The sequence below is a fragment of the Mustela lutreola genome, chromosome 7 (assembly GCF_030435805.1).
Source record: "Mustela lutreola isolate mMusLut2 chromosome 7, mMusLut2.pri, whole genome shotgun sequence".
Lineage (NCBI taxonomy): Eukaryota > Metazoa > Chordata > Mammalia > Carnivora > Mustelidae > Mustela > Mustela lutreola.
In genome coordinates this window covers 130,192,478-130,264,566 of record NC_081296.1, presented here as the reverse complement: position 1 = coordinate 130,264,566, position 72,089 = coordinate 130,192,478, and positions in this window count along the sequence as shown.

Sequence of the window (72,089 nt, the reverse complement as noted above, 5' to 3'; positions counted from 1 at the left end):
CAAGACAATACAAAAAGCATTTTAATACAGTCAATATAGAATCTCACAAAATGCCACTAACTACTTCACCGATGCCACTAACTACTCAACAAGTAGGCCATGCTGGGAATTTCTGGGGAATTTTTAAGTATAGAAGTCCTGTCTGCCTATTTAGGATGACACAGGCATTGTCGAGCCCAATTATCCCAGGCGTTCCAACATGTCATTTAATTTTGCATTTTGATAAAAGTATGGTTCTCCTGCCATTGGTGTTTCACTACTGTGTTCAGACTGAGGATGAGGGTTTAAATTCCACTGTCTTCTTTTTTCAAGAGTTGTTTTATTAAAGACTTTTCTTCTATTACCACTCCTAAACACTTGTCTGTAAGTATTTTATCCACCCATTCAGCTATACTCCTCTCTTGCTGGGGTGGGGAAAGAAAAAACCCAAAATATGATATTTAATTAGTTCTGCATTCCTTCCAGTGTTATTCCTAACTTAAAATACCAGAAAAAGTAATTTCTTGTCAGAATGCATTTTTATTGAATTTCCTCCTGTGCTTAACTTCAGTGGCAATGTGTAGGCTCAGAGTCTTGCTTCAATGTCTACTCACTGGCACACATTATTCGTATCGCATTTCAGGAAACCATCAGTGGAGCTCTCTTGCTTCCTTCGATTAGAGAATCAAATCTGTGAGCCAGATCTTAAGTTCTCAGGCTATACAAATAGATGGGTGCATTCCTGGTCAGTGAAATGTACATTTCTTGTATCAGATGCTCTCCTCATTTCATTCTTTCACTTTGGTTTTAAAGAAGTTCAGGAAATTGTGTTTCTAGAGGATAACCTTCATAGGGCTTTGATGATATGTTGCTTTGAAATAAAGACCTTTATAGACTGTTCATAAACATCTGATTCTCCATAATTACTACCAGAGAAGGGAAAACAAGATTCTGTTTATATAGTAGATGAAATAAATATTAAGTGCTTCGAAGGCTGATATCAAATTGTTTACAATTCATCAACCAGAACATTCACATATTATGTCAAGAGATCAATTCTGCTATTAAATAACACATTGAATCATATTTAAATGCATGTTAGAAATCTCTCAAAATAATCTTCTAAAACTAGATTAGGAATAATACCACTAACTAATTGAAACCTAATAGGAGGAGTCTGTTTTCTGAGGCTCACTTATGTCTGAATTGTACTAGTCAGCCCTTTTCTTTTCTTTTTTTTTTTTTTAAATATAGTTAGCAGTGAGTATAAAAAGCACAACATCTACCTCTTGTCAAAGACTATTGTAATTCTTTCTATTATGATTATTTGAGAATAAGAATATACAGTATATTGAAACAGGTGTTTTGATTATCTAACATTATAAATGCTTAATTTAATTAATGGGATATTTCAGTAAACTCCTACTCTTGTGATTCAGGAATCTGAGAATGTCCAAATATACTACAATACAGTGTAAAGCACAATTATGAAAGTAAGTAAAACCAGGAATATATACCTGATTTCATTAAGCAAATATGCCAAGTATATGCTATGACTTATGAACTAAGAGGAATCTGAATGAACCAAAAGCCAGGGTTCTTTCTGACCTCTAGAAATCAAAATAAATAAATACACACACATACACACACACACACACACACACAATCTATCTATCTATCTATCTATAACACATACATACACTATGTATATGCAGAATGCAGTATAATATAATGTATAATATATGTATGCTATACATATGTTATAAAATCACAAAGCAAGATATTATGGATGCCACACTTCAAAGAAGTTAAGAGAGCTAGTATGCAGTCTCTCAAGGAAGTCTTCTCTGACAGTGGCTGTGAAGGACCATAGCATTTGGTCAGGCAGAGAGAAAAAGGAAAACAACCTCCAACTGGAGGAATTTATATGCAAGAGAATGAAGACGGGGCTGAGGCTTGCACTTGGATGTCACAAGACCAGAATAGAGAATTCAGTGGCAAGACCGTGAGTTCTATACTCTCTAGTCAGATTACAAAACTCTAATGTTGCATCACAATCAGATATAAAAATAAGTATAAGATTCCATAAACACTTCTTTACAGTCAGGACTGTTATAGTCTATAATTTGAAAGATCAGAAGACAAAACAATAAAAATACCTTAGCCAGCTATGCCAGCTGCAGTGTCTTGACTTGAAAACTCCAAAATATGTACTAAAATATTTACCTCCCTCCCAAACCCCCTCCCCCCAGCAACCCTCAAAGAAAGGGGGTGGGATTATGGACATTGGGGAGGGTATGTGCTTTGGTGAGTGCTGTGAAGTGTGTAAACCTGGTGATTCACAGACCTGTACCCCTGGGGATAAAAATATATGCTTATAAAAAATAAAAAAATTAAAAAAATATATTTACCTCCCTCTCTACTCCACTGATAAGCCCCCTTTTACTCCCAGTTCATTCCTGGTCTGCCCATCCTAATTATTTAGGAAATTGAATTACTGATGCAGCATTTTATAAAGGAGTTCAATGGCTTCTTTAGGGGCTCAGAATCACTGGTGCCCTAAATTAGTTTGGGAAACTTTAAAAAGGAATGTGAAAGCCCTAAGAGAATCATCTCAGCCTCATACCTCAGCCTCGTCAGGGTTGCTTAGTAGCTTTCAGATTTGGAGCTGAGTCTCCAGGGATTCTGATTCAGTGAATCCAGTATGACGCCTAGGAACCCACTTAAAATCAAAATGAGGGAGAGTTTACCTTTTTAACCACAGCACCCTCTGTTTGATCATTCTTTGTGCTCTAGAGCGGATTTACCAAAATGCAAGTGTGTTTTCATTGCTGAGTTGGAAATGACTTGAGACATCTCCTAGGAATAGGAACATGTTAAAAAGATCCCCCTAATGAGTTGAAGTTCATTGAAAGTGTGGTAGCAATGTCTTGCTTGACCACGCAATGACTGGTACATGAGCAACTAGATATCAAAGCATCAAATGAATGATTGTAATAATGATTCATATTTTGCCACATCAATGTTTTAATGACACTAAAAAATAAGGAAGGTTGCTTGATCTCTCCACACACCAGAACTCTTCTAGATGCAACTGCTAATGGCATCTTTCCAGGATAAGGTTTAATTATTTGATAATCCTATGTTTTGCACTGTCCTACCATGCATAATGAGATTGTTTGTCTGGATTCACTTTTTAAGAAAGGTGGAATAATATTATGAGAAGAAAATCAATATATTGCAGATCTCATAGTATTTGATGAGAACATCATTTCGCAGTGAAGACTTCTGAGTACATTGCATTCACTGAATTTGTCTTTAGTATGGATCCTTTCATTTTAAGAAAAGTTGCTTCTTTTGATTGAAGGCTTACCCATTTTCACTGTATTCATAGCATTTATCTCCGATATGAATCCTCTGATGTTGCAAGGGAGAAATTCTTGGTGAGGGATTCCCCACATTCATTATTTCCATGGAACCTTGCCTACATAGATGCTCTGATGTTTAATTTGACATGAGGTGTGTTTAATGTGCTTTTTCCCCATGTGTCTCACATATGTGGGATTTCTTTCTTGTAGCAACTGTCTGCTTTGTAATAGGAATTGATCTGACTCTAAAATTGATCTCATGTTTCCAAGGATTTCTTTCTTCTGGGGAATTGCAATTTGCTCCAACTCTACAAGCAATGTGTTCATCCCCAGAATTCTTCTAACCTGGAGAGTTTACCAGGTGAATATTTCTCCTAATGCTCACTTCCCAGAAGTGTCTGACTTTGATGATGGTTTTTCTGTTTCAAATATTTTCTCATTATGGAATGGAGTGATTGCATTTAAATTGCAATTGAGAGCTGAAGATGTAGATACCAAATTTAGGTGCCAGCACAAAATACAAATATTCAAAGTGAATGTCATATTGATAGCTTCAAATTTATTAATGCCTCTCAATCATATGTGAAATATGTAAAATATGTCTCAGAAATAATTTTGTGTATTATATTTTCTTGAAGAAAACTGTTTTGGAGTCTCTCTCTCTCCAAAAGAAGGTGAGTATGGAGGTATCGGCTATCTTAACATAAACCAGGTGAGGGAACCTTCAGTATCAGTACTAGGAAATTTAATATATGACTCCTGCACTTGAGGCAATATAGGGTATCTTAATTATTGCATGGGGCTAGATACTCTAACAATGACTTTAACTGCAACTGAAAGTACACTTAAGATTTTACCAGAGAATGAACAGAACAAGTGGGAGCCTTTGGAGTTTTCATCCAAGAAATAGCAAGAATACCCCTACTGAGGTAAAATTCCAAAGAAATAGTAAGGAAAGAAAATTGAATTGTGTATTCATTAGCCTCTTAACATTGTCCATGATCAGCATACATGTTCTATGAATTTTGCATACATCAGTTTTCATCATCTGTAAGAACCCTTTGTTCTGATTTGATGATCAAATTTATTGTCAGGGAAATACACAAAGCATGTGGAGTTGTCTCCCATGGGAGCTTCCTCCGGGGTGAAATCCACAGATTTCAATGGTATTGTTTCAGAACTTGCCAAATTGCTTCTCTTCTGTGCTAGGTCTTAAGGATTTTCTTTTAGAGAAGAAAATCCCAAGACATCCAAGAGGAAAAAAAAAAATCCAAATTGTTTTGCTGCCCTTTTATCTTTGAAAATGCAAGGTAAATGTTATGCTTATGGATTCTAGACTGCCTGAAATGGATGCCTTAATTGCCTCTGTGAAGACTGCACTTTGGGCTGATTCAGTTTTGGGAAGGGTTTGAAGGCAGTGTGCATAATGGGTTCTCATTTCTATCTGCAACCCATCTCCACCAAATCAAGTGGCAACATCCACCCAAATGTTACTTCGTTTTGGACTTGAGAGACAACTTTTTAAAACATGTAACTGAAACATAGGAAATAAGCTATAAAATTTTTTAACCATAAAGAAACTTTCAATAGACACCTTTCCAACCATGTTACTATGGATATACAGATTCTCTTCTCAGGAAAGACCCACAAAACCTTGTAGTGTGTTATTGAATAAGAATGAGAGTTAATCACAGTCTGTTAATTCTTTCTGTTTCCACTGAGCAAAGAAGGGATAAGTACATGTTCTACCAGAGGATTTTCAGATTTAGTGTCCATTTTCCCATTTCTTTCTTTCCCTTCATAGGCAAAGTTGGATTCTCAAAAGGCTCTCCTTCAGAGAATCCTAACTAGAGTTCTGTGCATATATAGATAACATATTGTAACATATTACAAAGAGTTGTTTCACATGATTATAAAGGTTGGCAAGTCTCAACTTGCAGTATGCGATGGTAGCTAAAGACCAAGTTAAGTCAAAGTTTTAATTTTAGTACAAATGCTGGAAGAATGAAGAATTTCTTCTTGCTCTAGAAGTTCTGTCTCTTGATTCATTCAGGACTTCAACTGATTTGACATTGTCCATCCACATTATGAGGGTTATCTATTTTCTCAAAATTTATGGGTTTAAATTTTTATCTCATCCCAAAACACCTCCAAGCCATCACACTTACAGAGATGGAAGATCAACATTAGAAAACACATAAGTCAGCAGAATGCATGGCAAAATTTGAGTAGGAAAACCAAAATTTCATGCACAGGATCTGTGGTTGTTACTAATTTTGTTCGTTTTTTGTTTTGTTTTTTAAGGAGAAATTCTAATTGAATGGTTAATAAATTTCTTTCAGCTCAAAAATTTGAATAATAACAAATTCAGTAACTATAAATAATTTTGCAAATTATCCAAAATGCTTCCTTTCTTTTTTCACCCACATTCTACCTTTTGGATAAAGTAGGTGTTATCCAGAATTCACCTTGACCTTACTGTCTGTCCCGTCTTATAAATGAGGAATTGACTGATAAGATCATAATCAATCAATTTTGCTATTGAGGACTTTTTTTATGTTATCTATGGATTTCAACTATGCATTCTTGAGTTTCTCATTATCATAAATAATCAGTGATTTTTATAATCTACCGGGAGTACAGAAAATGTTGGAATTTCAGAAATTACTTTAAAAACCAGAGAAAAAATTTTATCTAGTGATTCAAGTATGTTAGGTAGTGAATCTGATATTTATAAGGCTGGATGATTGACAAAAAAAGAAAAAGCTCTTGCACTTTCCATTTCCAGCAATATTCATTCATTTTCCGTACAAAATGTTTTTTGAATCATATTAGTATTGCAATAGGATATTAGATGGCCTAAAGGAGACAATTTTGATTTATACCTAAGTACTCACTTTGACTAATGTGTCCTTTTGGAACAGTTGAGTAAATCTTGAAAATAATAGATACTAATGCAGAAGAGCCCATAAACCATTTTTTTTCTTATTTTCTTGGAAGCTTCTCTATACTGAATAAATCTTAAAAGTGATGGAATTTTTAGCCTGTTGTCCCTTAACTGATGGAATTTCCAGGTTGTGTCCATTAACTGTTATTTTATATTTAATTATTATTTTTCAAAGCTCACAACATTCATTTTTATAGGATAGGAATAGTTACTGATTTTGTCAGTATGTCAAGATAAAACAACAATAATACAACCGATCTAGCATTTCCTAATAAATAAAACAACTAAAGCCTAAAACTAAGTTGTAAATGATTCCTCTGAAAATAAATTTTGATTATTTTTCTAGGTTTGTAGGTAATATGCCCCAAATTAGATAACCATTTTGGGGGGGCAAAAACATGATTTATTGATGTCACAAAATATATGAAGTGTTAAATAATTAGAAACTCACATACAAAAAGGAACATTTCAAAGTCTCCTAAAAATTGTTTTCAAATATTAGCAGAAATAAATGGAATGGATAATAAAACAATATAGAAAATTCACAAACCTCACAGTTCATTCTTTATTTTTTATTTTTTAAATTAATAAATCCTAGAGGCACCTGGGTGGCTTAGTTGGTTAAGCATCTGCTTTCAACTCAGGTCATGATCCCAGGGCCCTGGGATGGAACCCCATCAAGCCCTGTTTTGGGTTCCCTGCTCAGTGGGGAGTCTGCTTCACACAACTTCTTCTGCCCTCCCCCGCTCCTTGCACTCTGCTTAGACTCACTTGCTCTCTTTCTCTCTCTCATACTCTCACTCTTGCTCTCTCTCAAATAAATAAAAATAAAATCTTTCAAAGACATGAAAATAAATAAATAAATAAATAAATAAACCCTAGCAGACTGATTAGAGGAAAGAAAGAAAGAAAGAAAGAGAAAGAAAAAAAAAATATCAGGAGTAAAAGAAGAAACATCATTATGGTATCTAATGGCATTAAAAAGAAGAATAAATGAATATTATGTGTCAATTCATTCCAATCAATTCAATAATTCTAGTGAAAAAAAAAAAAAGCATTTTTAAAGCATAGGTTACCAAAACAAACACAAGACAAAATACATAATCTGAATAGCCTCAATATATTTAAAAAAATGATTGATGATCAGTGACCTTCTGATATGAAAACACTCCCGGTTCAGATGGTTTTATTTGTGAATTCTGTCAAACATTTAAGGATAAGATAATGTCTATTAAAAAGTAGAGAAAGAGACCCTTCATGGTTCATTTCTTTAGCTAACATAATCACTACACCAAAACCTGACCGACTTGCAAATACAGATCATAAGCCTGGATACACGACCCTTAAAAAAAAAAAAAAAATTAGACTACAATAAATTTCTGTTCTTTTAAAATAATGTTGAAAAAGTGATCTGTCTACTTTTGATGAAGGTCCATCAAGGTCTTGTTCTGAATCCAAGTAATTGTGAACTTCTATAACTAATTAGCAGCCTTTCAAATCATAATGGATTAGCATGGAATTAATCTGTACTGACTCAATCATTTCTCCTGATGGTGCCTCTTTGAATGTGTTTCTTTTATTTCCTTGCTTACCCAACACTTCACCCTTCTACACTAAAATGGCATGATAAAAATCAGTTAGAACTTCCCAAATTTCAAAATCCAAGGAAGATAAGAAATGCTATTAATTTTAACCAGACACGATTCTGAAACATAATGGGCCTCTTATTTTCCAGTTGAAGTCATAATCATCTTTTTTGTTTTTCTGTCTAAAATTTATGTTGATCTCCATGGATTTAAATCAATGTTCAGGTTGACTAAAAATGAGGGCAATTCATATTTAAATGATCTTTTGTAAGTGATAGTTAGCAAGGAAGCTCACTCTCTAGAGACGTTGGGACTCACATTTCTTCTAGTACAGAACAAAAATAATGAGAATTATATTTCTTAATTTGCTATGTATTATTTCTCTTTGGGTCAAATAAGCAGAAATGTTTGATTAAGAAAGAAATATTTATAGAATTCTTTTCCATTTTGACAAGAATTAACAATTGTTATCTTTGTTGTGGAGTTAGAAATTCTCAGAGGACTTGGACAACACTCTGGCACTGTCTTCACACGGTGTACATATGCATACAGATGAAATGAAATGCAAATACATTCAGGCATCCGGAGGGAGGTCCATCCATGGAAGAGTCCAGAACCACAAATTAAGATGTACTACTCTAGGGCTTTCTTTCCACATTTTAAAACATAATTCATATAGGATTTTAAAAATAAATAAATAGGAAAAACAAAGGCTATGTTTTTAAGAAATACTATGATTCCATGACTTATAGACAACTTCTCAGTCGGATTAGGAAATAATTAGAACAATAAACCTAGAGAAATAACATCTTGACAGTAGATTTAGCCCAAACCAAGTTTGCTGTGTGACCTTGGATGAGGTCTGTTTCTGTATTGTTAGTTCAGAAAATAGCAATGACAGCTCTCACACAAGGGTATTATAAGAAATGAGTGACGAAATTGTCCTGAAATGAAATTCTCACTGTGACTGGCACATTGACTGTTTTCATAAATATTCATCGAACCCACATAATGCAGATTGCAGGCTTGGGTCATAACTGTCAACAATTCTCCAGAAGAACCACCTTTCAGTTCCCTCAAGCAACTTCTCTCAGAGGTGCTGATGCACTGTGTCACTGAAAAAAAAGTTGCAAAAGTGTAAACAAACAAACCAGGGCCCTTGGAAATTTAAGACACCCTGTAGATTTATTTAGTCGATTTCAGACCCTACCCACAACCAAAGCTTAAAATTCTTCAGTCCCATAATGAAAGCATTTGGGATCAGGAATACATGGTCTTAAGTAGATAGCTTCCGTAGACCTGGAATTCAATTAATCAAAAAGAACAATATTCTCTAAGTGTTTTCTCCAAAGTTTGTTACCATTCTAAGCTAGGTCACAGGAATGCAAGATAGAAAGCATACTAGACTATGAAGCTGAATACTTAGTGACATCACGGTCAGAGGCCTAAGACTATCCAAAATCTTTCCTGTCCAGCCAATCATCCCTTCAGGGCTTCTGATGGTTTTGTTTGTTTGTTTGTTTTTTTAAGATTTTATTTATTTATTTAACAGATAGAGATATCACAAGTAGGCAGAGAGGCAGGCAGAGAGAGAGTAGAGGAAGCAGGCTCCCTGCGCGGGGCTCTATCCCAGGACCCTGGGATCATGACCTGAGCCGAGGAAGAGGCTTTAACCCACTGAGCCATCTAGGCACCCCTGGGGCTTCTGATGTTTTAAGGAATGCAAATTAAGAGAATAATGACAAGATGGGAACCTGTGATTTTCATAGTTACTTACTGTAGAGCTCAGATGAAAAGGTTTGTTAACACTAAGACTAAGAATGGCCAGTGGGGTCTCATACTTAGCTCTTACCCCTGGTCCAGCGCTTAGCTTTTCCTTTTGTCGTTATCAACATATAGTGAAGCCTAGACTAAGCGTCACTACCTAAGGTTACCACTTAAATCCCCTCACCTTCATAATCACATGGAAGCAACAGAAAAAAAAAAAAAAAAAAAAAAAAAAAAAAAAAAAAAAAAAGATTCTGAGTCCTATGTCCTGCTGCTGCATGGAACGCAAGAGAAAGTGAGAAAGAGTAGAGACTACTTCCCTGATGATAATCATCCTATTCAAACAGGTCAAGTTCTGGCCAATCACAATATCAAGAATTCCTCTTTTGTTTGTGACCCTGAACATGTGAAGAGGTATTTAGCAGAGGTGGTATAAGTTCCTTTGTGAAGGGAGAAAAGGTTGAAATATCACACCTCCTAACACACATATACTCTACATTCATTCATTCATTTTACAGGTACTTAGGTGGCAGGTCACTGTTTCGAGTCCCAGAGAGGTTTCCATGAACAAGACAAACACACACGATGACATCATCCAAATTACATCTTTGTGGAGATGTGGGGGCAACAGACATATCACATAAAAAGATATTTTAGAGAGTAATGGTTGCTTTAAATAAATAGAAGTGTCTTTTTTTTTTAAAGATTTTATTTATTTATTTGACAGACAGAGATCACAAGTAGGCAGAGAGGCAGGCAGAGAGAGAGGAGGAAGCAGGCTCCCTGCTGAGCAGAGAGCCCGATGTGGGACTCCATCCCAGGACCCTGAGATCATGACCCGAGCCGAAGGCAGCGGCTTAACCCACTGAGCCACCCAGGCGCCCAGAAGCGTCTTTTGACAAAAAGTAAGGGAAGAAGAACACATGACTTAAAGTCAAAAGACCTCAGGTTTTCAAATACCCATCATCCATAGTTCATGGAGGCTCCTTTTGATTCTCATCTGTGAAATGGAAAAATCAAAATCATTCAAAAGCATAAAACCCCTAAGAAACAAATGTAAGTGATAGTTAATACCAGTTCCATTCTTCCTTTTTTTCCAGTCACTGCTCTAAACATGTTACATGTCATACTAATTTTAATTCTTAGAACAATTCTAGGAATTGAATGTCACTGCTATATTTCTTACCAATGATAAAACTGAGGTGAAGAGATGTGAAATAACATGCCCAAGAGCCCACATGGAGAAGGGGAGCTGTCAGAAATGAACCTAGGATTACCTTCTGTGAAAGCTGAGCATATGAGTATACTCCATTTGTTTTCATTTTATTATTTTTTTAATCTATAAACAATATAAGATAATTGTTGAAATTGTTGTGGTTGATTAACTTTTTTGTGGCAGTTATTTTTTTTCTTCCTTCCAGGTAGAAAATATCCAAGTGGGGATCTATGAGGTCTTAGGGTAGAGTTATGATTCATTTTTCCCACCCAAGGACCTTTTATCTAGTAGATTTGACAGTTGGTCCTTAGGTATATGAAAGTATTTATTTTTAAGATTTTATTTATTTATTTGACAGACAGAGGTCACAAGTAGGCAAGAGAGACAGGCAGGGAGAGAGAGGAGGAAGCAGGCTCTCCGCAGAGCAGACAGCCCAATGTGGGGCTCCATCCCAGGACCCTGGGATCATGACCTGAGCCAAAAGCAGAGGCTTTAACTCACTGAGCCACCCAGGCACCCCATGGAAGTATTTTCTTAAGGACATGAATCCTGGTAAGATGGGAGATTGATAAATAAAACTAATACATTTCAAAATTTTGTTGTTGTATGTGTCTTCATCCTTAAATTTCCCCTGGTTAAATTTTGTTTTCAATAATATAGAATTTGAAAAAAGAAGAATAGTATGGAATTTGAAGTTACAACATGCTCTAGAGAAGTGAGACATATACATGGGGGAATATTAGGAAAGAGGAGGGGAAACAAAACAAAAACAAAAACAAGACAAAACAAAACAAACAAAAAACACCATTTAAAATTGGCAGAAGGTTTGCTGAGTTCCCAGGAGTGTAAAGAGGAGTGTGGGAATACACAAGTCTGATAAGGCATTTTCTAACAATCCTGGGCGCCTGGGTGGCTCAGTGGGTTAAGCCGCTGCCTTCGGCTCAGGTCATGATCTCGGGGTCCTGGGATGGAGTCCCGCATCGGGCTCTCTGCTCAGCAGGGAGCCTGCTTCCTCCTCTCTCTCTCTCTCTGCCTGCCTCTCTGCCTACTTGTGATCTCTCTCTGTCAAATAAATAAAAATAAAAAATCTTAAAAAAAAAAAAAAAACAACTAACAATCCTATCATTAGTAGAGAACATTAGGAAATTAAATACATGAAGAGTGAAACAGAACTCTAGAGTTTGGAGGAGACAATGGCATAGAAGTTGCCAGCTTTGTATGATTTTATACACATCGTTTCCTTTAGCCTTCTCAGAAGCACAGCCAAGTTAGGATTCTAATGGGGCACAGTGGATATAGATCAGTGGAAGAAAGGTCAGGGAACACCAAAGCATTATGTTAGAAATAATCTTCAAGGCTATCTAACTCAACCCATACTGACTGCAAAACTGCTAAATAGTAATGGCACGGATGTAGAGGCAAGAATGAGAAAGTGCGATGGGACAGGAATAATGCTAAATTCATGTGGACTAGAGGATTCTGGGTACAAGTCTAACAAAGTAAATTTGAACAGATTGGGAAGGACTTCTGGTTCTCAACAAAGTGGTTTGAACCCTGGTCTCATGATGCAGAGCCATTGCCTTGGCCAAAATGATTATCTTCCCAAGGATGTGAGCTCAACAGGTGAGCACAGTAATCCAGTGTTGTTTTGCCTCACCTTAGATAGTGTCCCAGTGCAAGACCCAGCCAAGTCTGGGGGCTTCACAGTCCTGGTTTTATAGGCAACACCACCATTAAGAGACAAAGCACCACAGAGATCTGAAGCGAACAGATTACACATGCCTTCCACTCAGCTCGACTGTGCGTGATGGCTAATGGGGACAGCGCCACACTACTTGATCTGGGTCTCTGGGGAACAATTTACCAGGTGTGACTTAAATGGAGTCATGGTAAATGAGTCTGTACAGGGCAGGCTCTGAGTGTGTCATGTGGGAATCAGGCTGTTTGTGTCAGAGACAAGATGACAACCTGAGGGCTGGAGCAAGGACTTCCTTTAAAAAGAAGGACATTCAGTCTTTAAAATGGTTCACATTATGTTTAACATTACTTCAGAAGTGAAACCATTCTCTACTTCCAAGAGTGAAGAGGTTTGCATGTTAAATATATGTTTTAATTTCCAACATGCAGTATGAGTCTTATTTAGAAATAGTAGAGAAAACTTATAAAGGCATGGGGGCAAGTAGTGAAGAGGTTAATCTTCAGGACCTGAGCTTACAGGTCATCTTTATATATGGTATAAGGACAAAGTAATGAACTTGCAAAAAATGAATGCCCCAGATTATTTGTACAGGTAAATAAGCTCTGGTTACACCTTAAAAAGCAATTGTGATTAAAAAAAAAAAAATGTCAGGGTTTGGAGTCTGACAGTCTTGAATTCTAATACTAGCTGTTGTGTGCTGACTGTATAGCTTTCAACAAGTCATTTCTCTTTTATAACTCCCAGTGTACTATCAGATAACTATAATACATACCTACAATGCTACTGAGAGGATTAAATAAAAATTAGGTAAAGCAAAAGCCAATGGTACCTAATAGGTATACATCAAATAAGTTATAGCATATCTACTTATCCTGATGAGTTGTCAATGTTTTAATGTCTTTTTAAAATTTCTGTAAATAATAATCTTCTTAGTCTTTAGTCAGATTGCACATGTGAAAACAGAAATTTACTATTCAATTTCTCAACAACTCCTTTAAACTTTTCAACACATCTTTCCCATGTCCTTCTTAACACAGGTAAATGTTCTTAGAAGAGATGGCTCACTTTATTCCACATAAGCTTTTACTCCTAATAGTTTTTGACCACTTCCCAAATTCAAATCTCAGGCAGGCAGGTTGTGAAATCTGTCACCCCATTTACTGCCAGGCTTGACTCACATGATCTGTCCACTAAGTGGATATTACCTTCCTACATCGCAGCTCAACAGGCATCCCTCCTAAAGATGCAGGAACAAAAATGATGATTTTGATGATCTGTTCAGAAAAAGGATGTGATACATAGCCATCAATAGTTCGCAGCAAGTGGCTCACCTCTTCCAGAGTCTCCAAATACTTATGAAAGGCTGTTTTCCAAATACTTACAAAAGGATATTTATAGAAGAAAATGAAATTTAAAGGACAGAGATCAGATATGATGACAGGTATCCACAGAAGTGTCCTCCCCAAGAACCTGGGGGAAATATCAAGAACAGAATCCCAGAAATATTTCACACATTGATAACAGTTATTCCTGGGGAAATGCTCAGCCTCCCATATGCTTTGAGTGGGCAGTTTATAACTGATTTACTCATGTTTTAATTCCAAATTCCTATTCCAAATTTCAGATGCCTGGTTCATTGTAGGGAGAATTGCAGTGAGTCAATAAATACTTAAGTGAATTAATTTATATATGGAGGTTTTTTGTTTTGTTTTGTTTTGTTTGTTTGTTTGTTTTTGTCATTGCTTTGAAACCATGGATCCCCCAGGATTCTTTAGAAGCATGACATGTTGCAAAAAGTTTACTGCATAGTCTGCTTCCTAAGTTTCTGGCAGGAGTACATTACAACTAAGAGATGCTTACAGCCTAACCTCAATCATTTGAGGTTTAGATGCATCAAGAATAGGGCCAAAAGCTCTAATAAACATTCATTATTGTCACTTCAGTGATAGACTGCTAGACTTTACTGATTCTTTTCTTATTATTAACTTATTTTCTTATCTTATTATTCTTACTGGTTCTTATATTTAATCCAGATCTTCGGATTTTTTATATACTTTTTAAAAAATGATTTTATTTATTAGAAACAGAGAGAGCATGAACACACAAGCAGGGGAAGGGGAAGAAGGACAAGCAGACTCTTTGCTGAGCACAGAGCCAGAAAACAAAGGGCTGGATAGCAGGACCCCAAGATCTGACTTGAGTTGAAATCAGACACTTAACCAACTGAATCATCAATCTGGCACCCCCCGATTTTTTTTTTTTCCATTTTAGAAAAACCAACTATATTTCCTCACTTAAAAGTTTTTTTTTTCTTTTTTTATTTTTTATAAACATATATTTTTATCCCCAGGAGTACATTAAAAGTTTTTAATTATAAGATTCACTTCAGCATTGCTTTTAAGTAGCTAGTTCAAGATAAAGTCAATTTCACCCTCACTTGTATAAGGGAAGACCTAAGATCATTCAATTATGTTACTTTTTACATTTTTTTTTAAATTTATTTGACAGAGAGAGAGAGATCACAAGTAGGCAGAGCAGCAAGCATAGAGAGAGAGGGAAGCAGGCTCCCTGCTGAGCAGGGAATCTGATGGGGGGCTCGATCCCAGAACCCTGGGATCATGACCTGAGCCGAATCGAAGGCAGATGCTTAATGACTGAGCCACCCAGGTGCCCCTAATTATGTTACCTTTGAGCATGGCTGTTGCATGAATGGGAGTGAAACTAAATTGAAAGAAAACGGGTTTGGTGTCAGGAATTACAATCCTACCCATAGCCTTGACTAGGCTTTGACTAGGATACCTAACACATTTTGGTTTCTGTTCCCTATATGTATAAAAATATAGGAAAAAAAGTATAAATCCTGGTATTGTCCTAATGATTACATGATACAAAATAAGCAAGTACATAGGAAAAGTCTTGGTACACAGTAGGTGCTCAAATCAACATGTACGCACAGGGAGGTTAGTAGGAGTAGGTCTCAGATTATAATACAGGGCTATTTTGAAGAATGCATTATTTAGGGAATTTTAAAGGATCTTGAAAGATGAGCTAAGACAGAATTCCATGTGCATCATTATCCAAGTCTACATATTGAATATATAGAATATTGATGTCACTTTAAATGGCTGGGCATCTATATAGAAAGGAAATTTAAAATAGGGTAATTACTTTGAGAAGGTAGACTTTGATTTGGTAACTGCAAATTAGTGTGTGTACAGATGTCACAATGTTCTCTTTAGCAAAGGTTCATGCACATGTCCTTGCAGTATTTTGGCTCCATTCAACCACCTCTACATATGAGAGTTCCCCAGAGTAAATACTATCATTCTAGTTTAAGAGGAATTCCTGGTGAAGACAAAAGAACCATACAAATCTTTGCTAAATTCAAGAATTTCAATAAAACTAAAGTTCTCCCCTGCCAATACAGGAATATGTTAAACATTTTATTTATTTATTTATTTTTTCCTGGAGTACCATGAAATGTCAGTAACTCTGAAAATGAAGTGCTGCTTTTCAGGGTCTTGGAAAATGATGGGAGGCTTTCATTATCTGTGAAATCTTATTACTATCAAGCATATAAGAGAAGATAGGGTTGATACCAAGGCGCTCCTGATTGTCTGGTAAAGTTACAACAAGGCATTTTTAGATTCAGGTCATTTCTACCTTACAGCAAAAGGAAGAACAGACGGAAGTGCTAGCTATCCAGTCTCTGTCCCATGTACCATTCCCTTGTGCAGGATGACTGTGATACAAACTGTGGGGTATGTCCTACTGCTGAGGAGGGAAAACTAGACTGCAGTCAAGTGGCTACATGTCCTGCTACTTTATTCTGTGGGACAGAAATCCCGTATTCAGTAGAATCTTGGAGGCAATGAGAAAGTTTTTCAGGGCAGCTTCATGAAGAAAAAGGAGAGCAAGAGATGGCCTTCTAGCAGCTCCTGGAAGGCTTCCTGTGTTCTCCAGTTTTGAAGCGATCACAGGAATGCTTCTAAGACTCAGATAAGCTGCCATGAGAACCCGTGCTTGGATGGTCTATGGGAATAAGTACAAGATCACAGGGGCACAATTATGGGGATATGCTCCTACCATCACATCTGTGTCATTCTTTCATAGCAAGGGTAATGGATTCTTTTGCATTCTCCACCCAAAATATCAAACATAAGTAATATCATGATAAAGTCTAAGAAACAGAATTTTCATGAAAAGTTTCTAATCCATAATTTGACAATCATAGGCTAGGAGTGAAAGTTTAAAATTCCTTAGATAATCGAAAGGAACTTTCTGTAACATATGAAAAATGTATTAAGCTAGCTTTCATTTTGTCCCTGAAAACTCCTACCATTTCCTTATAAAACTGTGCTTCCTTACCCTTATCTTGAAATCTAACTAGAAGAAGCTGAAGGAGAATAAAGCCACCAAACTCTCAAGTAAGGTTTACCTGCAGCATCCAAACATAAGGACACATAGATCATTTAAGCATCATTGGAAGTGAAATAGGGATAAGTTCTAGGATTTATCCATCTGACTAGGAACTACTTTCCATCATTCTGCTCCTCCAGATACCCTTCTGGCAAAGTGGGACAGGAGAAGGTAAAATAGCTCTGATTTACATCTGAATTATGTTCAACATTTATCTACATTGCTTAACCCATGATGAAAAGCAGCCTCATGTGTGGAGGAATCTTCTGCTCTAAAAGCAGAAGACCTCTGATATTTCTTAGCTTTGTAAGAGCAGAAAAGTTAATAGGGACACCTCTGCCTCAGTATCCTTATCTGTCAAACTACCATGAAGAATTCCAAGAAAATATTATTTAGTAGTATTTCTCTTAGGGGAAAGCACTAAATTTGCTTAAGGTAATCTTTTGTTGTTGTTAAAAAAAAAAAAAAAAAAGACTCCAGGGGAATGTGTAATAAATAAAAAAAGAGAGAGGACTGTTACATCTGTTAGCAAGATTGCGAAGAAAGATTTATTCTGAGTCAGAGAGAGAGGGAAGGATCAAATCAATGAATAGAAGAATCTGAGAGGGGAGCTCAGACAATGCTGCATATTCTATGACTTAGCCCTGTTTATGACCCCCCAATTTTCATTTAAATGTTTTGAGCTCAAAAATTGTTCAGTATGAATGATTATTATTTTTTAACTCATCTGAGAAATATGCTATGGTTACATATCAATCTCATTCTCTTTCAATCAGTTAAAGCAAAAATCTTTCATGCTGAACATAGCTCAACAGAACCTGGGAGGCAAAGCAAAAGTATCCAGGTTCTCACCAATATCCTCTGCATTTACTTGTACAAATAACACTGGGAGCACTTAAAACCTCTGCAGTACAGAGGGATTTACTTTTACTGGCTTCAGGAACGCTATCAACCAATACACATGGCAGACTGGAAATGCTAGAGAATTAATGCTCTTGGAAGTAGCCCAGAATCTTGAAAAATACCTTAGTGCTCTGATGGTTGGCTGGCAACTCTTCAGGAATATTCTGCACTGTCTCCAAGGATTCCCTCAGCAGAACTGAACTTTGGTAGTCCACAGGGGTTACTGGCTCCACTACACAAACTGCATTGGCTTTTTACACCCCTGCCTCACTTTTTCATCTCCCTATCTGTAATCTCTTGGATGAACTCCCACCAAAATGATTGGCCTCGGAATTCTTGTCTCATCATCTGCTTCTGGGAAAACCTAAACTGAGATAGGAGTGCCTAAGGTGAAACACAAGGAATATATACACTCCAAAGGTCTGGGATTCAGAGACCACCATAGGAAAATAAGTTGCTTGGAAAAGTAGAAGACAAACTTTGCATTTACACAAGGCATGGAGTTAGTCACTTCTCAGCCACTTAAAATGAGATCTATGGAAAGAGTATCTGTCATCTAGCTTACATTTGTGTAATAAGACCTAACACATTTGGTGGTTGTGAGGTGTAAAATAAATGAGATAATGCACATTTAAGTGTGTTGTTAACTGTTAACTGTAAGGAATGTAGATCATTTCTCAAATTGTGATTTTGATAGATCAGTAAAATGAATTTTGATCAGATATATTTTATAACTTTGACCTACTTTGTCAAGTTCACTTGGCTTAGCACAGGTCTGAAAGAGAGGACTCACTGTTACTCCCTCTCCTTATTCCCAGTCTACAGTCTGTCCTTTCTCTTATTGTCAGATGAGATCTGCAGCTACAGCAGTTTTTGTGTGAAATCCCTGTGCTAAAATCTTCAGCTTCAGGGTAGGTCACATAGGTGATTCTGTGCACAGACAAGTAACATGTTATCAGGATCTAAGAAAAGATTGATCCCCTGCCTCAACAGTTATGCAAAAGCCAAGCTTGACTTCAGCATGCATATTTTGTTTGTTAGGGTTTAGTTCTCTGGACCAATCATGGTTCAGTAAACAAGACTCTTAGTACTGTTTTCATCTCTTAGTTTTGTTATCTGAGCCATGTTTCTTAATTGATGACTACTATCCTGCTGGTGTCAAGCCTCGAAGTATTGATGTGCTAAGTGCTGCATGGTAATTCTTGACTTTTGACATTGGGATTCCTGAAGCTGACAGTGTCATGTGGAGAACAGGATTTTATTACAAAAATAACCTGCAAACTCATTCATGGGGTATGAATGACAGCTTTGAGGCAAATATGTTATGCCTCTCCCCCCTCCCCCCAGTTATTATGAACCTATCACTACAGAGGTCCAAAATGAGTTCAGGTCAGCATGAAAAAAAAAAAAAAAAGATATTTGTTGCTACCAGGACTCACTTGTATCACCCCCTGGCTTACCTTAACTTTGTTCTTTGCTGATTGGTAGCATTGTCCACAGGTTTTTCATAGCCTTTAAAAAAATCGTAAAAAAGAATATCCAGTGGGTAAATGTCTGTACTAGATTTAAGACAGGCCACCATGGAGAATGTAACCCAGAATGTTCACATAGAGGTCAGGAAAAGATTTGTCCCTTGGCTCATTTCAATTCCCATAAAGGAAAGATGAGAACTGAGATCTTGGCCTTTCAATATTTTGTTGTGTAAAATCATTACTGCACATGGGCTTCTATAAGAAAGCAGATGTGTAGGTCAGCATCAAAAGAGCATTCACTGGGATAGTCTTTCAGGAGCCCAGGGAGAGTGAAAGACTGGCATTGGACTGAACTTCCTCACTCTGCCCCTCATGTGGTTCACAACTGACAAAGGTGAGAATCCAGGTATTGCTAATTAACCATAAAACTGAAACCATGACCCCCTACATACTATAGTAACCAATAGATGGCCTGGGTCACATGTGTACAGAAAGAAAGAGGGAAAGAGAAAGAAAAGAAAAGAAAAGAAAAGAAAAGAAAAGAAAAGAAAAGAAAAGAAAAGAAAAGAAGAAAATAGGTCATGGCCGTAAAGTTATTAATGCTAGAATGGCATAGCTTTTGTGAAGTACATCAGAGTGGAATGGATGTGGGTTTAGGAATCAGAGAGGTGTGTTTCGGGGGCACCTGGGTGGCTCAGCTGTTTAAGTGCACCACTCTTGATTTTGGCTCAGGTGGCAATCTCCTTTTCCCCTCCCCCTTCCGATCTTTCTCTCTCCCTTTCTAGAACTAAAAATCGAGAGATGAGTTCTTAATAAGTGAAATCTTCAGTTTTATCATCTATAAAGCAAAAAATGTCTATCTACCTACCATTTATTTACTGATTTATTTGTTTATTTACTTACTTATTTATTGTTTGCATAAAACACCAAATAAGAAGAGTTGTAGTAATTAAAGTCTTTGTTTGCAAAGTGTTTAGCACGGGATCTAGAAAAGAAGAGATCCCGAATAATGACGAATATCAGTATAATCATTCAATTTTTTTTCAGTGAAGGAATTCTGAATGGTTCAAGTTGGAACCATTTATTTTCATGTTCATAAAGTTACCTCTTAAGCACCACTGATATTGTAGGAGTTGAAGTGCGCATAATCTAAACAGCAGAAAAGCCAGAAGTCATTTGTATTTGGAAAACCTGTATAGTGCTGATCTTGATACTAGTCTGCACTTATGAACTTGAATTCAACAAGAATATGGAGTGAATAAAGAAATGTAAGGGAGCTGGATATTTATCTGATATCTGGCCATAATAGTAATAAAGTCATCAATACCTCAATATCACTATAACCTTCTTATAATGCACTTAGTAACTTTGAATTATCTGATATATGGCCTTGTAGAAAGACATTCACTTAGCTGAAACTGTCATTAATTTCTTTACATACTAAATGAAGAGTTGGATAAGATGTTTGGTACATGCCAAGTGTAAAATTACATAGGTTATAGAAAATTCAATAGTTTAGGGAACTGAAAAATGAATTAAAATATTTTCCCAAATAATAATAATTTTACATAAAGAAAATTGAAATGCAAATTTGAAGAGATATATGTACCCTCATGTTTATTGCAGCATTACTTACAATAGCCAAGTTATGGAAGCTCCTCATGAATCCACAGAGAGAAGAGATAAGTGAATGGGTAAACATGACCTATACACACACCCATATGATGGAATATTACTCAGCCATAATAAAGAATGTATTGGCATTTACACTGACATGGATGGATCTAGAAGGCATAATGCCTAGTCAAACAAGTCAGTCAGAGAAAGACAAATACCATATAATTTCACTCGTAGGTGAAATTTAAGAAAGCAGATAAGTAAACAAACAAACTAAAAAGAGAAGCTAAAAAACAGACTTTTAAATACAGAGAAAAAATTAGTGGTTGCCAAAAGGGAGGTGGGGAAGATGGTTGGAATAGTCAAAGGAGATTAAGAGTACATCTGTCGTGATGAACGCTGTGTGAGGTATAGAAATGTTGAATTATTATACAGTACACCGGAAATGAATATAGCACCACATGTTAATTATAATTATTCTTTTATAAAATCCTAAGTCATAAATTAACATTTTTTTCAATGATTGTATAGATTTAGATATCTTTATCAAAGTTATATCTGAGAACCCTTTATATAGTGGGACATTTAATGACACCGCTGTGGTGTTCTATTTGAAATAGTCACCAGCATGGTATTCTGTATATTTGCTTCTAAATCTCTGCCCTGGGCTTGGGGAAGGGGAGGTGGAGGAGAAAACTAGAAGTTTATATTCTGTAGAACATTGGAAATTTAAATTTGCCAAAGATTATCCTCAAATACATAACTCCCCAGGACAATTATTGCAAACAAAGTTGTACAAAAATATAGTTACGCCATGCCCTAAGGACAGTATCAGAACTTCTTCCTCCTAACTGTTCTGAAGAGTGAACTCAAAATTATAGAATACTGTGAGGTTCTGTAGTTTTATATTTCATAAGATTTTATGACACTTAGAGAAATTGAAATAGAAATCAGGCCAGCCAACAGAAGTATAAACACAAAAGATGCTTTAATGGAGTGGATGGCAGGCAGCTTGGAGCCCATTTAAGTTTATGTATTTGATGGAAGTAATGTTCTTTAGGCCTTCATGCCTTTATCCAGGCGACAATAAAACATACTGTGTCACATGAGTCTTCTCTCTTGTGCTCCTGTAGCCTCTCAACCAGTCTAAAGAGTGATATCCATATGCATAAAAGTCTGTTCCTTTTACTGTATAACCAGACTATGTAGTGTTTAGGTAACAGTTTGGGGTTTTTGGAAAAAGTGGGTTATTTCAAATGCTCACACCGCAAAACAAACCAACACTGTTCCTCAGAGAGTGGAGCTCATGAAATGTTTGCTGCTGGCAAATGGATATGCTCTGAAGCCATCCCTGGAGTTTGCTTTGACAGATGTCCGCTGATGGACATTTGCACAAAAGTCTCCAAAATGCCTTATTTTACACCCGGTGTCAGTTGGCACATTACTTTCTTGTACCTTCTGTGTTTCCATTAAATTAGGTTGGAAACAAAGCCTCCTATTTACTGAGCAAATTCTTTTCTATGTGAAATGGTGAACAATTACAACCATTACCCTGCCAACCGTTTCCATCAGTTCAATTAAAAACGCCTACACTCTGCATTCTGAATCAGAGTTGCCCTGAGTGGAGCCTGCTTCTGGCATTCATGAGTGGTGAAAAGTCTCTGATCACACTGAGGCGATGGTGGAGGGTTCTTTAATTTGTAGCCTTCTTAAAGATTCTGAGAAAGTGAAAAATATTCTAGGAACTTTTGGCACCGTGTCATGTTCGCATTCAAAGGGAGAACTTTCCAGGATCACCAAAAAACCATTATTCATATCAAAGAGATAATATGAAAGCATATTTTGATGAATTAAGAATAAATGAAGACAAAATATAACAGCTGAGGATCGGTACTTTTCTGACCAAGAGTTGAATGTCAATGTATTCCAGATATTGTCAAGTTTAAAAACACAGGGAAAATAAAAGTGAGTAACTTTAAAACTCCAAAATATTGTCATGTTCTCTGTGTTTCTATGGATACTCCTATAATTGCCACATGCCAAACATCATTTAGTAAATATTTCTGATCATTTTAGTAAATAAAATTTCTGAATTAATGCCTCATTTACAATTCATAAGATTTAGTCATAAAGCTTTTAAACCTAATAATTCATTATTCATTTATCCTATAATTAATTCTTTAAATAATGTTTTACCAAGTGACTATAAAGTACATAACATTTTGCTAGATCATGAAAGAAATTTAGCTGACAACTCTAGCCATCTGGGTATTATACATGTTGGTGGCGAGCAAAATATTCATTCAAGAAACAGTATATATTAATACAAGTTAACAGATCATTACAAGCTCAAGTGAGTACATCAGAGAATATTTAAATCATCTTTAAGGAACATGGAGATGGGGTTTGGAAATGCATAATAGACACATAATAGGATATAATATTAACTTAATGTATTTTACAGAATTTACATGGATATTTTAATCTATAGTTGACCAAAAGAAGTTGAGACAATTATTTGATATTTTAGGGAAAAATGCTTTCAGATTCAATTATAATTTAATTAGTGTCCATTATTAAGTTTTTGGTAACAACCTATTGTCAGGTGGAAAACATATTATGGGTCACATTTTAGAAAGAAAGGAAGGAAGGAAGGAAGGAAGATAGAGAAAGAAGAAAAGAGAAGGAAAACAAGAAGAAAAAGGAAAGAAAGAAAAAGAAAACAGGAAAAAAGAGAAAGGAAAAGAAAAAAGAGAAGAAAAGAAGTAAAGAAAAGAAAAAAGAAAAGAATAGGCAGAGAGGAAGGAAGGGAGGGAGGGAGGGAGGAAAGGTGGGTAATTACTGCGATGAAGGAAAACGAAAACAAAAACAGAACAGAAACCCGTATTACAGACTGATTCCATACTACATCTAACATCATAAATTCTATTTTTCTGTAACATTTTCTGACACTTTGGATGTAGACCAAGATTCCCAGACTTCCTCGCTTATAATTTAGTGTATCTTTTGTTTTTATTTTATTTTATTTTATTTTTTAAAGATTTTATTTATTTATTTGAGAGAGAGACAGTGAGAGAGAGCATGAGCGAGAAGGTCAGAGAGCGAAGCAGACTCCCCATGGAGCGGGGAGCCTGATGCAGGACTCGATCCCAGGACTCCGGGATCATGAGCTGAGCTGAAGGCAGTCGTCCAACCAACTGAGCCACCCAGGCGTCCCTAGAGTGTATCTTTTAAAGAAGAATTTAGCAAATAGTTTGAATTGTTCTCTGAATAACTGAGTTCCATAACTCATTGACATTGATTCTATGAATTATTTGTTTAAAATTCTCTTTCTTACTACACTTCAAATTATAATTAACATTTACAAAGTTTCTGTTAGAAATGTTCCTAAGTTTGTTTTATAAGTGCTTGAATTAAAAATACAATCCAAATTTGACTAAATAATTTTTTGTTGTTTCCTCATTAAGGTTTTTCTGTTATATCATGAGTATTGGCTTATTTCCCAAAAGAGAAAGAATACCAGGATTTATTTCTCACATATTTACAAATCTGATTGCTAAGATTTTCCAACTTCATGTATTTAGTTATCTTCATGATCCAATCCAGTTGGAGATGGAATATGCATGTTAATAAAGTGACCAAAATAAGGGCAGAAGAACATGTAAATAAGGATGTGACAACCCTACACAGAGGAACGGTTATGGAAATTTAAAATGGGCCATGGTCAGAAAGGCATGTTTGAGACATGAAAGTCCCAGCTCCAGATATAGAGGGCCTGGGTGGCTCAACTTGTTGAATGTCTGACTCTTGATTTCAATTCAGGTAATAATTTTGGGGTGCCCATCAGGCTTGGTCTGGGCTTGCAGCCTGCTTGGGATTCTCTCTCTGCCCCTCCCTGCCTTGCACTTGAGTGCTCCAGCTCTTAAAAAAAAAAAAAAAAAAGATGGTGTCTCATCTGGAATGGTAGAGGCAAGGATGCTGCTACTTATTCTACAATGCACAAAAAAATCTTCTCATAACAAAGAATTATCTAGTTCAAAATATCAGTAGTGTCAAGGTTGAGAATCATGCTCTCAGGTAAGCATGGCTAAGTTTCAAATATGAACTTCCCAGACATGGGCAGCTTGAGGAAGTACTTCACTTGGAGAAAAGAGTCACCTCCTCCTCTTGTAAGAGTGGCCAGCTTTTCAAAAGAAGTTCTATATGTGACATCAACTTGTCTGGCATGGCCCCTGAGAAAACTTAGTGCAAGTTTCTAGGTACAGGGAGCTCTGAAACATAGCTGGAGGTAACACTACCAAGAGGGTCTAGGACAATGCTTGGGGTCATGTCACTGAGATTAGGAAATAAACACCCACATTGCTGATGCTAAATTATGAAAGGTATAGTACATACAAGGAACAAAAGAGGAACTTGATGACAAAACCACCACTAGGTAACCACCTGAAGACCTAGGATACAACATGAAGGAGTTAATTCAGCCAACATTAAGAACTTATAATTTTTGTTTGTAATGAGGAACAACAAAACATGGATCCCACAGTATATTAGAGATCATCCTCGCCAAATAGTAAGCTATCTTTTCATCTTGAAAAGGAGAATAAACTATTCTAAGTGTGGCTGACACTGCCCATACTGCCTTCGAGATTCATCTTATCAGTTCTGCACCCCACCCCAGTGTAGTTCATGACTGACTCTGACACATGAAAGCCCCAGCTGCCTCGCCTTGAGGGGGAGGAACCTCTGAGGGTGATTTATGTTCTGGACTCCCCTGCGGGGTCAGGTTGAGGTTAGAATTTTGCCTGAAATTACATCTTTGTTTGGCTTCTTGCCCTTTCCTGTCCTGATCTCCACTCTGTGGGTTTCTCTTCATTAAGCTTTTGCATTTCTTTAATTCATCACTTGAATTATGCTTCAGAGTTGGCTTCTGCAGAACTTGTCCAAGGATGATAATTCTCAGAACTCATGCATTCTTCTATCATTTTCTGTTTTCAGATAATTTTATTTCTGCTCTTACTGTGATTATTTTCTTCTTTCTCATTGATTTGGGTTTATATTCCTCTTTTTTCTCTCTAATTTCCTCAATTGGAGGATTAGAACATTGATTTCTTTCTGTTTTCTAGTATATGCATTTAATGATGTATATTTTCCTCTAAACATGGCTTTAGCTGTAGTCCACCAATTATATGTTGTGGTTTGATTTATATTCAGTTCAAAATATTTTCTAATTTAGCTTCTGACTACCTTTTTGACAACCTTCTTGTCCCACTTAATTTATATTTATTTGGGGATTTTCCAGATATCCTTAAAGTTATTTTCTACTTTAATTCTGTTGTGGGGAGAAAACCACTTTGAATGATTTCAATTCTTTTAAATTCATGGCCATTTCCAGACACACTTGAAAATGTTTGCATTCTAATGTTATATGTGGAGTGTTCCATTAGTGCCAAATAGTTCAAGTTGGTTGATATTATTCAGACCTTAGGTATCTTTTTCTTGTTGTTCTGATTTCTCCTTCCTTCCTTCCATCCATCTTTCTTTTTCCCTTTCTTTATTTTTTATCAATTACTCAGAGAAAAGCATTCAAGTATCCAAGCATAGTTGTGGATTTGTCTATTTTTTCCTTTATATTGTAATAGTTTCTGTTTTATCCAATTTAAGACTTCGTTGTAGTAAGATACATTCATTGGATTGTTATACCTTCTGGGAAAATTGAATTCTTTTCTTCTTTCTCATTGTGTATTCTCCCTCTTTAATAGGTAATATTTCTTGTTTCAAAATCTATTTTTCTGACATTAATATAACCATTCTAGCATTTATTTTCCATTTTATTTTATTTTGTTTCTTTTCAGTGTTCCAGCATTCATTGTTTATGCACCAAACCCAGTGCTCGATGCAATATGTGCCCTCCTTAATACCCACCACCAGGCTTAATGCCCACCACCAGGCTTAATGCCCACCACCAGGCCTACCCGCCACCCCCCTGCACCAAAACCTTCAGTTTGTTTCTCAGAGTCCACAGTCTCTCATGGTTTGTCTCACCCTCCAATTTCCCCCATCTCACTTCTTGTCTAGTGTTCTTTTGAGTAAGGTTGCATGGCATATCCCTTTCTATCCTTTTATCTTATCCTAGATCTGTCTTTATATATAAAGCGAGTCTCTCGTTTATGTCATACAGATTTTAAAGAATAGAATCTAGCAATTTGTACCTTAATTTGTTGTGTTTATACCCCTTATATTTGTTATTTTGTTGCTATTTTGGTTATATCTTCATGTATCAATAGAATAAAATTTTGTTAGCTTTGCTTTCTGCTTAGGTGTAGACTGGTGTGCCTGAGGAGTCCTAAATAATCCTCCACCCTAAGCTTTCGCTTTTCCAATGCCAATGAATCACAGAGAACTTCTGTTTGTCTATGTATCAGGGACAAACTTTCTCAGTGGCCCTGCCCATCTCCTGGCCTATAGTTTTAGCAGATCCTGTCCAGAAACAATTTCATGACTCTCCCCCAGTGACAAAGGGCCCAATGGCATGGCATAGAATTCTAATCCCAAGATTTTAGCCTGCTTTTTTCTTTCTATATAGAGAGATCTTTTTGTTTTGTTTTGTTTTCACTCTTCCTCCAGTTGCAAAGCATTCTTCTGTTGAGTCTGGGAGGTTATAGGACTTACTACCCTTGGTTAGAAATATAAGGCTTTTTTCTGCTGAGGAATAAGATTCAGTGGGATTTGTACCTTTCCTGCACTGACAGTCAATTCACTTTTTTTTTTTTTCAAGATTATGTATTTATTTATTTGACAGAGAAAGAGAGAGATCACAAGCAGGCAGGCAGAGAGAGAGAAGGGGAAGCAGGCTCCCCGCTGAGCAGAGAGCCTGATGCGGGGCTTGATCCCAGGACCCTGAGATCATGTCCTGAGCCAAAGGCAGAGGCTTAACCCTCTGAGCCACCCAGGTGCCCCTCAGTTCACTTTTTGATGTCACTCTGCTGAGGCAAGTTTTCTCTGGTCTCCAATCTATTCCAAGCTTTTCTTATTAGCATTTGGTGGAATTCAGGGAGAAGAGACCATGAATATTAGCAAAGTCGCTGATTCTAGGGATCCTGTGAGTTCTCCATTATCCAGGAAAACTGTACTAGGCATCAGCATTAAATATTTTAGTGAAACTCTACACACTCTCTATGTCCAGCAGCATCTCTTCCTCTTGTGCTCTGCCAGGGCACAGGCACAACTCCTATCTCCTTCCTTAGGTTTGTTTTCCCTTGGTTCTTAGGCCATTTGTTTGCCCTGCAACTTCAGCTACGTGTTTTAAAGAAAGTAGTCCTGGTAGTTTTTGTTTGTTTATTTGTTTGTTTGTGAGGTGTTTTTTTTTGTTGTTGTTGTTGGTTTTTGTTTTTATTCTTGTCATTAAGGTTACAGCCTTTCCAACTCTTTACAGCCTGGGGAATGTAGAACTTATTCCCTCACTCTTAACACAGACATTTATTTATTTATTTATAAGAGGGGTTTCTTCTAGGAAGCGTATAATTGTCCCTTGTTTTTTATGCATACTGGCAATATAGCTTTCTTTGGGATCTTTAGACCATTTACACTTAACAGTATTCTTGGTTTTTTTGTTTGTTTGTTTTGTTTTGTGTGTGTGTGTTTTTTTTAAAGATTTGATGTATTTGAGAGAGAGAGACAGAGAGAGCACAAGCAAGGTGAGAGGCAGAAGGAGAGGGAGAAACAGACTTCCCACTGAGCAGGGACCCTGACATAGAGTTTAATCCCAGGACCTGGAGATCATGACCTGAGCAAAAGGTGGACAACTAACCGTCTGAGCCATCCAGGCACTCCTGACATAATTCTTACTATTAGATTTAAATCTATTACCTTGCTGATAGTTCTCTATTTGTTACCTTTCTCCCTCCTTTCATTGTTTTTCCTATGTATCTGCCTGCTTTTTGGTTAATTTGAATTGAGCAGTTTTTTTAAAAATATCCCACTTTATCTTCATTTGTTACTTAACTGTTATACCTGTTATGCTACATTTTTTTAGTGATTGCCTTAGGTTTTATAATGGGCATCTTAACTTATCACCATTTGCCTTCAAGTAGTTATATACCCCTTGAAATATAGTACAGGAAAATCCTAATAGCGTATTATCAATGCTTCGCTTCCAAACTTTGTTCTATTGTCTTCAGAAGTTTCATTTTTACATAGGCCAATGTAACCCTTTTTAGGGTTCTCTGAGCTTCTTTGCTCTTTGGTCTTTCATTGCTTAAGAATTTTGGTAATGTTTATTGACTATTTCTTGACAATGTCTTCTCTATTAATGATCCCTCAAAAGTTTACTCCTCCTCTGATACCATGGTTTGTCATTGATACCAGTTTTTGTCATTTTCCATTAAAGAGGGCACGTGATATAATGACTGGGTATTAGATAAGAGTGATAAATCACTGAACTCTACCTCTGAAAATAATAATACACTGTATGTTAACTAATTGAATTTAAATAAAAAATTAAAAAATAAAAAATAAGTTTTTGTCATTTGCATTTGGCTTTAAGAAAAAAAAAACAGTTTGACAAAGATCTTACCCTTGACCAAACTCTAGTGGGGTTACTCTGCACCGCTCCCAACTTTTCGGTGAAATTTTCCTAATTCCTTTTGAGTGGTATATGTATCTCCTAAAACAGCAATAGACTCTTGATTTCTGCTTGTAAATTCAAGCTTCAAATCCGGTATGGAGCCTCCTTAAAATTGAATAAATAAATAAATAATAAAATAAAATAATCCTTAAAAAATTAAATTTCTTCATCAGGAAGGATAGAAGTTCTGTTTCCTATCTGAGTGAAGATAGAATTGTCAGGTCAATAATCTCCAGCTAACAGACACAGGTCAGCATTTACACTGACCAACTTTCTGTAATATCTCACTTTCCTGACATTGCTGATCATTGACTTACCCTCTTCCCTACGTCCTCCTTTTTCCTATAAAATGCTAGTCACTTCTATTGAAAACAGAGTTCAGTTCATGCTGAGTCTTCTCCCATATTGGCTCTAGTATATTACTAATTAAAATCTGTATTATTTATTTATTTATTTATTCTAAATTTTGTTTATTTATTTGACAGAGAGAGAGACAATGAAAGAGGGAATACAAGAAGAAGAATAGGAAAAGGAGAAGCAGAAGAATAGGAGAGGGAGAAACAAGTACATCAGACAGTACTGACTGTCTGACAGTAGGGTGTGTGTGTGTGTGTGTGTGTGTGTTTTGTTTTGTGTGCTAGATAACTCAAACAAAAGGAAAGGCTTAGGTAATAGCATTCACACATGGAAATGAACGTGTCTTTTCTCAGGCATCGTCTGTGAGGGATGATCCAGTCTTCTTAGATGAGCTGGCTGTGCCCCCAGTGCTTCTTGCTGATAAAACCAACAATAAACCAATAGGCAAAGGGAATTGGGGGATGTAGTTTTCAGGCTCCTAGTTCTCCAACTTAGTTCCTCAACATTTACATAGTCATCACAAGTTTTCATACAGAGTTTCTCCCTCTGTACTCAGTATGAAATTACACACGAATACATACAAAAGAAATAATTCTCATTGGTATCACTAAATCTTTTCTTCCGAAGTAAGGTTATGTATCTGGACAGGCGATTCTTTGATGTTGTTTCCTAGGATTGAATCTTGAAATATATGGACTAAGATCAAGAGCTGCGACTGGGTGTGCATGGAGCATTATAAGGTAAGGAGACGCAGGAGACAGGATGGGGATGCTGTGATGCCTTTGATCAATTTCCACTTGAAGAAACCTCCTGAAGGACAAATCCAAACGATACAACAGAGGCCCAACAAGAGCTGATGGATGTGACATAAAACATGCCCAACAACTCCTGCTGCTGGATTGTGCCATAAAATCCAGATCCATGGTCAGCACCCTCCATCCTGATCTCAAGCCCAGAGAGTGTAGTTGAGGTGAAGGACTGGCACCATTTGCTTTCTTTACTCTTTTCTTTGGCTCTTTTATTTAATAATTTTCTTAAACAAATGTTTTCCTTAACCTAATAACTGGTATTCATGAGTGACCATTTTAAAAATCCTACACTATCGATTTTAATCTTAATTGCCCATGTTAATGATGTTAATTGATTCTCTTTATGAAGTTCCCTCTTCAAAAGACACCTTCCTTATTTATTCTTTATCTCTTTAAAGGGCATCTCTTGGGTACATAGGACTCCCAGCTAACCATCACTAGAGCAAAATTAAGTCAGAAAGCTTCTTCTCTACACTTTATCAAGGGGGGTGTACTGAGAGTTGACTCTCAATTTACTGGAAGTAATTTATTTTTCTGGTCTTTCTTAAGTGCTGCATTTATTTTGTTTCTTTGATAGAAGTTCGAGAATTCCTTAGATCTTGATGCCAAGCCTGCAGTTAATCTAGATAAAGGGAGATAGTGGTGGAGATGGGTTGAAGAGGATTTGAAAAGTCAGCCCAGGGCTCGATCCAAATGACCTGTCAAAGAACTGTTAGGTAAGTGTGCATTTTTATTTTCTGGAAACAACTCAGGAACATTGGTGATATACGAAAAGAGTGACTGATGTATTCTTTCTTTAAAATATTTGGTTAGGATTTAAGAATAACAGACAAAAGCCTCTGGGTTTAGCAGAATCATTAGTATGAAATATTGTACCTGATTCCAAAAATACGTCAAAAAGTAATATGGAATATAAACCAATTCCCAGCAGTTTGAATTTATTATTTATGATGCCAGTTAAACAAGGCTAATGTACTCTGCAAAAGTGGTTATAGCTTCTATGCAGTATTAGTAGAAATTAGTCAGATGCTACCAGCTCAATATAAAGTAAATTTGCAAAGGTACCTGCAAATGACAGTTTGGCTGAGTTAACATGACAGTTGAGAGCATCTAAGCTGCTTCAATACTGGCAAGTGGGTTTAGAACCAAAGTCAGCACTTATTGGTGTAGGAAACAAATTAAACTAAAGTGTAGAAGGAAGAGTAATGAGTTCCAGCACTTTACCCATTGTGCAGAAAGAGTCCATAACATCCTCCTCCTCACTATTCCTTCTCTTACAGTTTTTGAAGAAGGCAAAAGAGGTTACCTTCTTCATGTTGTTGAGTTGCTTCTCTGCCCAGCTCCCGCTTATAAAAGTGTACTTACTCCAATACCTTCCAGCAGTGAGTTCAGCCCTACAGGTCTAATTATGTGGGCTTGCTGTTCCTTAAAGAAATGAAAGGGGAATCTTGTTTCGCAATATTGGTTGTTTAGCAAAATTATTTTGCTAATGAAAATACATATCACTATATTTACTTTTAATTCATAAACGTTTATCATGAATATATTGATGATGTCTTCTGGTAAAAAGCTTAAGGTAATAAAATATTGGCTCTTTTTGAAAACTTGAATCACATATCAAGTAGCAGAGAATATACATATATGCAAAAATACCATTTGCATTTCTTGATCTGATCAGGGAAATGTTAGTCTATCCATTTGAAACTTTTGTCAAGAACACATATCTAATTTTTAGAGGGATTTTGACTAATTCTTGAAGATTGAGGAGAGAAGCAATAGCCTTTCATTGGAAATGTGGACTCAAGGAAATCCATCTTCAAATTGGGTTTGAATAGTTCCCATTGTTTGTTTTCCTCCTTTCCTCTCTTTTCTCCTTCCCTTCCTTTCCTTTCTTGTCATTCCTTTGATGGCCATGAACTATACTCTCATTAAGCATGAATTCTCCTCCTTTGGGGTAAAAAAAAAGCATAATGTTCCACTCCCCATAAAGCTTACTTCCAGTCATCAGACAGGTAACCTATACCTGTCTTTAAAAATTATACATTTCAATGAGTATAAAGATAACTGACATAATTCTTGTGATTAACTTCATTCTCGAAATATGGAACACTAAGCCCAGCAGGAGAAGAGAAATCATAAAGATCAGAGCAGAAATCAATGAAATAGAAACCAAAAAAACAATAGAACAAATCAACGAAACTAGGAGCTGGTTCTTTGAAAGAATTAATAAAATTGATAAACCCCTGGCCCGACTTATCAAAAAGAAAAGAGAAAGGACCCAAATAAATAAAATCATGAATGAAAGAGGAGAGATCACAACTAACACCAAAGAAATACAAACTATTATAAGAACATACTATGAGCAACTCTACGGCAATAAATTTGACAATCTGGAAGAAATGGATGCATTCCTAGAAACATATAAACTACCACAACTGAACCAGGAAGAAATAGAAAGCCTGAACAGACCCATAACCAGTAAGGAGATTGAAACAGTCATTAAAAATCTCCAAACAAACAAAAGCCCAGGGCCAGACGGCTTCCCGGGGGAATTCTACCAAACATTTAAAGAAGAACTAATTCCTATTCTCCTGAAACTGTTCCAAAAAATAGAAATGGAAGGAAAACTTCCAAACTCATTTTATGAGGCCAGCATCACCTTGATCCCAAAACCAGACAAGGATCCCACCAAAAAAGAGAGCTATAGACCAATATCCTTGATGAACACAGATGCGAAAATACTCAACAAAATACTAGCCAATAGGATTCAACAGTACATTAAAAAGATTATTCACCACGACCAAGTGGGATTTATTCCAGGGCTGCAAGGTTGGTTCAACATCCGCAAATCAGTCAATGTGATACAAAACATCAATAAAAGAAAGAACAAGAACCATATGATACTCTCAATAGATGCTGAAAAAGCATTTGACAAAGTACAACATCCCTTCCTGATCAAAACTCTTCAAAGTGTAAGGATAGAGGGCACATACCTCAATATCATCAAAGCCATCTATGAAAAACCCACCGCAAATATCATTCTCAATGGAGAAAAACTGAAAGCTTTTCCGCTAAGGTCAGGAACACGGCAGGGATGTCCATTATCACCACTGCTATTCAACATCGTACTAGAGGTCCTAGCCTCAGCAATCAGACAACAAAAGGAAATTAAAGGCATCCAAATCGGCAAAGAAGAAGTCAAATTATCACTCTTCGCAGATGATATGATACTATATGTGGAAAACCCAAAAGACTCCACTCCAAAACTGCTAGAACTTATACAGGAATTCAGTAAAGTGTCAGGATATAAAATCAATGCACAGAAATCAGTTGCATTTCTCTACACCAACAGCAAGACAGAAGAAAGAGATATTAAGGAGTCAATCCCATTTACAATTGCATCCAAAACCATAAGATACCTAGGAATAAACCTAACCAAAGAGACACAGAATCTATACTCAGAAAACTATAAAGTACTCATGAAAGAAATTGAGGAAGACACAAAGAAATGGAAAAATGTTCCATGCTCCTGGATTGGAAGAATAAATATTGTGAAAATGTCTATGCTACCTAAAGCAATCTACACATTTAATGCAATTCCTATCAAAGTACCATCCATCTTTTTCAAAGAAATGGAACAACTAATGCTAAAATTTATATGGAACCAGAAAAGACCTCGAATAGCCAAAGGGATATTGAAAAAGAAAGCCAACGTTGGTGGCATCACAATTCCGGACTTCAAGCTCTATTACAAAGCTGTCATCATCAAGACAGCATGGTACTGGCACAAAAACAGACACATAGATCAATGGAACAGAATAGAGAGCCCAGAAATAGACCCTCAAATCTATGGTCAACTAATCTTCGACAAAGCAGGAAAGAATGTCCAATGGAAAAGAGACAGCCTTTTCAATAAATGGTGCTGGGAAAATTGGACAGCCACATGCAGAAAAATGAAATTGGACCATTTCCTTACACCACACACAAAAATAGACTCAAAATGGATGAAGGATCTCAATGTACGAAAGGAATCCATCAAAATCCTTGAGGAGAACACGGGCAGCAACCTCTTCGACCTCTGCCGCAGCAACATCTTCCTAGGAACAACGCCAAAGGCAAGGGAAGCAAGGGAAAAAATGAACTACTGGGATTTCATCAAGATCAAAAGCTTTTGCACAGCAAAGGAAACAGTTAACAAAATCAAAAGACAACTGACAGAATGGGAGAAGATATTTGCAAACGACATATCAGATAAAGGACTAGTGTCCAGAATCTATAAAGAACTTAGCAAACTCAACACCCAAAGAACAAATAATCCAATCAAGAAATGGGCAGAAGACATGAACAGACATTTCTGCAAAGAAGACATCCAGATGGCGAACAGACACATGAAAAAGTACTCCATATCACTTGGCATCAGGGAAATACAAATCAAAACCACAATGAGATATCACCTCACACCAGTCAGAATGGCTAAAATCAACAAGTCAGGAAATGACAGATGCTGGCGAGGATGCGGAGAAAGGGGAACCCTCCTACACTGTTGGTGGGAATGCAAGCTGGTGCAGCCACTCTGGAAAACAGCATGGAGGTTCCTCAAAATGTTGAAAATAGAACTGCCCTATGACCCAGCAATTGCACTATTGGGTATTTACCCTAAAGATACAAATGTAGTGATCCAAAGGGACACATGCACCCAAATGTTTATAGCAGCAATGTCCACAATAGCCAAACTATGGAAAGAACCTAGATGTCCATCAACAGATGAATGGATCAAGAAGATGTGGTATATATACACAATGGAATACTATGCAGCCATCAAAAGAAATGAAATCTTGCCATTTGCAACAACGTGGATGGAACTAGAGCGTATCATGCTTAGCGAAATAAGTCAAGCAGAGAAAGACAACTATCATATGATCTCCCTGATATGAGGAAGTGGTGATGCAACATGGAGGCTTAAGTGGGTAGAAGAAGAATAAATGAAACAAGATGGGATTGGGAGGGAGTCAAACCATAAGTGTCTCTTAATCTCACGAAACAAACTGAGGGTTGCCGGGGGGAGGGGGTTTGGGAGAAGGGGGTGGGATTATGGACATTGGGGAGGGTATGTGATTTGGTGAGTGCTATGAAGTGTGTAAACCTGGTGATTTACAGACCTGTACCCCTGGGGATAAAAATATATGTTTATAAAAAATAAAAAATTAAAAAAAAAAATAAATTAGATGAAGCAGGCAGACTTCCTCTCTGTTGTACTTACATAAACAGAAGTCCAGAGGCAAAAACTGGCATGCCTCAGGTTACCTATAAAATACCTTATAGTTAGATATAGTAGTTCCTCTATGGCTGCTTTAACAAAATACAGATTGGGTGGTTAGACAACAGAGATGTATTGTCTTACAGTTCAGGAGGCCAGAAGTATGAAATCAAGGTGCTGGCAAGGTTGGTTTCTTCTGAGAACAGTGAGGGAGGGATCTGATCCAGGCCTCCCTTGTTGGTTTATAGATGGTTGCCTTTATGTTTATGTGGCATTCCCCCTGTGTGCATACTTGTGTCCAAATTTCTCCTTCTTACGAGAACATCGATTGTATTGGATTGGGGTCCAACCTAAGGACCTCACTTTAAGTTGATTACATCTATAGAGACTTTATCTCCAAATATAGTTACATTCTGAGGTACTGAAGTCCAGGACTTGAACATATGAACTTTGGGGACATAGCTCAACCCAACATTATAAACACCCACATCTCTCAATTTTAGATTTTAGTACTCATTGCATTTACTGCCATACCATTCTGCTACGGAAGAATGGAAAAGAGTAAACAGAGATAAATCAAAGAGAGTTGAATGATGGGGAATTAAGGGCAGGGTGGCCAAACATGGAGAAAGTTAAAAAAAAAAAAAAAAAAAAGCCAAGCATCATGGCTTGAATACAGTTCAGAGAATTTTTGCAAGATGGCTCTAAATTTGACAATACCTAGATTTCCTTCTATGCTTTGATCGGAATAACTACAACACAAGAAAAGTTTAGAGTGGAATAAGAAAGCACTTGCCTATTCTATTTAGTTTATGGTAATAAATTCCAATTATTTTGAATTGACATTGTTCTGCTCACCCTAAAGCTGACTCTAAGAACTTCCTTCTCTGCTCTGTTTAAGTACCAAAGACAAATGACTATGCTGGATTCTTCGGCATGGCTCCATTTATTTAAAGCTCATCTATGCCTTTCTTTCTCTGTCTGAGGGCCTTTGGGAGAAGAAAATATACACACACCAAACGCTGTGCCTGTTGTGGATGCTGTGATTTCAGAAGAGAAGTGATCCAAGCCTAAGGTTCAGCTCCTCTGGTTAGCAGGTTCTAGGGAGAAATTACCTTGACAGCAATGAAAACCAGTTTATTGTGTAAACCTGGGATGGGTCACTGTCCCTCACTTTTCTGCACCTACCCCTCTGCTCCTCCAACCCCAGCAAATGCTGAAACTGTTTAATTCAAATGATACGTTCCCAGATCCGTCTTGTTCTTCCCCTGATATTGCTCTCATAAATATTTGAAAATTACAGCAAAAGCCCACTTGGCGCTTCTCATCAGATGGAACAGCAGGCAAGTATAGAAGCATGCTGTTTGAAGTTCCTGGAGGAGGGAGGTGAGAGATGATGAGATTTGGGGACAGTTTATATGAGCAATTTGTTATGCATATAGGAGGAAGGGTGACTTGATGACAGATTCACTTCTTGGTCCTGAACCTTAATTAACAAGGCCTTCTGAGAAACACATTGAGAAACAATAGGAAAATTCTTTGGAGCATTTCACAGATTATTCACTTATAATCTTTGGGGATTTATTTTATTATTATTTTTCTTTCTTTGGGACCTGCAGCCTTGTTGCTTTGACATCCACACTCAAGAGTTATTGGTATCAAACCAAGCTATATAAAAAGCTATCAAGCACTTCTCAGATTTTCCACAGTTCAAAGCGCTGTTGGCAGGATGCCAGCCATGAAAGATGAGCTGAGCCCCAATGTGGTGAGTGTGGCTGCACGTGCAAAAGGGAGCCTGGGGGGGTTGGGAAAGGCGGACAACTTTGAGGGTCCTGGAAAGAAGAGAAGTGGATGCTTCCTCACAGACCTGAAGGTCCTATTCTCCCCCTGCAGGGAGTAAATGAAACTTACAATGATGTCCACTAAATAAAACCACAGCAGGAATATCAGTCCCTTGGGGGTGGGGGGAATTTAAAAAACTATAAAAGAGGAAATCTAGTAATGTTAACCAGATAAAATATGAATGAGAATCTCACTTATTTTGGTTCCAGATAGATCAGAAAACTTAAAAGTTAGGGAATCTCCTGAGACCAAACTGCCCATGGCTGGGACGTGTGTTGATAATACTGTCTTACCACAGAGATTATGAAACTCTGAATTTCTAAGAAAATCCGTGACATTCTGTTATCTTTGCTCTGTCCCAGGCACAAGTTTCAAATTTGCTTTTAATGTTTGTGGTCTCTAATTTTCAATCCTAGTTGGTAAATTGAGGTGGAAATGTGAGGCACACCTTAATTCCTTTTTATCTTTCCAAAACAATTCTGTTTGGTGTTCTTTTAGGGAAAGATGATAGACAGTGATGTTCATATTTCACAAAAGAGGACCATCATGACTCAGAGATGTTCAGTGCTTGTCAAGGCCTATTGGGCAAGCAAGGTGGAGAATCGGAACTTAAGATCTGCGTTTTATCCGTCCATCTCATCCTCTTGATGCAGGAATAGCTTCCCCTGCTTAAGAACATATTCATTTATGAATGCAAGCTTCCTATGAGGCTGACGGAGAGGATTCTGTTGGTGTTCTATGTCATCTGGATGTTTTGTGGTGCTCACACCGGAAGTGAAAGTTAACCCCCTAGAAGTGATTCTCAACAAGAGAGGGAAAGAAATTGGGGACAGATACCACAGCTCCCTTACCTCTCATTGATACAATTTCATGTGCGTTCAATGCAGGTTCTCGAAAGATCCACAATGGACTGAGCCTCAGCTGTCCACACTATTGGCTCTCTTGTTATTATACCCATTAGTTGTCTATCTCTCACTGTCTCAATTCCCCTCTTCCTCACTTCCAAAGACATGCCTTGATCCTAAATCATCCTTAACTTGAATACTTCCCACATACTCCATCAATAAACTGACTTTGTATCCAAAGATCCCAGAACAATTAGGAAAATGGACTCTTGGCTTCTGCTTCAAATAAGCTTCACCTGAGACTTGCAATGTTACTTTCTTTTTAAAGCACTTTGGCATTGTAACATATTAAGAATAATATAAGTTTATTGTATTTTATGTATAGTACTGTATTGTATCTATATATTTAAAGAAAGGTAAAAAGAAAAAAATAGCTACCTACTTAAATTCTACTAACCAGAAATAACCACTATTTATATATTTATATTCACAGATATATATGTGTGTATTTATGCATATATATATATACACAGATATATTCACATACGTTTGTTTACGAAATGAAACCATTATACATACTACTATATAACCTTTTTCTTAATATATCATGAACTTCCTTTAGTCTTCAAATATTATTTTTAATCTATTATTTACTTATTTATTTGTTTGTTTTTTAAAGATTTTATTTATTAATTTGACAGAGAGAAATCACAAGTAGATGGAGAGGCAGCCAGAGGGAGAGAGATAGGGAAGCAGGCTCCCTGCTGAGCAGAGAGCCCGATGCGGGACTCGATCCCAGGACCCTGAGATTATGACCTGAGCCGAAGGCAGCAGCTTAACCCACTGAGCCACCCAGGCGCCCAAGTCTTCAAATATTATTTTTTAATATTGCTTTTATAACTGCAGACAATTTAACCTATTTTATATACAGAACTTTAAGCAGTATTACAGGACTTTATTTTTCTATTTTCTACTTATATAAATGTTTGTGGACTTAAGAAATGTTATTTGTATTTCAATTAGCAGTTAATAAAAGTAACAAAAGCTTCCTTGAAATTCAGAATCATACTCTTAAAATATTTGCTAAAAGTATTAAAGCAAAAAATAAATGAAATAAAATAATAATATGCTAAAATTAGCATATTATTGTGACAATTGGATTTTACCACTTTCAAACATGATTTTTTTTCTTACTCAGTGATTTCTCCTTTATATGGTTATCATTAAGTATAATGGTCTCCCTCTTTGAGAATGGGAAAAACTTTGCTGTGAACTTTTCAACTTACAATTATTTGTGGTTGAAAACTAACCCCAACAGCTGTCTGAGAATTTAGTCAATTCCATCCTAAGCAGCTGTTGGTTTTGGTGGCTATTGGGGTAGTCAGAATGTTCCAAGGGATTGAAGCAGTAAGAAGATAGGACTTTCTGAGGTATTGGGAATTGAACTTCAACAAGATATTTTCTTGTGGGTTTTTTAATGTGTGGGAGAAAGACTTTTAACATGTGACCTTCCCATAATATCTAAATCAACAATATCCTGTCTCTAGATTTAAAAGCAAAGATCCCTAAAAGAATGCAATAGAACTGTGTATGAATCTGACTTTATTTAATCTCTGATTTCCCCTATCAGGAACATTGCCCTATGATTCTCATAGTTCTTAGAGGGTTATGAGCTCAGTGTCTGCCAGGAAAACTTGAGTGATTTTAAGGGTTTTCATATTTCCTGCTGCATCAGTTCCACTCAGAAATGTAGGGGGAAAATAATCTCTGTTCTGAGCATTTGTGCAGTTTGGCATCAGATCCCCCAAATGTAAGCAAGCTAACCACAATGTCAGAAGAAAGTTATTTTACTGAGAAAGAAGGAGATGACGGAGGAAAAGAGAAGAAATAGAAAGAAGTGGGGATAGAATAAGAGACAGAGGAGGGGAGAAGGGAAGAAGAAATGAAGAAAGGAAAAGAAAGAAAGGAGAACAGGATGGAAAGAAGGAAAGAAGGAAGGAAGGTGAAAAGGAAGAAAGGGAGGGGGGAAGAAAGAAGGGAGGGAGGAAGGAAGGGGAGAGGGAGAGGGAGAGGGAGGGGAGAAAGAGCTATATTTGGTGGCAGGATAGTTCTACTACAGCATGATTTGGACTACCATAGTGTTCCATTAACAGCAATTGCCAATGTCACTTACAACCCCGGATGATAAATATTTTTAATGGGAAGGAAGGGGCTTATATGAGCTATTACTATTTCCATGAATGCTGTTATTCTATCATAATTTACATAATTTCTAGGTGTATGTGGGGTGCATGATATGCTTCCATGATTTGGGATGATGGCTTTACTCCCCAGACAGATTCAGATAAAACAAGTCTGCTGATGTTTCTCATTGTCTTCTGCTTGCTTTCTTATAAGTTATGTCTCCAACCTCATGCTGGACAAAAGAAGACTGAAAAATAAATATACTTCCTGACCTAGCCCATCACTACATCTCTTCCCACTGAATCCACAGCTTTGGATAGATAGAACAAATTCATTCAAGCCATTCCACACAGCAGCTCTCAGTTCCAGAATGTGTCTCCTTGCTGTAGACTCCCCCATTGATTTCCATCTTTCCTCTTCAGCTATTCAACCCAGCCTTGATTTCAACTCTCTTACAGCTTTAGTCAAGGGAGAACCAAAGGCATGATTTTAAATAGAAATACATTTGGCCTCAAGAAAGCATTTCTACCCAACATTGTTATTCAGGGTTTGTCCAATACCTTCAATTAACACATGAATACACTAATCCTAGTAGATGAATCATGTGGCCTTTCAGTAATTGGTTTTGATAACCAATTTTTTATTTCTCAAGTAAAGTTGAAATATTAGCAATTTGAAGAATCTGAGATGGGGGTTAAGGCAATATGGATCTTTCCTCTACCTTTAAAATGTTCCCTAAACCAGTGACTATTCTACCTAGAAGTGCAATAAAGCAGACAATGAAATACAGGTAGCCTCAGGACTCATCAACTGGTAGAAACACAGAATCAAAGCAATGCCAAAAATACCTATAACTTAGGGCATGCCTACTTTATGCCAGTTTTTTAACTACCTGCCCTTATTTTATTAATTCCACAGATGGTTACCACAGAACTACCACGTGCCATATATTTTCAGGATGCTAAAAACATAGCCATAAATCACTACAAAATTAGAAAAATACTATTAATTTACTCATATTATGGATTAATAAAATAGGTTCAGAAACTTAGGTCATCTGCCCCATGTCAACTAGTTGATAAATATCAATAGAAAAACCGCAACAATCCTACTCTTTAGTGTGTGCCTGAATATGCCTACACTTAAGAATCAAAGAATTAATTTCTACATATATTTTAAAGTCTGCTCTTATGCCAAATTTTAAACATGGAGGGGATTTATGCTATGGTTCTTTTCCTTTCTCTTCCCTCTCCTTCTATCCTTTTTCCTCACTATATTCTTCTTCTTCTTTTTCTAATCTTCCAAATTTTTTTCTCACAATGGGAAAGGCAGTATTATTTGTTTTCTTTAAGAAGCATGAAAAATGATTAGGGTTCTGAGAATCTTTTTATTTTCCTTTAAACCCTACATCAAAGTTCTCATTTTTAAACTGCCTTTATTTTCAGTAAAAATATAAAGTTACATAAGTTGAAAAGAGAATGAAAGATTATCATCTTGAGTTCATGAAATTGCAAAGCATTACAAGTCAATTAGGTAGAAATGCATGATGTATAAAGTAGGGGATGGAGGGGGAGAGGGTAGGGGATTTCATAATTATACAGAGAAATAATAAGTATTTTGATTTGGCTCAAGTATTAATATTTTAACCACAGCAGAGTTTTGTTTTTTCAGGAAGATACAACAAAACACTCCAGTATTCTGAGCGATTGAGACAAATATCTTATACATCTCATAAATCAAGAAGGATGTTTATATTCTCTGAGACATTCTGTTACAGTTTCCTTCTTGAATGATAAGCCTCTACAAGAGTGTTAGATTTGGGCTACAGAAACAGGAATGCTCTTTGTTTTGGTTAGACAGTCACCATCTTTGAAATAGAATGTGCCTTGCTATTCTAGGAATTGTTGTTTTAAATGATTTCTTAGAAAATATGGTAAATGATTCTTCTCAAGATGTAGAAATGTGCTTCAAAAGGACCAGACTGGAGGAAAACATAAGGAGAAAATAAAAAGCAGACTTTTTCCTGAAGTCAGTTTCATGACTTCAAAAAGTGGGGATGAGCTTGTCACAGTTATGGAGGTTACTGTTTGCTTTTTAAAATTCTTACTCAGGTGATATTTGAACTCTGTAAACTTGGCTTGCTCTATAAATCCTGTTTTCTCCTTTTTATGTTGTTCTTTTTAAGATCAATGAACAAAAGTAACATAAACACCTTAGCTTTGCACGACTGTTTAAATAAAAGCATTCTCTCATACACAATTCTGTGGGTTAGCAAAGAAACAAGACTGTAAGCCTTCATTATGTCCATGTTGGCTCTGCTATAGATGTGAGGTAGGGCAATGATGCACTCAAGGTGTCAAATCACTCACTAGTTGCATGTAAGGCATGCAGGGGACCATAGGGTACATTTCATTTGGAATTATAAGAAAGTCACATGAATGCAAAGGGGTTTTTCACCTAATATTGTCCATTGGATCATGCTCTGAAGGTTTGTTGTTGTTTTATATGTTGATTTCAACTTCTTCTTTTTAAACTTCCATTTAGTTATTCGAAGCTATGAAGTACAGTAGTAAAGGGGACAAGCCTTGAAATCAGTTACACATGTTACACATTTTGCAATTTTCTCTCATAATCCCATATGTCCCAATCAGATTCTCAGCCATTAATTTTAGCCTTCTCATTTGTAAAAATAAATACTACTTAAATCACAGGGTCACTAATGGATTCAAATGAGTTAAAAGATAACAAGTACTGATAACACAGATATCATCTGGAAACTCCCTTTACTCTTGAAATTTCAATGAAAATGGTTCAAACTTACTATTTCATTAACTAGAGAATGCAGATACCACTGCATAATTCCAGAGCATTTCTGATAAGTTACTTCTTCATGGATTTGCTTTTTTAGCTGCTTTATCCCTATATGTTTTCTCAAATTTGTTCTTGGTCAAATGGGCACCACATTTATTGACTTCCATAGAGACAATTCCACTCTCAAAGTCTTGGGAATTTTAATAACAGATTTTATATATATATATATATATATATATATATATATATATATATATATGATTTTATTTACTTCTTTGACATGGAGAGAGAGATCACAAGTAGGTGGAGAGGCCGGCAGAGAGAAAGAGAGAGAGGAAGAAGCAGGCTCCCCAATGAGCAGAGCCTGATGTGGGGCTCTCTCCTAGGACCCTGGAATCATGACCTGAGCTGAAGGCAGAGGCTTTAACCCACTGAGCCACCCAGGCACCCCCAGTTTCATATTTTATAGCATTGTGCCAACTCTTGTGTCTACAACCATACTTTGTTTTACAATAGCAGACCGAAAATCCTTTTCATTGTTTTAAGCAATGTAATTTTAATCATAAGCAGGCTCCTCAGGTTTTCAGTTTGAATTCCAAATTCTTAATCAGGAATTTTCTTAGTATTTTATATAGAAAGATAATCTTTAAGAAGAGCTCATGTCACCAAACAAAAAAATGTAGTGTATATTTATTATACTATAAATAGTTTAATATTTGTGAAGTTGGGATAATTTTCTCCTGTTTATTATTGGTAATATTTAAATGTGGGTATCTGATATACTTAGATTCTTCTTGCTCTTGAGCCCTGTTCCCCACAGAAAATTTCTGTCCTGTTCCACTTACTACCATTCACTCAGTACTTATTCAGCTCCTATTGTGTGTATGGCACTGTTTTAGATGTTGTGGAGACTGTTTGTGGCTGTCAAGGGATATGTAGTATTGGGTGGATAATCTGAGGTTCAAGTTTAGGAATTCCATTTTTATCATAAACATGAAGTTGATATTTTGACATCTGTATGTCTTACTCTTGCCTATTTTTATTTAATTCAGAAATTGTACATTATATAGTAGTCTAATTTAGCGGCCAAACTCCAACATTATTATTATTCTTTGCATTTGACAATGTGTCATTCTTTTATTTCTCAGAGCTCGATGACTTTTGACCCCAAGATACTTCTGTTCTTCACTTGAGACCTGCTATAAAGCGAACAGTCATTAGCTCAGAAAGAGCCAGTGTACTTTCTCAGCTCCCCTTAGAGAGTTCTTGTACAAATCTAAAGAGTGATGCTGCTTTTACTTCAGTATGAAACTAGGACATGCTACATATCATTTTCAGCTGGTCTGTGCTACAGTATTTCAATTTTACCTGTGTCACACTTTCAGAGAAAGTGGTAAGTCTTAGTAAAATTTTTGAAATATGGATTTATGCTAGTAGATAACACTTTTTATTATACTCACAAACCTTCATGTGCACATGCACACATACAACACCACCCTGCCAAATATTGCTATTACTTGACTTACATGCTTTTTTTGGATTATCACCAACGATCTTCTTTGTCAATTGGCAAGCTTAATTGTTTAGTGTATTTTGAAGGATTGCTCTATTTCTATTGATGATGGGTACATGAATCTAACAAAGTAAGGCAAAACAGAGAAATAATTTTGTGTAGAATGGAAATTAGGGCAACAAAAAGGAGAAATAAGCTGAAGGAAAAAGCCATGTGCCAGCTGCTTGAAGGCTGGATTTTCATCAGCAGTTAGGGGAATAATTATGGGAATGTGGCATCCCCTCAGAGTGAGCAGAGGACACTAGCCAGAGTCAGATGGCATGTCAGGGCTCCACCTTTGACAGTCTGAGCTGCAAAGCATTGTACTAGTTCTTGCAAAACAATGTGGTACTGACCCTAATTCACAGAATCTCAAGTGGAGTCAAACAATGGGCTAACCTCCATGAGCCCATATAATATAGTACTCATAGCTATAGTTTAGGCACAAATTATACTGGGTTCATTACCAACATTTCCAAATCTAGTGACTGGTGGCTATAAGCCTCCTGACTGATATACTCACCTGCCTATATAGCAGAGTCTTCAAGCTGAGAATTTTGCATTGCTGCTTATGACAAAGAAGGGACAATAATTTTACTATTTTGTAAGGATTTGACAATATTGCCCTTACAAAGATCATGAATCACTGAGTAACTATTTGTAAACTAATTAGTTAATATATTATATGGTTCACTACATCTAATTCAATAGGCAAAATAATTATGTGTAATAAATAAAACTACAACAATGCAGGAACATGTGGAAGTGAAGAACTTTCTAAACTTAAAAGCAATGGAAACAAATCACAATTATAAAATTGATTTTATGCATATTGAAAAGTAAGCATTCCTCAAAGCATAATAAAATTGAAAAATAAATAATATTTACATAAAAGCTGTTCATACAAATATGACATGCAGGGTAAGGGTTAATAACCTGTAATAAAGTCCTAATAGATAATAGATAAGTGAATGATTGGACGATTTACAGAACAAAAAAATGTGGCTCAAAAAAGTGAAAATTGCGGGTTCATCAGAGATCAAAGACAAGGGCATTGAAATGACAGAATATAAGCAGTTTCTTACTAAGGTGGCAAAATTTTATGAAGTTTACATTTCCATAGGTAAGAAAATGGTCTGAATTTTCTGTAGTGTAATTCCCCAGTCCCCTTTGAGAGCACTAATAAATTCATTAACTTGTACTCATCCTTTCTTGGATATCTCATTGGAATTTCAAGCATCAAGTACCTACAATTGACCTTCTTTTCCCCAATTATGCATGCACATGTTTTTTTTTTTTTTTTAAAGATTTTATTTATTAATTTGACAGAGAGAAATCACAAGTAGACGGAGAGGCAGCCAGAGAGAGAGAGAGGGAAGCAGGCTCTCTGCTGAGCAGAGAGCCCGATGCGGGACTCGATCCCAGGACTCTGAGATCATGACCTGAGCCGAAGGCAGTGGCTTAACCCACTGAGCCACCCAGGCGCCCCTATGCATGCACATGTTTATAAAAGTTCCTTATATCAATAAATGTCAGTGTGAATCTTCTAGGTTTTCATGTCACCCAATCCAGAAGCAAATCCTGGATCTCATATCTGTCAGGAGAAACATCTCTCTTCCCAGCTGCTTCCACCCTTCTCCAGGTAAAACCCATCCTAACACCATTAGCTGGCACATACACTAACTGTGTAACTGGTTCCCTTTTCCATGGGGCTCTCCTACTGTCTATTTCCGATCAACAACAGAGCAATTCTTTACAAATTCAGGCCAGATCATATGATTTCTGAATTCAAAATACATTTGTGGTCTTATATCATGATTAGCATGGAATCCCAAGTCTATGTTACCTGTACACCACTCTCTCAACATAGATTAAAAATACCCTCCTCAGAAGAGCACATCCACTCTGCTTTTTCCCTTTTCTCCACTTTAATATTTTCCCTAGCACTCATCATAATCTTTATAATATATGCCAGTTTATGTCTTTATCATCTATCTCTCTTACTAAAATCTAAGATCAATGAAGGCCGATCATTTTCTGTCCTTTTCTACTTACTTAATAAATATTGAATAAAGTAAATAAGTTAGTTAATGGGATATTAGAACAATAAAAATAATCAAATTAAGTGGATTATTATAAATTATAATTTCAAGAATTTTTAATAATCTAAATAAATAATTCTATATCATGATGTCATATGTTTATAGTGATTGATTCAATTTAACAAACATTCTTGTGCCAATACTACAGTGATTACTTCTGAGCTATAATATTATGAATAACATTGAGTCTTTTGTATAAACTTTATCTTTAAAAAATTTTATTTATTTATTTATTTTTTAAAAAGATTTTATTTATTTGACAGAGAGAGAAAATCACAAGTAGGTAGAGAGTCAGGGGGAAGCAGGCTCCCTGCTGAGCAGAGAGCCCTATGCAGGGCTTGATCCCAGGACCCTGAGATCAGGACCTGAGCCGAAGGCAGTGGCTTAATCCCCTGAGCCACCTAGGCGCCCCATAAATTTTTATTATATTTTTATGTTAAAATAAATTTCTAGAACTTTTCAGTCAGAGGCTCAAAACCAAGTTTTGCCATTGCCAGCTTGCAGGGTTGGTTAAGATTAACCAAGATGGATGCAAAAATAATCATGCAGGCAAATATCTCCATTGAATCTTTGTTCCAGATATATACCCCATTTGCTTTTCTAGGTCTATTCTTCTCACTTCTCGGCCTTTCTCTGCCTTAGAAGGCTGACATGCAGAGACCATAGCAACCAGTCTTTCTGCCATCTTTGTTCTCTGCTTCAGTGAATCGGGAATCCCAGTAGGACGTGAGGGTTACAGGGGAGTTACCCATTCCCGGGGCTCCCTCCCTGTCCAGTGGCTTACTACTGGCCACCCCTTTGGGAAGGTCACTGCTTCTCTAGAGGAAACTGAACCTACTCATTTCTGCCTGGGTTCCAGGAGTCACTCATTTTTTTAGTAATTTTCAGGAAGCAAGACCTCAATTTTTACTAAGTTCTCATTACCATCCTGTGGGCCTCCTATATTGACTCTAGGTAATGGCACATTTTCAAATTATCATATTCCATCTATGCTATCTGCTTCCTATGGGGACTCAGAATGAGACTGCTCTGTTGCTGGGTCTTAACTCCCTTCAGCCATCCTTTTATTCCAGGCACTAGGATAAACTAGGGCAGCCTTTTATTACTCCATGTCCATCAATTGCTTATGATTCATATGCTTTCCTCTTTTAGCACCCCCCCCCCCCCAGGCTCTAGGCTTCCCTGCCTGGAATGTCTTCAGGTCTCTATTCAACTATTCTGATGCATGAACAAATGTAGAATTGAGAAGACATTAGCAAACCATAAGGTAACTTCCGACCAACAAGGGACAGGAGTTAGTGGGGCTGGGGGGTGGTGAAGAAAAGAAAAGAGAAAAAAGAAAACCACCACAACTTCCTTCCTCCCTGCTTTTGCATGAACAATTCTAAGGCACATATTTTACTTAGATCATGCAGTATCTTAGCAGGATTACACCCTAATTGTCCATGGCAATGAGCCAGTTTAATAATGCATTGTTGGATTGGCTTCCCTTCATAACCCTGTTCATTCTTCCAAGTTCTTAAACCCCATACATTGAAAACATCCCTAAATAAACTACCTTTTGCAAAAACCTGTTTCAGGCTCTGTTTCCAAAGGAGATTTTGAGCTTAGATACTATGATTGATAGAGTGGCGCCATATATATATATGTATACATATGTATACATATATATATACGTATATATATATATATATGTATATATATATATACACACACATACATACATACACACACACACACACACATACATACACACAGGGCACACATATATAATTTTCATCTAACACCAAAATCTTTGTTTCATAGAATTATTAAGAAAATTATACTTTTATACTTGATAATCATTCAATGTGTTGCTGTTCATTTACCAAAGACAATTCTAACACGTCTCCCATCCCTGCCCCTACCCACCATCTCTGCTCTCCACCCTACATCCTACCATCTTCGCGTAAACGGGAACACATGGACCTCAGTGCACACTGGGTAATCCATCATTAAATTTTTCCAGTGTGCTTCCTGACAGGTCTCAAAGAGGTTCATAATAGCATTTCCCCTGAGGGCAACAATGCCATTAGTCAGAAGTAATAAAACCTTTTAGTGAAAGGGAAATAGGAGAAAAAAAAAAAACCTTCGTATTTTCTGCACATTTTCAAAATTGAGTAGATTTAAACTTTGGTTTCCAGACTTCTAGAATAAATTCCAGGCTTAATTTCCATAGCAAAGCCATAGGCAAACAGGTGCTGGAAAGAATTCTAATCCACCGATTTCCTAACCTGGGCAACAGGAGCGGTGGCCTGTTACTCTGTTACTGAGTGGTGTTTGCACCAAGGCTGTGCAGGCCCGGTTTGCAGGCGGTGGGCTTCCTCTGCAGAGCAGCTGGAGGCTTCCTCTGCCCCAGCCTGATTGCAGCGGACAGGAGTATGAAGTGTTTCTCACATAGAGAGGTGACTGAGCAAGCATACCAGACTAAACATCACAGCCAGGATTAGGCACAAACTGCTCTCTGATACCCTGGCGTAAACTCTTAGAAAGATAAACCCTGGGTAAAATAGAAGCGTGAGAGCAGTTTTTGCACCGAATAATGCCTATAATTTTGATTTGTCTCTTTTCACAAATTAGTTTCCATGGGTTCTGGTTTTACAGATAGGAAGTGGAGAAATACAAGTATTGGAACAGCAAGAGGAATCTGTTCTGGGCCATTTCCAGGCAAGACCCCAAATGGGAACTCCCAGAGAGGAGGCAAGAGAGCATGCACTCTGAAAATTTTCAGAGAGGTTTTGCATCTGAATGAGGTCTGAGTTTGCAGAAGAAGCTGATTTGGCACACTAATGTAAACCTCAGATCATTTGAGGTTTGCCCTTCTCTCTTGAAAAATGCATCTCATACTACAGATAAGTGTAAGCATAGAAGGTCATGTTCTCCCTCCCTTCTTAATTCTGATTTACATTTACAGGAAAATCAGGCAGAACACCATGAGCTGGGAAATGCCATTCATTTGCAAAGAGGCATTACTGTTCCAGGCCTCTGGGCTGAATCATGCCATTCTTCCAGGTCCCAGGTGCCAATCTCCACAACACCCCATTCCTGCCCACACCACACACAGAGCCTCGGCCTAGAGCCATTTCAACCATCTATCTGACTTTCTAAAGGAAATTGGCTCAGTGGTGCACTCATGTACCAGATGTGAGACCCATCTACAAGTCTCTGAAGGTCAGCCAGGATAATAGCCACATCTGTCCACAAGATAGCTCAAAGAGTATCTACATTGTGCTCTCCTTGGCCACAGATTTTATGTGCTGGCTTGGGAAGTCTGTTTCAATTGGCAAAGTGGTTAATCTAACTCATCCTTTGCTCATATTTGTTTACCTTTTTCTTTTTTTTTTAACTTGACCACAAAATTCCCAAGGTATAAGATACAGCTTTTATTCCAGGTTTTATTTGCTGGCCCATTTCTTCCATTTATTCCCCTCAAATAAGGAGGCACTGGTCATATCCACATAAGGGATTTTTAATTCACTTAGAATATGGGCATTATGTTAATTTAAAAAAAGAACATGGGCATTAAAAATGCAATATCAGAGACATATTTATAATCATAAATTCTTTTTTGAAATTCCTGTTATTTCTTGTTAAAATATCACTGCACATTTGAAATGTCTTTTCTCATTTCCAAATTGTCTTGTGTCAACAATGCAGTACTTCCAGCTATAAATGTTATTGAAAAATTGCAAAAGAATATTTGTTGCATTCCCCTGTTTTTCATCAGTTTTAACTTTATGAATAAAGAATGTTTTATTTTTATTTTTTTTTTCTGGCAAAAATGTTTGCTTTCTAACCCAAAGTCATTTGGAGTAGGGAAATGGGAATGTGTCAACAGAGATAAATGAATATGGTCAATGGCTTAGTAACAGTATTAAGAAAACAAAAACAGTTTCCCCACTTTTTTAAGCACACACCTGGTTGTCATTATATCTATGATATTGAAAAGAATTATTCTCTTTAAATGGGAAAAGTTACAGAACACACAGATTTGATGTTTCAGTAGTTTATGGAGGAATGTTCATTATTTGGAAGTAGCATAACATGGGTATTTTATTGTTTTGGTTGTTAATGGTTTTCCTTTTTAAACCTACAGCTGCAATATACTGGAGGAGGAGTCTAAGTCATAATCCTTTCCATTATTAGCATGTTTCATTACTTTGTAGCTTTGTTATTTAGGCCATAATGATAAGAAGAGTAAGAGCATATATTATATGCCATAATCAAGCTAACGAACTATATTGGACACCTGTTAATTTCCTTGTTAATTTTCTAACTTACATTCCCCTTTCTTCTTAAAGAGTGCATCAAACTCTGTCCAGAATCTACCCACAGCCCCATGCCTTGCTTTCACACTTGTTTGGGTGAGTTATGTTCTTACCCAAGGCTGGAGAGTGTGATTTAAACAGATTGATTCATTCCCTTGGGCACAGGACAGGTTCAGGGACAGATACATTACCTAAGTTAGGCAGACAAGGTCAACAAAACTTGATTCTGGGACCTTTCTTTGAGTCACACAGTGGCAATTAAATTGCTTTTACTGCACTTGGTTTTTGCAATAATATGAGCCTGAAGGTTCAAGGAACATAATGTAGAATCTGAAATGGAGTACACATTTTTAAGAAATGTAGGTAATTGAAAATTCCTTATTAACAATGGAAGAACAACTTAAATCAAAGGTCACCAGCATCTTTTTCACATTTAACTTCAAATTACAAACATATATTATCTTTCCTAAAAACACGGAGGTGTTTCCGTGGGATTAAAACAAATTCTTTTTTTTTTTTTTTTTTTTTTTTATAAACATATATTTTTTATATACATATATTTTTATCCCCAGGTCTGTGAATCACCAGGTTTACACACTTCACAGCACTCACCAAATCACATACCCTCCCCAATGTCCATAATCCCACCCCCTTCTCCCCAACCCCCTCCCCCCGGCAACCCTCAGTTTGTTTTGTGAGATTAAGAGTCACTTATGGTTTGTCTCCCTCCCAATCCCATCTTGTTTCATTTATTCTTCTACCCACTTAAGCCTCCATGTTGCATCACACATGCACCCGAATGTTTATAGCAGCAATGTCCACAATAGCCAAACTATGGAAAAAACAAATTCTAACCCATCTATACAACCTCAGTGACTCCTGAAGGGATCCTGGGACAAATCTGCAGATTTTCTATTTAGAAGAAATTTTAACTGAGTAGATTTATTTAATCTTTGAGAACTATTATGTATGCCTGAGTGTACACACATACGTGTGCACACACACAAAACATATACAAGTAACTCTTCTTAAGTTTCTATCAGTAACAGACCTATTGTGCTCTAGCTGTGAGAAAATTTCCCAAATTCTCCAATTGAAATAAATACTAAAATATAGCTGTGTTCTGGAACCAAACCTAGAGATGCACCAGAGCTTTCAAAGACCGCTAAACTGATTTGAATTGAATCATATAAATAATATTACCAAAAAAATCAATATGCTTTTTTCTAATATACATTGTAATACTAACTGAAATGTCTACCATATCATAAAAATTGACCAATACGAATAAGTTAGGCCTGCACAGAGTTAGATTAGTAACTTTTTCTTCACTCTGTGATTTTCTGAATGCCAAACGATCAATCTGTCGGAAACAAAACTTCCTTGGGACTTTCAGAGCTTTAACATTTTAGAATTTAAGGCATAGGAGGTTATAGATTAAATGCAGCTACAAGTCAAGATGGATACAATCTTGATTACTACAAATATAATAATGAACAACATCTATTTGGAATCACTTTGTTACCTGTGCTTATTTAGAACAGTTCAGAAAAGCAATGACATTATGGAAATTAGGGCTGTTATACATTAATGAGAGAAGGTCAAGATGTAGAATCTGAGGAACTGTGAAGCACTTTCCAAGCTGGCCTGCTTAGCTAATAAATTCCATAAGGACACTGAGCAAGCAGGGCATGGCATGAGAACTGGAGGTGAGACTGATGTAAATATACTTAGAAAAAGCACTGAAAAAAAAAAAAAAACCTAATGTACTTTTACATTCCTCTCATGTTTGTAATGCTTGAAAATTTATTTATAAGGATGTGATCTTAGCTTAAACAAATCAGCTTTTTAACCTTATAAAGACTTTCTAAAATATAATGGGATCTACCATATTTTATGACCTTAATCTCCTGGAGACTAAAACATAGGCTTGAGCAATAAGAAAATTTATTTCACAATTGACAGAATTAACATACAGAAACTTAAAATTTGAAGACGTAATCATCAGAACACAGAACACCAAACCTGACACGGGATTCTGACTGCCAGGTCCCTCCCTCTCCCTTTCTTTCTTTCTTTCTTTCTTTCTTTCTTTCTTTCTTTCTTTCTTTCTTTCTTCCCTAACCCAGGCAAGGCCATGCAAGATGACAGAACAAGATAAAAGGAATCTGAATCCTGAATCACTGCTTAGAAAATAAGTGACTGACCTGAATTACATGGTGGACTATTATTTGAGTGAAGGTGAAAACAAAAAACAAAAACCTCTGTTGTTTTTGAACCATAATATATATAGTCTACTGTAACTCATACCTAAAACCAAGTTAAGTATTTGTGGCTAAATATTCTTGTGTTCAAGAAAAAAAAAAAGAGAGAGAGAGAGAGAAAGAAATCTTTCACTATTTGACTCAATAACATCTCACACTCCTCCACAATTAACTGCATTTTCTGTTACCCTCACTTTGTGTTTTGTCTATACGCATGTTGCATGTAACTGGTGAACAGATGATGACCCTGTAGTTTCATAACTACTGACTAGATCTGGAGCACCTCAAAGGGAAGATTTTTCCTTATTCAACTTCTAATCCTCCTGCATCTCATTGCTGTTCAACAAATGCTCTTTAAAAGAGTGGGTGGTCATGTGGTTCATTGAATATGATTCACGGCACAAAGCTGGTTTTCTTTACTAAGTACACTTTCTCTTTAATAGTCGCCATTAAATTCCAAAGCTTTGATTCCCATTTTTTAAAATGTGATTCTATGAGTTGATTTCAACCCAGATTGACACAAACACAAGATCTAAGTACTTTTATTTCTTTTATTTTTCCTTGAGATATTTTGGTTTTGGAGTCATGTGGTATACAAGAATTTTGAGAGGTGAATGAAGGGAGGCGCTAACTGGGTGATGGGCATTAAGGAGGGCACTTGATGGAATGAGCACTGGGTGTGATATGCAACTGATGCATCACTAAATTCTGCCTCTGAAACTAATTTTTAAAAAGCTTCTGTTTGTTTATGTCCTTTTTATAGTTAAGGATTAGAAGGAAGCAAATAATTCCCAATAAAATGTTTGAGATACTGATTGATGAATTTAGATGATCATATATCTTCTAGTCATGTGCATATCCTCCTATGGGGAAGGGGGAAGGAGCAGAATCCGTTTGCCTTTGCTTATTAAATTAGCATCATAAAACCTCATCCTATATAATTCTACATTCAAGTTCACACCATGATTCAGAACTAAATTCAGACTCCAAGAAAGAATCCTCAGAAGATTATTCTTCAGAGTATATGACAACAGTGCACATTTGAAATGCAGTAATTATAAAGGATTGAATAGATAAGACCTTCTTTGCCTATAAATGATCTTACAGAGACATTCCAATATATAGAACTATTCACAGACACCAAGATTGGTAAAAATTTATTGGTAAAATTTATTAGTAAAGACTAATAAAACTGCACCTTCTGCTTATTCAGATTTGGGGGATTATTAAGACCAGAGCAGATGGGGAAGAGAGTAGTTAGTTTCAAGTTAACAGGTTTCTGTAACATTGTTTCAGTGTTCATTTAAATCCTTTGTTCCAGAGTGAATTCTTTTGCCCCACCTCCATCATTAGTAGGTGGGATGTCTTTTACATCATGACCAAAAAAAAAAAGGCTAAAAAATAGCATCAAACTATAGTTTGCAATAATGTCCAAGGCTACCCTTGTAAATGTAATATGTTCTATTTCACCTGAAATGTCTTCAATTGTGAGTGGCTGGAGATATAGTGTCACATGGAGAAACAGATAGCTTAGCATTGTGATGGATTGTCTTCCTTTGTTGAGACCCAATGCTTTCAAATTTCAGCTCTGAGGTATTGTTTAGAGATTGTTCCAGCTCAGTTGTAGTGAACTAGTGTGCATGTGATTTACAATTCTATCTCATGCCTCTTCTCTTCATGGGAAATTTCACTCTTTCCTTCCCATAATATTTCCAGGACATGTGTTCCACAAGTTAGGCTTTACATGGTTATCTGCAGGAATTAGTTTTATTTACTTTATTTTGTTTTAGTTTTTTGTGTACGTGTGGGTATGTGTGTGTACATGCATGTGTGCCCTTCTTCGTAACATGTGACTTTCCATCCCTCAATCCAAGAGCATTTGTTCTATCTGACCACTGGATGGTGATTAAGTTTCTTCTCCCTGAGCAGGTAGATCATTAAGGAGCCAGTAGCCAGTGCAGATTGCTTTTGATTCATAGACAAGATTCCAAGGGACCTTATTAACAAGAAAACAGAGAAGCATTTCACCTTGCCTTCATCAATGAAATGATTTATTAACAAAGCTCACAACTTTGCTTATTACCAAATGCATGAAATCAATAATGTACACAACACATTTAATTCAAGTACCTGATTGCATCTTTGAAATAAATTTGCAGCTTTTTCTCCTGACAATCCCTACCTTCAATGCCCTCTGCCAAATCTCAGTCTAAAGAAAAACTTTGGGAAATACATTGAGAAATGTACATAATCTCTCATGATACTGCATCATAATTGTGTAAGATCTATTAGTTTTGCTTCTCACTGAATCTGGAACACTATGGAACCTGATAGTTGGTAAACACTAGTTGAGTAAATGGAAACAACAAATAATTTTTTCTTGCTTCCTGGTTATCCTTACCCATTTGGGAACTAAGATAAAGCTCAAGTCCATGAAATAAAAGTCTTCTGAAGAGGCGCCTGGGTGGCTCAGTGGGTTGAAGCCTCTGCCTTCAGCTGAGGTCATGATCCTAGGGTCCTGGGATCAAGCCCCGAATTGGGCTCTCTGCTCGGCAGGGAGCCTGCTTCCTCCTCTGTCTCTGCCTGCCTCTCTGCTTACTTGTGATCTCTTTCTGTCAAATAAATAAATAAAATCTTAAAAAGAAAGAAAGAAAGAAAGAAAGAAAGAAACCCCCTTAAAAAAAAAAAAATCTCCAGGCATTGAAGGAGGGGACAGATCAGCTAAATCAGCTAGTTAACTGATCTATCTATGCTTCCCCTACTTGAAGAACATCCACACTGTGAAGTATAGTGTTGGAATAACTTCCCTTCCTCTGAGTTTATAGAAAAACTTGCTTTCCCTTGTTCTGGCCCTTCTCAATCATACTAGTCTTTAATTTAAAAGATCAATACTCTAAAAATTTCAAACTTGCTTACCAAGAAATGCATATGGGCTTTAAAATCCTATTGTCTACACATCAAAAGACCACACTGGAGTGAGATGATGTTTTCCATTTTTTAACAATTTTGGACATTTATTTGAGAACATTTCAATTCACTTATCAATTGAAAAAAATATTAATACAAGTTTTTCAGAGTCTGTGTGCTCATTGTTTTCTCTATAGCCAAGCTATAAATCGTACTTACATTACTGGCCTTAATGAAAGACAGAAAAGCAGTGGCAGCAGGAAAAGTTGTTAGGATCTTAGAGTGGAACAGGAGGCAGAAGCATATGGATTCTGGAAGGAGAAACGAAGTTCCCAGGAGAATTTTGAGTGAGCCATGGGAGCCACACTGAAAGAAATCAGGGACTGATCAAGGTCTGTTTGCCCAATGATATAGCAGCCCATCCATGGAATGTGCTCAATGAAAGATACTTTTACTAAAAGAAAGTGCTTTTTTTTTTGTCTTGTCCTCAACACCAGGTTGCTGTGCTATTTTTGGTTTCAAAGCCAAAGCTGGGCTCGCATGTGTGGAATATTTCGTTCTTAACTGAATGGTTTCTCTCTCTCTTTCTCCCTCCCCCTCCCCCTTGGCTGGTAGAATGAAAATGGTATGTTAGTCTGGTTGTCTGTATTGGTTCACGAAGGCTGTCTTAACCACTGGGTGGTTTAAACAGCAGGAATATATTTTCTTAGCGTTCTGGTGTCTAGAAGTCTAAGATAATGGTGTTCACTCTGTTGATTCTTCAGGGGTCTGTGAGGGAGAAGAGTGTCTGTTCTAGATTCTCTCCCTGGCATGAAGATGGCCATCTCCTCTTTATGACTTCACATCATCTATTTTCTAAATATATTTCTTTCCTTCCACAAAGCATTCTTTTATAAGTTCACAAGTAATAGTGGATTAGGACCCATCCTAACCGCCTCATTTTAATTTAACTAATTTCATCTACAATGACCCTCTTTCCAAATCAGGTCTTTTTCTGAAGTACTACAGATTATGACTTTCAACATGTGAATTTAGCAAGGAGACATACCATGATCCATTCTCTCTCTATCATGCTGCCTTTCCTCCCCTGTTTTTCCATTACTAGAAGGTGTACTGGTTAAGTTCCACCCCGTGGAGCACAGAACTTAGCTGAAGCACATGACTTAGTGGTTATATTCATTGGTTCTGGAAGCGTACAACCTGGATTTGCATCTCGGTGTTGTCAGTTCTAGTGCTGTGAACTGTATTTCTTCATTGATCAAATGGAGAAAATGACATATATCATGTAATGTGCTCAGCCACTTTGCAAACGGTACACTTAACAGATACTTACTATAAATATTACTGAAGAAGTAAACTGCCTTCTAAGTACAGGAAATAATCCATGTGCTTTGACTATGAATGCTTGTGATTCCAGCAAAGAACACAGGGCAAGTTTGGAAGATATTTAGACACAAGTTGACCTCTAGAATATGAGGATAATCCTATAAAAATTGGCAATGGTTCAAGCCATTCAGATGCCACAAGTAATCATAAAAGACATTTCAATTTCAACTCTTTTCTATCTCTGAAATTAGTTTCCGGACTCCTTAGGGAGTCATTTGGACACTTGAATCTCTCAGAGGTGGTCTCACAGAAAAATCCCAGATACAAATTAGGGGACATTGCTCTGCATGTGCCAGCCAGGTTCTTGCTCTGTTACCTAAGTACTTCAGAAACATTGACCAGATGTCAACTCAATCAAATATGTTCTCCACATTTTCACATTAAGAACATGCTCATTTCTGCCTGCTTCTTTCTATTATTTGGGCACTTAATTTACAGTCAACCGCTACTGATTGTCAGCTCCTGACTGAGAGCTGGGTGAACTTGGGTCTGGGCTCCTCTTTGTCAGCGTAATAACACTGCAGATGTGAACTAAGTATTTCATATGTATTATCGGATTTAATACTCAGAACACAATTTTAGGGAAGTATTTGTATTATCATTAAATGTTAAGGGACAAAAGGTTTGGAGAAAGTTCATATTACCCAATGTCACAAAGTCAGTAGGTGGGATAAAACCAGAATCTTGATCAGTATGACATTAGTGCCTGAGCTCTGTGGCAAGTCTATTCTCCTACACAAATAAAGAAGGAAGTCAAATGCCTAATAGTGCCTTTTATGACAATGTGATGAGGCTCAAATCAATAGGACAACTTTGATAATGAGATTATCTCAATTTCCAATCCTAGATTCTCTTAATCTGAAACAGTCTCAAGTCATACCAGATATGGGTATGAAACCAGTGGGTCAACACATGGTTTCTTCTCATACATTTGAAACACAGCCTAAGATTAATTAAAAATAAAGACATCTTCTGTAGACAATTCTGAAATGTATATTCACATATATTCCAAAGATATCAATGACTAACTACACAAACCAAATTCACATCCTAAGGTTCTGGCATTATTTGCTTTGAACTAAAATCTGCAATGACACTGAGCTTTTTGTAAGTTCTCAGATATACTTGATTTACTCCAAAATTTTTCTTTAAATTGGCTTTTTAAAATCTAATCACATTTTACATTTACGGAAGGGCTTACCAATTCAGAATTTTGTACTCTTTGAATAGTGTGTCCTAACTCAATTTTTATAATTTTGTATACTTTCATTCAAGTTCTCTGAAAGTGGGGCTTATGTTTAAAATACAGCCAAAGGATAAGATTGAATTGAAATAAACACATACACATTGAGAGTTAAAAGAACTATCATGCGTCAAGTTTTAAAGATATAGGTAGATCAGTAGATATCTGTATAGATACAGATATAGATATGATTTGAGAATGATGTAGATAGATATATCTGTGTGTCCATCCATTTATATCCATCCATTTGACATTGAACTTTGGGCAAATGTGATGATCTTCCCATTGTAGTGGAGGTTAGCATTATGTGAAGGATGGTCTTTAAATAGCATCTTCATTCTTCTGAAAATACAGAGCACAGAACTAAGTAATCTTGGGTAAGTTGAAAGCAAAGTGAAAAGATTTTAATGGAAACCTGAGGGTTTTTTTTTTTTTTTCTTCTCCTCATTTTCCTTCGTAAAACAAAGTGAATTCATAAAGTAAAATCATTATGTTACTAAGAATATAATGAAGGGTTATTATGAAACAGAATTATGTTTTCTGAGGAAATGAGAAACAATAGAGGTTAACAGAAAATAGTAGGTAATACTGGCACCAGCTTCTCCAAAACTTTATATTATATTCCCATTTATTTTTGTTCAGTAAGAGTATACTCAATCTAAAATTATAACTATTAATCATAAGTAATAACAAACTGTAGTTCTAAAACACACCTAGAATGTGATTTCCCTATTATTTTGCCTTTTGTCTTATTTACAGTTTTCACTCCTAAGCTACGAAGACATATTTATAATTAAGAGTCTCAATCTTCAGAGTTTAATCAACACATTTGACATATTTTATGTCTGAATTGTTTTCTCTGTCTGACTTAGATTGTATGCCTTAAGGGTAGGGACTGTGCCTATGATGATTTATATAGTACTGCATACTGGTGTTCAATAAATAATAAACAAAAAAGGAAGATTGCATAGCAAAGCTACAACTTTCATGCTAAGGACAAATTGGTTAAATGACTTGGAATTATTTTTCTTTTATATTAGAAAGCAATGACAACATATCACCTTTGAATGGTGTAACACTTTCCATTTTCATATCTCAAATTAATCTACTTGTGTATGCTCTCATTTGCAGCTTTAAATCCAGCTTTATACATATTTTTAAATGTTATCATTTTATTGAATACACACTTTTGAATAAGATTTAATAAGAACATCAGTGAATTAGCAAATGATGTACTCTCGTTCATCTGCTGAGCACAGTATAGGGAACAACGTTTGGAGCCATTCCAAATTAAACTTATGTAATGAAGGTGAAAATATTTCATTTGCACTTACTTGTATTTCTGGCTTTCATGCACTATTGCCTTTCAGATCATGAACTGTTCAGTCTCTTGCACTGTTCTCAGTGTTCAAGTCTTTGGCATGCTATACAGTCATTGGGATGTCAACTGGAGAAGAACAGCCTGTGTTCTTGCTTCATTATGAAATCCATCTATGCTCATGTTTGATGGAAGAAGAACCTCATGAAGCAGCAGACTGCTTTGTTCCATCCCACCTCAGGGCTTCTGACAAGTGTCTTCTATGTGGAACCCTCTTTCCACTTCTTTTATTATTTTCCCTTCTTCTCTTTAGCAATTTATTTACCATCCTTCAAGTTTCAGAATAAATGACTGCCCCTCAAGAAAACATTCTCTTCTTCCCCAGTGTTCTACTTGATTAGGTTAGTACCCTGGGATCAATACCCCTAGTTCCTATACTATCCTTAACACTACATTCATTGGATGCCATTCCTTATCCAACATGCATCTTCTGGATCAGACCAAACAAACAAACAAACAAATCCATAAAGGAATTTATTCCTTCCTGAGTCAATCCCTGTTGTACCCAGAACACCAATCTGAGTGTCTGGCACATAGTCATCATTCAATAAAAATTTGCTGAACAATTAAAAGACCATGGTTTAGTCTTTCAACACCAGTATATAAGAAAATCACAAGGGGAGATGGAAAGGAGAAGGGAGTTGAGGGAAACTGGAAGGGGAGGTGAACCATGAGAGAATATGGACTCTGAAAAACAATCTGAGGGTTTTGAAGGAGCGGGGGGGTGAGAGGTTGGGGGAACCAGGTGGCAGGTATTAGGGAGGGCACATATTGCATAGAGAACTGGGTGTGGTGCAAAAATAATGAATTCTGTTATGCTGAAAAGAAATTAAAAAAAAAAATCACAAACTCTCAGAGCAAAGTAAAGTTTACTTCGGAATTTGGCTTGTAAATCTTACAAAGCATTCTATCCTCAGAAACAACTTCGAGACTCAATGTTTGGCACAAATCATGCGCTTTCCTTGAGCAAAGGTAATATAGCAGTACAAAATGTTCTATAAATTTTTATACAGACTGCACGTTTCTAGGTTGACAACCTGTTCTTAGCTGATCTTAAGAAGTTAACTTTTATTTTTTTTCTTAAGAAAGATATGAGGTACAATGTATTGGCAACCTAGGTAGGAAAAAAAATTTCATCAACTATCTCCATTTAAACTTAGCACACATTGAGAACAATCCAAGATGAAGCTTTATTTTTATTCTTTTGGGAGACCCCCAGAACAGCTCTGTGTAGGTTAAGGGAAAGGGTTCTACAGATAAGAAGAAATGGCTGCAGATGTTTGGGAGGGAGGGCTGAATGTCAAGTCAAGAGCTGCTGAACGCAAAGGGAAAGAGCTGTTCAATCTAAGTTAAAAACGTGAGCTGTGGTATTGAATCCCATAAACTTATGCTTAATAATCCACCAGAAGACAGACTACCAAGAGGCATCTGGAATGCCTGGGGCACAATAGAAATGTGTGTAATTGGCAGTCACGTGTAAATTGTTTTACGCATGTGTGTGTTTGTTTATTTGTTTTGGTGAATTAACAAATCTCAAGGCCCCAGGAAGTTTAGAATTCTTCTAGACCTGTAAATATTTTACAAGGAGAAAAACAAAGTGGCAATACAAATTGGTATTTCAGGATGACACAGATCTCACTCTCCACCCTTGGCTGCAGGTTTTGCAGAAATTTAATCTTACTTGTTTATTTTTAAATACTTTCTTCTTGTATCCAAAATTGAATATGAACGATTAAGTAGATCTCCTATCCTAGGAGATATAGGAAATTGTCTCTACATTTTTTAAAAATCCTATGTCTACCTATAAGAAATCTAATTTAATTTATTTACTTTAAGGGAAGATTAAATTATTGCAGGGCTTTCTGTAATTCAAACCACCTGTTTTTAAAAAAAAAAAATAAGTACAGCCTTAACAAGAAAAAGCTTTCACTAATGTGAGAGTATGAATAATCCATAGATTTAAACTATCTGAGTATAATGCACATCTTACACTTAGCCCCATTCTAGCCCACCAGTTATTTTAGAAGCAGAATTCATGTTTGATTTATGGGTCATCATGATTTAGTAATAAAATTAAATTTAAAAGTTTCTATTAAAAAAAAAAAAACCTGGAAACAACTGGCAGGCTCACGCATTAAAAATATTTGTTCTTTTCTTTTTCCCTGCCTAAAAAGTTAGCCTTGGTTGAAATCAGAGGAAAGGTTCACCCATCCTTTTCACTTTATTCCCCCATTACAAACTTCATCTGACAATATTTCCAGTACTGTGGTGCGGGTTAAACTAAAAGAGTAGTATCTTTAATTATATTTAGGCAGTCACCAGTCTCTGTTGATTTCATCTCATTAAATGCCAAACATTTATGCAAACTGTTAGTGCATTTTGAGGATATTATAAATACACAAAATTGAAAGAACACATTTTAAAAATGTGAAATATAGCCTTGAATTTCATTTTATTGTGCCGTCTCTGTCTTTGTACCGTTTCATATCATTTCACAGTATTCAATATTGTGTGTTTGCAAAACAAAGACTACTTTTGAATAATCCTATAATTTTAGTTTCAGAGTGAAATGCAGTTGGAAGAAAAGCTAAACCTTCTACTAATTACTTTGAGGTAGAGCAATAGTTTAGATTGTTCCAGAAAAATAGTTATTCTCCTGAGGAGTTACAGCTTCCAGAATGCTGAATGCAAGACTAACCAAGCATAAAGTCTTTTATTTTTGGTCTTCTGAGCACTTGGGAAATGGAACCAGTTGCTTTAGCAGTAAAGCCCCTTTTAAACAAATCAAATTTAAAGGAAATTGAAACTCAAATGCTATAGAGGGAATCTGTGAAGAATGTTTGAGCTCAAGAACACTGGAATTCTTAGTGTGAAATCCATTATTCTACCATGATTAAGGCAGTTCATCACCAATTACAGGAGGGTGTTCTTAGGTGATCAATGGAGGTTAAAGAGGTTTTTATTTTCTTTGTTTTTTTTTCCATTCTTGAATAAGCTTCCTAATTAATAAAAGTGAATTTTACAATGGCCTCTGTGGGACAGCTGTGTTATCTATTGTTTATGAAGCAGGCTTATACTCATGCTTGTTTTTTGGTGTTGAAATAGAAATGAGAGTGATTTGCATGAGTAGAATATTAGGAACCCTATTGATTATTTTACTCCCTTTTCTCATTTTTGTATATTCTTCATTTCTATTATTTTAATGATAAGTAACTTTTAGGCAAAAAACAAAAACAAAAATAAAAACACCTGCTATTTTTTTTGACCTTTCAAAACAGGTTAAAAATATGTTCATATAAAATTAATATTAGATTAAACTTAGTCTTAAATTAACCATAATATGTTTATTGAACAAGAGTCAAATTTAGCCTAAATCAGTTCAAGATATATAGAGAGCATATAATATTAACATACAGAGAATTATATTTTCATTTGAAATTGGACTTTACAGAATAGTTGTAATAGCAAAATATGAATTTTGAAGGATTTACTATCATTAACTCCCTTAAAATCTAGGAGTTTTAAATACTGTTTATTTAAGGGCGCCTGGGTGGCTCAGTGGGTTAAGCCTTTGCCGTGGCTCAGGTCATGATCTCAGCGTCCTGGGATCAAACCCTGCATCATTAGGCTCTCTGCTCAGCAGGGAGCCTGCTTCCTCCTCTCTCTCTCTCTGTCTGCCTCTCTACCTACTTGTGATCTCTCTCTGCCAAATAAATAAATAAAATCTTTAAAAAAATACTGTTTATTTAAAATTTCAAATGGATATTCATTCAGACTATACTTCCTTTTTTTTAATTTCTTTTTTTAAATTAAATTTAATTTAATTTTTTTTTCAGTGTTCCAAAATTTGTTGTTTATGGACCTTACCCAGTGCTCCATGTAATACCTGCCCTCCTTAATACCCACCACCAAGCTCACCCAACCCCCCACCCTCCTTCTCTCCAAAACCCTCCGTTTGTTTCTCAGAGTCCATAGTTTCTCATGGTTTGTTTCCCTCTCCAATTTCCCCCAGCTCACTTCTCCTCTCCATCTCCCAATGTCTTCCATGTTATTCCTTATGCTCCACAAGTAAGTGAAACCATATCATAATTGACTCTCTCTGCTTGACTTATTTCACTCAGCATGAGCTCTTCCAGTCCTGCCCATGTTGATACAAAAGTTGGGTATTCATCCTCTCTGATGGAAGCATAATAGTCCATTGTACACATGGACCATATCTTCTTTATCCATTCGTCTGTTGAAGGACATCTTGGTTCTTTCCATAGTTTGGCGAGTATGGACATTGCTGCTAAGAACATTGTGGTATAGATAACCCTTCTTTTCACTACATCTGTAACTTTGTAAATATCCAGTAGTGCAATTGCAGGGTCGTAAGGTAGTTCTATTTTTAATTTCTTAAGGAATCTCCACACTGTTTTCCAAAATGGCTGCAACAGCTTGCATTCCCACCAACAGTGTAAAAGAGTTCTCCTTTCTCCACATCCTCTCCAACACTTGTTGTTTACTGTCTTGTTGATTTTGTCCATGCTTACTGGTGTAAGGTGGTGTCTCAATGTTGTTTTAATTTGAATCTCCCTGATGACTAGCAATGATGAATATTTTTTCATGTGTTTGTTACCCATCTCTATGTCTTCTTCTACCCATCTCTATGAAGTGTCTGTTCATGTCTTCGGCCCATTTTTTGACAATATTATCTGTTTTGTGTGGGTTGAGTTTGAGGAGTTCTTTATAGATCTTGGATATCAGCCCTCTATCTGTAGTGTCATTTGCAAATATCTTCTCCCATTCTGCAGGTTGCCTCTTCATTTTGTTGACTGTTCCCTTTGCTGTGCAGAAACTTTTGATCTTGAAGAAGTCCCAGAAGTTGATTTTCACTTGTTTCCTTTCCTTTGGGGACATGTCTTGAAAGAAGGTGTTGTGACCGATGTTGAAGAGGTTAGTGTTCTTCTCTAGGATTTTGATAGATTCCTGCCTCATGTTCAGGTCTTTTATCCCATTCAGACAGTACTTCTTAAATAATGGATATTCCCTTTAAAAGAAACACAGATTTCAATCTAAACTTCACTAACATATTGTTTATTCTTTCCTCACAGCAAGTGCTATGAATTAAATTGTTTTCCTCAAAATTCATATGTTGAGGTCCCAACCCTCAGAATATGGCCTCATTTGGAAATAGGATCCCTATAGAGGTAATCAATGTAATGTGAGGTCATTAGAATTAACACTAATTTAATAAGACTGGTGTCATTACAAAAAAGATGAAATTAAGATGTGGACGAATACACATAAAGGAAAGATCATGTGAAGATACAGAGAGAGGACAGTCCTCTGTAAGCCACAGAGAAATGTTGGAATAGACCCTTCCCTCACAACCCTCAGAAGGAACCAACGCTGCCAACACCTTGATCTTGGACTTCTACTCTCCAGAGCTGTGAGACAAAAACTTTCTGCTTTTTAAGTCCTCCAGTGATAGTACTTTGTTATGGAACCTCTAGAAAACTAATTAAGAGATATAATTACTGCCAAGTAATCTATTTCAATCAAAATATTTTAAAACTGTTCCTTAACTGTCAGTAAATGATGATGTTCAAAACATATGATGCAAATGCATAAAAATCAGTTGCATTTCTCTACACCAACAAGACAGAAGCAAAAGAAATTAAGGAGTTGATCCAATTTATAATTGCACCTAAAACCATAAGATACCTAGGAATAAACCTAAACAAAGAGACAAAGAGTCTGTACTAAGAAAACTATGAAGTGCCCATGAAAGAAATTGAGGAAGACAAAGAAATGGGAAAATGTTCCATGCTCATGGATTGGAAAGACAAGCATTGTGTCTATGCTACCTAAAGCAATCTACACATTTAATGCAAGCCTTATCAAAATACCATCATTTTTTATCAAAGAAATGGAAAAAATATTCTTAAAATTTATATGGAACCAGAAAAGACTCCAAATAGCCACAAGAATGTAGAAAAAGAAAGCCAAAGTTGGTGGCATCGCAATTCCAGACTTCAAGCTCTATAACAAAGCTGTAATCATCAAGGCAGTATAGTATTGGCACAAAAACAGACACATAGATCAATGGAACAGAATAGAGAGCCCAGAAATAGACCCTCAGCTCTATGGTCAACTAATCTTCAATGAAGCAAGAAAGAATGTCCAATGGGAAAAAAGACAGTCTCTTCAACAAATGGTATTGGGAAAATTGGACAGCCACATGCAGAAGAATGGAACTGGACCATTTCCTTACACCACACACAAAAATAGACTCAAAATGGATGAAGGACCTCTATGTGAGAAAGGAATCCATCAAAATCCTTGAGGAGAACACAGGCAGCAACCTCTTTGGCCTCAGCTGCAGCAACTTCTTCCTAGAAACATCACCAAAGGCAAGTGAAGCAAGGGCAAAAATGAACTATTGGGGCTTCATCAAGATCAAAAGCTTTTGCACAGCAAAGGAAACAGTTAACAAAACCAAAAGATAACTGACAGAATGGGAAGAGGTATTAACAAATGACATATCTGTTAAAGGGCTAGTATCCAAAGAGCTTAGTATAAAGAGTATAAAGTATAAAGAGCTAGTATAAAGTATAAAGTATACTTATAAGCTAGTGTAAGTATAAGTATAAGAGCTAGTATAAAGAGCTTAGCAAACTCAACACCCAAAGAACAAATAACCCAATCAAGAAATGGGCAGAGGACATGAACAGATGTTTCTGCAAAGAAGGCATCCAGATGGCCAAAAGACACATGAAAAAGTGCTCCAAATCACTCGGCATCAGGGAAATACAAATCAAAACCACAAAAAGATACCACCTCACACCAGACGGAATGCCTAAAATTAACAAATCAGGAAATGACAGATGCTGGCAAGGATGCAGAGAAAAGGGAACCCTCCTACACTGTTGGTGCGAATGCAAGCTGGTGCAACCACTCTGGAAACAGCATGGAGGTTCCTCAATAAGTTGGAAATAGAGCTACCTTACGACCTAGCAATCGCACTACTGGGTATTTACCCTCAAGATAAAAATGTAGTGATCCGAAGGGGCACATGAACCTGAATGTTTATATCAACAATGTCCACAATAGCCAAACTCTGGAAAGCACCTAGATGTCCATCAACTGATGAATGGATAAAGAAGATGTGGTATTTATATATACAATGGAATACTATGCAGCCATTAAAATAAACAAAATCTTGCCATTTGCAACAATGTGGATGGAACTAGAGGGTATTATGATGAGTGAAATAAGTCAATCAAAGAAAGACAATTATCTTATGATGTCTCTGATATGAGGAATTTGAGAGGGAGGGCAGGGGGTTGTGGGGGGTAGGGAAGGAAAAAATGAAACAAGATGGGATCAGGAGGAAGATAAACCATAAGAGACTCTTAATCTCACTAAACAAACTGAGGGTTGCTGGGATGTGGGGGGGTAGGGATAGGATAGTTGGGTTATGGACATTGTGGAGGGTATGTCCTATGGTGAGTGCTGTGAAATGTGTAAGCCTGATGATTCATAGACCTGTACCCCTGGGGTAAATAACAAATTATATGCTAATAAAAATAATTTTAAAAAAGAACAAATGATGCATTTTAGTAGTAGAATCCAAGCAATAAGAGTTTAGGTTTTGTATCCAATACCTTTAACCTTTAGCTCTAATACACTGGGCAATGTATTCAACTTCCTTGTGTGTCAGTTTCATCATTGGTATCAGAGGAATAATAATGTTCTCAACTCAACACAGTGGGAGATACACAAAGTGCTGATTACATGTGCATGGTCTCATCAAGGTGAAAATTTATTAATATAGATTACTGTTGGAATTTTCACCATTGTGAAGCATAACTAGAGATCTTTTGTATTTCCAATGTACATCTTGCAGATACACCACTTCCGTGGGATAGACTTTACCAGTACTTTGTGCCATACTATCAACTTTAACCAAAACTCCTGCAAAGTTTTCTTCATTGAACAATATATGAGCTACATACCATTCTGCATGGTCTCAAGGACAAAAGATACTGCAGTCTTAAAGAGAGATAACACAAGGATACACACAGTTCTAATGAGAAAAAAAAAATGCCAACTACTTTCTGCTATAAGACAACTGTTGTTGAAGATGAATCCCACATCTAGATTATAGTAGCCTGTTACCTGCGACTGTATCATGATCCTGACTTTCCCAATCTTGCCTGTTTTCCTAAGAGAACACTTTTCTAAATTACATTTCACCCACACTTCGATCCTTTAGCAAGTCATCCTTTTTAGAATTAATATATTCATTCACCCTATCTTTATATATATACATCACATCATGTACATCAGGTTTTATGCAAGGCTCACAATTAGGTATGTAGGAGGAAAGGGTTGTTCTTTGTACTCGCTCTTTGAATTGTTTTTGTGTACTTCCCTTGTTTAATAACGATTGAAATATTAGAACAGAGAAAAATGTTCCTAGGTGCCCCCAAACAGAATTAGTCCCATTTGTTTACATTTGCATAGAGCTGTACTTACTTTAGTCATTGCATTTAATCATTCTATATTACAACTAGTTCATAAGGAACCTGTCTCTCTGCCACATTCTCTAATATGTGAATTCTTACAAGAAACATATGTTATTCTGCATATGTGCTCAGAACCTAGCATAGTGTCCAGCATGAATCAGGTGTGATAAAAATAAAGGAGTGAATTAATTACTATAAAAGAGGGAAGGTGAGGAGTAGGCAAATAATCATGAAGAACTCAGTATTCGTGCAGAGCTTTGCATAAGGGAGGGTAGAGACAAGCAAAATATGATGGGAGAACAAAATTCCAGGCAGATGGAAAATCAAGAGCTAAAGCACACACGTGGGGAAAGGAATATGTACTGAAATTGCAAACAAGTCAATTTGGCTAGGGTCTAGTGTATATGAACATGAATAAGGCAGAATTTAAAAAGGCAAATCCCATCTGCATTGTGGAGGCTCATAAATGCAAGGCTAGGGAATCTAGACCTTAATCGTTACAGCTCTGAAAACAACACTCCATGATTCTCCATTGCCCCTGGCATAATCTGTTAACAGTGTGTAATTTGGAAAAGGCATGGGAGAGAATTTTGTTGATTTTTCATATATTAACTCAAGTTACTCCATGTTTAATTCAACCTGAATATGCTTTAATCCACTAATAGAATTTGTTCTTAGTTGCTTTATGATATTTTGAATGTTATCACTTAGTTGAATATGTTAATTACCATATCTTAGGTTCTTTTTTCTTAAGTGGACATTAAAATTTTCCTGCTAAATGTCCTAGAGATGCTGATGACTTTAATCCATTTATGCACATTGAAATCTCCTGAGAAATGTGAGACATATGAAACATAAATACATAACCAGTAAGAAAGTAGGATCAAATGTGTTATCCATGAGGTCAAAATAATATGTATTTACTTAAATATCCATCTAGTTCTCTATAAGGCTTTAAGTAAAATGAAATCAGAATGCAAAAGTTGAGCTAAAGCTATCTAGTGCCAAGATCATTTTAAGAGAGTAATAGAGAGGGTGCCTGGGTGGCTCAGTGGGTTAAGCCGCTGCCTTCGGCTCAGGTCATGATCTCAGGGTCCTGGGATCGAGTCCCGCATCGGGCTCTCTGCTCGGAGCCTGCTTCCTCCTCTCTCTCTCTCTGCCTGCCTCTCTGCCTATTTGTGATCTCTCTCTGTCAAATAAATAAATAAAATCTTTAAAAAAAAAGAGAGAGTAATAGAGAAACTCAGTATAGAGTTGAATATAAACGTGGACACCTCATTGCAAGATACACTACACCCAGTGTGTTAGTAAAAATAATTCTCTGAAACAACAAAATGCTGCATGATTCAGACATTTCAAAACATATATATATACATGTTTATATGAGATAAAATTTTGAGGGCTGTCATGGGAAAATACTCATAATACCTTAACTATATGTGTCAACATGGATAAATTTCGAAAATATAATGTTGCATTAAGAAAAAGTTGAAAACGGGGCGCCTGGGTGGCTCAGTGGGTTAAACCTCTGCCTTCGGCTCAGGTTGTGATCTCGGGGTCCTGGGATCGAGAACCGCATCAGGCTCTCTGCTCAGCGAGGAGCCTGCTTCCTCCTCTCTCTCTGCCTGCCTCTCTGCCTATTTGTGATCTCTCTCTCTCTCTCTGTCAAATAAATAAATAAAATCTTTAAAAAAAGAAAAAAAAAAAGAAAAAGTAGAAAACTATTCCTAAACTGAGAAGCCATATAAAGTGCCATTTAAATTTTAATATGCTTAAAGCAAAATGTGTATTCTTTATTGATAGGGACATATGTACTAAAATTATACAATTCTCCTTGGGAATGATCTATGCTAACCTCAGATCATAAATTTCTATGAGCAAGGTGGGAGAAACATTATAGAAGGTACTGAGGTCCTAGAGGTATTGATATGTATGTTCTTAAAGCAAATATCTGCATTAAAAAAAAACATATTTGAAGGTAATATGAGTCACTGGGATGAGCATCTTTGTCAAGACAAAACACTAACCCTTAACACTTTTGCTCACCTAAAATAGGGGCCTGGTTGCTTTAAATGAAGTCACATCCCAAGACATTTTATCCAGACCACAGCAATAAAGTGAATATCTCAATAAAGAAAGTCAAATTAATTTCTTGGATTCCCAGTACCTATAATAGTTAAGTTTACACTATATCATAGTCTATAAAATGTGCAATAACATTTTGTCTAGAAAAACAATATACGTACCTTAATTTAAAAATACTTCATTGCTAAAAATCGCTATTATCTGGGCTTTTGGCAAATTGTAATCACTGATCACAAGTAACCATAACAAATGTAAAAATAATTAAAAGGGTTGAAATACTGTAAGAATTACTAAATGTGACATATAGACTTCAAGTGAACAAATGTTGGAAAATTGGTTCCCATAGACTTGATAGATGCAGGTGGCCACAAATCTGTAATTTATAAGAAATACAGTATCTCTGAAGAAAAGTAAAATGAAGGCTGATGAAACTGGGATTGCTAGGAAGGGTGAATATGAGAGAGTCCTTTCCCTCCACAAGCTCAGGATGCAATAAGGAAGACCACAATGTATGCAAATAAATGACAGTGTGATAGAGCTTATATGGTAATAAAATCTTTATGCTGAATGCTGATCTCCTAAATGGGTCCATAGGGGTGAAGATCAATTTAAAATATGAATGCAGAAATGCCAAAGAATACCCTACTAACA